This window comes from Heterodontus francisci, chromosome 4, assembly GCF_036365525.1.
Source record: "Heterodontus francisci isolate sHetFra1 chromosome 4, sHetFra1.hap1, whole genome shotgun sequence".
NCBI classification, from domain to species: domain Eukaryota; kingdom Metazoa; phylum Chordata; class Chondrichthyes; order Heterodontiformes; family Heterodontidae; genus Heterodontus; species Heterodontus francisci.
The window spans coordinates 14,759,115-14,811,957 of record NC_090374.1 but is presented as its reverse complement, the minus strand read 5'-3'; the positions used below and the strand labels follow the sequence as shown (position 1 = coordinate 14,811,957).

General features: G+C 45.0%; 1 protein-coding gene across 3 annotated transcripts; it reads right to left on the bottom strand.

Moving 5' to 3' along the window:
• Positions 1-18,295: 18,295 nt before the first annotated feature.
• Positions 18,296-50,052, bottom strand: LOC137368910 (sialic acid-binding Ig-like lectin 15). Of its 3 annotated transcripts, XR_010974838.1 has the most exons (6): positions 49,931-50,052; positions 38,796-39,188; positions 37,142-37,492; positions 25,367-25,466; positions 22,514-23,146; positions 18,296-22,452 (listed from the first exon to the last, which is right to left on the bottom strand). XR_010974838.1 is itself a non-coding variant. In XM_068029192.1 (5 exons), the coding sequence occupies exons 1-5, from the start codon at positions 49,989-49,991 to the stop codon at positions 23,135-23,137; spliced, it is 921 nt and encodes a 306-aa protein (XP_067885293.1). In that variant the 5' UTR covers positions 49,992-50,052; the 3' UTR covers positions 18,296-23,134. The 3 variants fall into 3 exon arrangements, 2 of the variants coding, with proteins under 2 accessions (XP_067885293.1, XP_067885291.1); XM_068029192.1 differs by having other exon boundaries at positions 18,296-23,150; XM_068029190.1 differs by having other exon boundaries at positions 18,296-23,146.
• Positions 50,053-52,843: the final 2,791 nt, after the last annotated feature.

Genomic DNA, 52,843 nt, shown 5'->3' with positions numbered 1-52,843 from the left:
GCCTCGGGTGGAGGGTGTTGCACAGGGCAGTCCCGTGCTATAGACTTTTAAGTAGGTTCACGGACTCCCAGGCCGCCTGTAAATTCTGCGGTCCGGATGAGTCCGTTTTCCACGTGTATATGGAGTGTGCGAGGTTGCAGCCCCTGTTTGAGTATTTGAAGGGGCTACTCCTCAGGTTTTGGTTGCACTTCAGCCCCACGCTCCTGATCTTTGGGCACCCGATGCGGAGGGGCGTGGGCCGGGAGGAGGATCTCCTCATTGGTCTGCTCCTGGGCCTGGCCAAGGTGGCAATTCACATTTCCAGGCTGCGGGTCATCGGGGGGTCCGTCCTCCCTGATTGCCTGCCCCTCTTCCGCAGTTACGTTCGTGCCCAGTTGTCCCCGGAGAAGGAGCATGCGGCGTCCGCCGGTACGCTTGAGGCCTTCCACGACCGGTGAGCACTGTCGGGGCTGGAGTGCATAATTGATGCCGAGAATGGCATTTTAATTTGAGTTTTGTTTTATTTATCTTTTTTTAATAAAGTTATTTTTATAAAATGTATATAAAGGGGCCAGAAAAATAAAGGCCACCTCGACATAAAATATATAAAAGGGTCCTGGGGCATAAAGGCCATATTATAAAAATAGAGATGAAAAAAACGGGCAAGATACAGAGTCATAAGATCATAAGATCATCAGAACTAGGAGCAGGAGTAGGCCGTCCGGCCACTTAAGCCTGCTCCGCGATTCAATAAGATCATGGCTGATCTTTTCGTGGACTCAGATCCACTTACCCGCGCTCCCACCGTATCCCTTAATTCCTTTATTGTTCAAAAAGATATTTACCTTAGCTTTAAAAACGTTTACTGGAGAAGCGTCAACTACTTCACTGGGCAAGGAATTCCACAGATTAGCAACCCTCTGGGTGAAGAAGTTCCTTCTTAATTCAGTCCTAAATCTGCTCCCTCTAATCTTGAGGCTATGCCCTCTTGTCCTAGCTTCACCTGCCAGTGGAAACATCCTCTCTACTTGTATCTTATCTATTCCCTTCATGATTTTATATGTTTCTGTAAGATCCCCCCTCATTCTTCTGAATTCCAATGAATATAATCCCAATCTACTCAGTCTCTCCTCATAAGCCAACCCCCTCAACTCTGGAATCAACCTAGTGAACCTCCTCTGCACCCTCTCCAGTGCCAGTATATCCTTTCTCAAGTAAGGAGACCAAAACTGCACACAGTACTCCAGGTGCGGCCTCACCAGTACCTTATACAGCTGCAACATAACCTCTCTGCTTTTAAACTCAATCCCTTTAGCAATGAAGGACAAAATTCCATTTGCCTTCCTAATTACTTGCTGTACCTGCAGACCAACCTTCTGCGATTCATGCACAAGGACACCCAGGTCCCTCTGCATAGTAGCATGCTGCAACTTTTTACCATTCAAGTAATAATCGTTTTTACTGTTACTCCTACCGAAATGAATGACTTCACATTTATTAACATTGTATTCCGTCTGCCAGACCTTTGCCCACTCACTCAATGTATCTATGTTCCTCTGCAAAGTTTCACAGTCATCTGCATACTTTGCTCTGCCACTCATCTTAGTGTCATCTGCAAACTTTGACACCCTACACGTGGTCCCCAACTCCAAATCATCTATATAAATTGTAAATAATTGCGGTCCCAACACCGATCCCTGAGGCACACCACTAGTGACTGATTGCCAACCAGAATAGCACTCATTTATCCCCACTCTCTGCTTCCTGTTAGTCAACCAATCCTCTATCCATGCTAATACTTTACCCCTGACGCCATGCATCATTATCTTATGCAGCAGCCTCTTGTGCGGCACCTTGTCTAAGGCCTTTTGGAAATCTAGGTACACCACATCCACTGGGTCCCCATTGTCCACCTTGCTCGTAATGTCATCATAGAATTCCAAAAGATTTGTCAAGCATGACCTGCCCTTCATGAACCCATGCTGCGTCTGCCCAACGGGACAATTTCTATCGAGATGCCCTGCTATTTCTTCCTTGATAATAGACTCAAGCATCTTCCCCACTGCAGAGGTTAAGCTAACCGGTCTATAATTCCCCATCTTTTGTCTACCTCCCTTTTTAAACAGTGGCGTCACATCTGCTGTTTTCCAATCAGCTGGGACATTCCATTAGGGCCAGGAGACTTATCAATCCTTAGCTCCATTAGCTGGCCCAACACTACCTCTTCCGTAATAATGATTGTTTCCAGGTCCTCACCTACGTTCGTCTCTTTGTCAATTACTGGCATGTTATTAATGTCCTCCACTGTGAAGACCGATACAAAATACCTGTTTAATGCCTCGGCCATTTCATCATATCCCATAACTAAATTCCCCTTCTCATCCTCTAAAGGACCAACGTTTACTTTAGCCACTCTTTTTCGTTTTATATATTTATAGAAACTTTTGCTATCTGTCTTTATATTCTGTGCTAGTTTTTTCTCATGTTCTATCTTACTTTTCTTTATAGCTCTTTTTGTGGCTTTCTGTTGACCTTTAAAGTTTTCCCAATCTTCTAGTTTCAAGCTGCTTTTGGCCACTTTGTATGCCTTCTCTTTCAATTTGATAGCCTCCCTTATTTCCTTAGACACCCATGGCATATTACCCCTTTTCTTCCAGTCCTTCCTTTTCACTGGAATATACTTTAGCTGAGCACTTTGAAAAATTGCTTTGAAAGTCCTCCACTGCTCGTCAACTGTCCCACCATAAAATCTTTGTTTCCAGTCTACTTTAGCCAAGTCCTCCCTCATTCTATTGTAGTCCCCCTTGTTCAAGCGCAGGACCCTGGTATTGGATTTTATCTTCACACTCTCCATCTGTATTCTAAATTCAACCATACTGTGATCACTCCTTCCAAGAGGATCCCTAACTATGAGGTCATTAATTATTCCTGTCTCATCACACAGGACTAGATCGAGGATAGCTTGCTCCCTCGTCGGTTCCATTCCATACTGTTCAAGAAAACTATCACGGATACAGTCAATGAACTCCTCCTCAAGGCTACCCTGACTGAGCTGGTTCGACCAATCTACATGTAGATTAAAATCCCCCATGATAATTGCCGTACCATTTTTACAGGCATTAGTTATTTCTTTGTTTATTGCCCGCCCCAATGTGATATTATTTGGTGGCCTATAGACTACGCCTATCAATGACTTTTTCTTCTTAGAGTTTCTAATTTCCACCCAAATTGATTCAACCTCATTCTCCATAGAACCTATATCATCTCTCAGCACTGCCCTGATGTCGTCCTTGAATATCAGAGCTACACCACCTCCCTTACCTTCCTGTCTGTCCTTCCGAATAGTCTGGTACGCCTGGATATTTAACTCCCAGTCGTGACCAACCTGTAACCATGTCTCCGTAATGGCTACCAAATCATATTTATTCGTGATGATTTGTGCCGTTAACTCATCAACCTTGTTACGAATGCTACGAGCATTCAGGTAAAGTGCCTTTATGCTAGCTTTCTTACCCTCATGATTTCCAACATCTCTAATAATAACTCCTGAGTTATCCTTCCTTTCTGCTTCTTTCATAGTCTGCCTTGAACTTAAACCCTCCTGCACACATGTTAACCTGCTGCTTACCTTTTTATTTACCATCATACTCCCTGTCGTTTTCCCTTTCCCTGCCCCCTGAGTCACTAGTTTAAAGTCCTAGAGACCACCCTATTTATCCGTTTCACTAGAACACTGGTTCCAGATCAGTTCAAGTGGAGACCGTCCCATCGGTACAGATCCCCCCGGTTCCAAAACTGATGCCAATGCCCCATGAAATGGAACCCCTCTTTCCCACACCACTCCCTTAGCCACCTGTTTACTTCCCTAGTATTCTTATCCCTAAGCCAATTTGCATGTGGCTCGGGCAGTAATCCGGAAATTATGACCCTCGAGGACCTGTTCCTTAATTTCGCTCCCAGTGCTTTATAATCCCCAAACAGGTCCTCCATCCTAGCCTTGCCTATGTTGTTAGTCCCAATGTGGACCACAACAACTGGATCCTCCCCCTCCCGCTCCAATATCCTTTCAAGCCGGTCAGAGATGTCCTGCACCCTGGCACCGGGCAGGCAACACACCATGCGGGACTCCCGATCCGGCTTGCAAAGGATACTATCTATCCCCCTAATTATAGAATCTCCAAAAACTACCACTTGTCTTTTTGCTCCCCCCTCTTGAATGGCCTTCTGCACCATGGTGCCATGGTCAGTTGGCTCATCCTCCCCGCAGCCCTTTTCCTCATCCAGACAGGGAGCAAGTATCTCGTACCTGTTGGATAAGGTCAAAGGCTGAGGCTCCTCCACTCCTGAACTCAGGATCCCCCTACCTGCCTCACTTGCAATCACACCCTGTTGTCCCTGATCACTAACTGAATTTGAATTACTTAATCTACCAGGTGTGACTGCCTCCTGAAACAAAACGTCCAGGTAACTCTCCCCCTCCCGGATGTGCCGTAGTGTTTGAAGCTCAGATTCCAGATCATCAACTCTGAGCCGGAGTTCTTCCAGCAACCAACACTTGCTGCAGATGTGGTCCCTGCCGTTCACAATGGGGACAGCCAGCTCCCACATCATACAGCTACAGCACATCACCTGCCCAGCCATTTCTACTTAGTTAATTACTTTATTACTTTATATAAATTTATGAGTTAAATACTTTCTGATACTTCTCTGCTATGGTCTTTTTCAAATAACCAATTAATAGATAAATCAAAAAAAGAAAGTAGATTTTTAACCAATCACACAATACAGAAGAAATAAAAAAGCTTACCTTATCAACACACCAGAGTCCTTTTTTTTTGGTTAGAGGAGGAGGGCGGGTGGGAGACACTACATGTGTAGTGTCTCGGGTTCAGCCACTGCCCAAATATATAATGCTCCCACTCTGGGGAGAGTGAGTGTCTGGGAGCGAGTTACAAAAAACCTAAAGCAACATCAGCATAAGAGAATAAGCTGATCAGTGAGTAGCTGGTGACTATTTCTTTTGGTCTTATATTTATTTCTGATAAGTTAGTTAATAGTACAATAAAGAAAGACATGGTAGTGCACCTCAGTCCCATGAAATGCTCATCCTGTTCCATGTGGGAACTGCAGGACTCTTCTCCTGTCCTGGACAATCACATGTGCAGCAAGGGTCATCAGCTGGAGGAGCTCGAGCTCTGAATTTCAGAGCTGGAAAAGCAGCTCCCGTCAGCGTGCTGTTTTGCTAGACTGTGAGTTTTGAGGAAAGCACGTTTCTGGATGCAGTCGCCCCACAGCTTAGGAGAGAGAAGGTAGCAACGATTGGGCAACAGCCAGATGGACAAGGAGGATGCAGCAGGTATTGCACGAATCTGCTGAGAGCATCTTGATCTCCAACCAGTGTCCAGTTCCACAGCTTAGGAGAGAGAAGGTAGCAACGATTGGGCAACAGCCAGATGGACAAGGAGGATGCAGCAGGTATTGCACGAATCTGCTGAGAGCATCTTGATCTCCAACCAGTGTCCAGTTCCGAATACTGGTGAGGCCAATGGTCCATCGGGGAAGTACAGCCAGTACCAAGACCATAGCCCAAAGGGTGGCTCATCTGTACAGGGGTGGGGAGGAAGATCAGAAAAGCAATAGCAACTGGGGATTCTATAGTTAGGGGAACAAACAGGCGTTTCTGTAGTCGCAGACGTGATTCCAGGATGGTACGCTGCCCCCTGCACTTGATTCACCAGCAATAGTTTAAAATCAATGTTCATGTGGCAGAATTAATTTTCCTCATTCTTGCAGGTGGGTGGGGAGGATGGGGTGGGGGTGGGGGGGGGGGGGTGGGGGAGGTGGTGGGTGGGCTTGCCTGACACCTCCACATCCAGGGGAATGAAGTGTGATTTGAACAAAAATGGCAGGGTTTGAGAGAAATATAAGATACAGAAAGAAAAACCATGCATTTCTCTCATTCATATCCCTTCTTAAAGCCTATAGTTAATAGGATAGTCAATTAGGATAGTTAATTAGGCTATTAGGATAGCTAATGTTGTGCCTTTATTTAAGAAGGGCAGCAGGGATAAACCAGGGAACTACAGGCCGGTGAGCCTTACATCAGTGGTGGGAAAGTTATTGGAAGGGATTCTGAGAGACAGGATTTATATGCATCTGGAAAGGCATGGTCTGATTAGGGATAGTCAGCATGGCTTTGTGTGTGGGAAATCATGTCTCACGAATTTGATTGAGTTTTTCAAGGAGGTGACCAAGAGGATTGACGAGGGCAGGGCGATGGACGTTATCCACATGGACTTTAGCAAGGCCTTTGACAAGGTCCCGCATGGGATCCAGGGTGAGCTAGCAAATTGGATACAAAATTGGCTTAGTGATAGGAGGCAGAGGGTGGTAGTGGAGGGTTGTTTTTCAGATTGGAGGCCGATGACCAGTGGTGTGCCGCAAGGATCGGTGCGGGGCCCTCTGTTGTTTGTCATATATATTAATGATTTGGATGTGAATGTAGGGGGCATGATTAGTAAGTTTGCAGATGACACCAAAATTGGTGAATAGTGGACAGTGAAGAAGGTTGTCTAAGGTTACAACAGGATATAGACCAACTGGGAAAGAGGGCAAGGGAGTGGCAAATGGAATTTAATGCAGACAAGTGTGAAGTGATGTATTTTGGGAAGTTAAACCAGGGCAGGACATATACAGTGAATGGCAGGGCCCTGAGGAGTGTTGTTGAGCAGAGAGACCTTGGGGTGCAAGTACATAGTTCCCTGAAAGTGGCAACACAGGTAGACAGGGTGGTGAAGAAGGCGTATGGCATGCTTGCCTTCATCGGCCGAGGCATTGAGTACAAGAGTTGGGACGTCATGTTACAGTTGTACATAACGTTGGTTAGGCCGCATTTGGAGTACTGTGTGCAGTTCTGGTCGCCGCACTACAGGAAAGATGTGATTCAGCTAGAGAGGGTGCAGAAAAGATTCACAAAGATGTTGCCAAGTTTGGAGGGCTTGAATTATAAAGAGAGATTGGACAGGCTGTGTCTGTTTTCCCTGGAGCGAAGGAGGCTGAGAGGGAACATGATAGAGGTATATAAAATTATGAGAGGCATAGATAGGGTAGATAGCCAGAGTCTGTTTCCCATGGTAGGGGTGACTGACAACTGGAGGGCATAGATTTAAGGTGAGAGGGAGGAGGTTTAAAGGGGATCAAAGGGGTAAATATTTCACACAAAGAATAGTGGGTATCTGGAATGAGCTGCCTGAGGAGGTGGTGGAGGCAGGAACAGTAGCGACATTTAAGAGGCATCTGGACAGGTACTTGAATGAGCGAGGCATAGAGTGATATGGAATTAATGCAGGCAGGTGGGATTAGTATAGATAGGCATTATGGTCGGCATGGACGCGGTGGGCCTAAGAGCCTGTTTCTATGCTGTAAGACTCTATGACTAATAAAAATGGTCTTTACTGGATGCCAGGGCTGTTTTAATTTCCCCCTTTTTTTCTCAGGAGAGTTAGTTGTGGGCGGGTCAATCCTGAATTATCTGAGTCTTGCAAAGACTTTTGACTTCAGGGGATGGGTGGTTCCCTTTTCCTCTGACTGTGGGGGAGGAGCCTTTGTTACTCTCTCCTTTGTTCTCTGGGGACACTCCTACCTGCAGGTATTTCTGCAGACTTAACTGCACTCGCCTGTGTCACTTCGACGAGATGAGGCATCACCCTCACGGTTTCTGTGCCCCCTAGAGGTCTTTTGGTCTCTACAGGTTCCTGTAAATGCTGTTAGCAGTGCTGGTGGGGTGCTTCTGGAATCTACATTTACATAGGAGGTTGTGGGGTCTAGTCATTCACATTTATCGGGGTTGGTTGACCAGACAGCAGAGGTTTTCATCCAGGATTCTTCCTGGACTTCCTTTAACCTGCCCTGTTGGTCACTTTTTCCCTTTCTCTTTCTAAACTTTTGCCAGCCGTGTGCCTTCCTGCCTCCTTTTGTTCTCATTTGGGGTCCCTTACAGTTCACCAGCCCTCTGCTGGTGGGTCCTCCTAACACCAGTACAGGATTTAGGGCTGCAGGTTTCACTGTAGCTTGGGGTTTCCCCTCAACCTGGAACATGTGGCAATTCTTGCAGTACTCCACCACCTCTTTGTGGAGTTTTGGCCAGTCAAACTGCTGTCTTATGCGGGGGTTGGTCTTTCGTAAAAGCCACAGCTTGTTCTGCTGTGCTTTGCATCAGGTCATTGAGTGGATGTGCCCTGATTAACCCTCCCGGTTTCCCCTTTAGTTTCCAGCAGTCAGCGTTTAAATGCCCTGCTTTATTACAATGGAAGCACACAGATCTTCGGGTCTCACTCTTGCTCACTGCACCTTCCTTTTTTGCTGGAGGAGGGCCCCCTGTGTCTCCTGCTTTCCTTTCTCTCCCAGGACTGTCTGGGCTTCTATCACCTTCCCACCCTTTGTCCTTTTCGGATTTGTGGGGGTGATTAAGAAAGGTTCTCCCTGGGAAACCGACTTATAAATTAAAGCAAACTCATCGGTCAGAACGGCCGCTTGCCGGGCTCTCTGAACCCACTGCTCCTCTACATGGGTCTTTATTGAGAATGGGAGAGAGTTTTTAAATTCCTCTAACTGGATTACTTCTCTGAGAGTCTCATAGCTGAGCTGGATTTTTAAAGAACTCAGCCATTGGTCAAAAGCCAGCTGCTTGCTTCTTTCAAACTCCAGATAAGTTTGATTGGCTTGCTTTTTGAGGGTTCTAAACTTTTGGCGAAAGGCTTCGGGTACTAATTCATATGACCAGAGGATAGCATTTTTGGTCACTTCATAATTTAATGAACTCTCATCTGGCAACAAGGAATAAACCTCATGGGCTTTTCCAGTTAGTTTGCTTTGCGATAAGAGAGACCAGGTCTCAGATGGCCATTTTAGTTCACTTGCCAGTTTCTCAAACGACACAAAAAATACTTCCACATCTTCCTCATTGAATTGTGGAATTAACTGAATGCGTTTTAGCAATCCTGTACCCAGCCCTGAAATATGCTCCTCCATATTGGCCATTCTTTCACTGGGGTTACTCCATCACTCAAGCCGCTTCAACTCTCTTTCTTCGGATTCTTTCCGGAATATTCTTTCTCTCTCGCTCTCTCTCTCTCTCTTCCTCATTTCTTCTCCTGTCTTTCTTTCTCTCTTGCCTCTCTCTCTATTTCTTCACATTCCTTCTGAAAGGCTCTCTCTTTCTTTCTCTCCCTTTCCTCAAATTCAAGTCTCCTCCGGTCCAAGGGCGGCACAGTGGCGCAGTGGTTAGTGGTGCAGTGGTTAGCACCGCAGCCTCACAGCTCCAGTGACCCGGGTTCAATTCTGGGTACTGCCTGTGTGGAGTTTGCAAGTTCTCCCTGTGTCTGCGTGGGTTTCCTCCGGGTGCTCCGGTTTCCTCCCACATGCCAAAGACTTGCAGGTTGATAGGTAAATTGGCCATTATAAATTGCTTGCCAGTTTGCTACCCAGTATAGGTAGGTGGTAGGGAAGCATAGGGACAGGTGAGGATGTGGTAGGAATAGGATTAGTTTAAATGGGTCGTTGATGGTCGGCACAGACTCGGTGGGCCGAAGGGCCTGTTTCAGTGCTGTATCTCTAAACTAAACTAAACAATTGTATCTTTGCAAACAATACCCTGTCAGATTCTGTTTCTAACACTGCTTCTGCATCTCCTAATTCGAGAGAAAAATGGTGGGCCACTAGCCTTAGGAGTTCAGGCTTCCTATCCTTGCCACCTACTGTGATTCCACACTGCTCGGCCATTTTCCTCAACTCCTTCATAGACAGTGCTTTTAACCTATCGCAAATTACTTTACCCTGGCTTGGAGAGCTACTCACTTCAGTTGCAGACATGTTAATATTCAATAGCACACAATCACAAGAAAACCTGTATTGATCTTTGCTCGTTTTGATTGGGAAAAATTTGGCTTCTCACTTCCAATTTCACTCGTTCGTCTGTGGGTAAAATTCCTGATGCTAGCACCCAATTTCTGTTACGACCAGGTGAGAAAGATGTCTAGAGGTCTGTTACTATCTTCACCTGGTCTTATTGTAACAGGGTTGAATTTTAAACACACTCTGTTTTGAGCTCCCCTTTTGTGAATCCTTGTTCACAGCTTTCCAATTATAAGGCAAAGAAATGAGCACAAACAGGCTTTCTTTGGCTTAAAGAAGAAAAGTGAAATTTATTAAACTTACTTAATCTCTAATAAAGTTCACGCCTATGGATATACGATGCGCCCAGGCTAGCATGCACATGCGACATACACATGCAGATAGGGGCAGAAAAGAGAAGAAAAGTTTGTGGTTCACATGTTTTCACAAGATTCAGTTCCATGGGAAGGAGATGGACAGGCAGACATGTCTTTTTAGTCCAGGAGCTAACAGCCTTCAGAGTTCAAATCCTTTGTTGGAAGTTCAAATTTCAACAGCCAGCTAATCATGTGACTAAAACTGGTCTGACCACTTCTGCATTTGTGGATTCTGCTATCTTAGCACCTGGAATGCGAGCTCCCCTCACCATCAACATCTGGTAATCAAAAGTCCATTGTTGGTTGAATGGGTCAGGGCATGGTCCTTTGTCTCTTGTTCCAACACTATCTGTTATCGTGCAAATGTCTTTCCAGTCAGGAGCTTGCAATTTTAAGTTTTAATGTTCATGTGGCAGAATAATGTGTGCCTCAGTCTTGGCAGGTGAGGGTGGAGGGGCAGGTGGGGTTTGCCTGACAGTATTCTCGTGCATGAATCACAAAACGTTAGTACACAGGTACAGCAAGTAATAAAGAAGGCTAATGAAATGCTATCCTTTATTACGAGAGAAATTGAAAATAAAAGTAAGGATGTTACGCTTCAGTTACACAGGGCATTGGTGAGACCATATCGAGAAAACTGTATGCAGTTTTGGTCTCCTTATTTAAGGAAGGATGTGAATGCGTTGGAGGTGGTTCAGAGGAGATTTACAAAATAGATATCTGGAATGAGTAGGTTGTCTTATGAGGAAAGGTTGGACAGACTGGGCTTGTTTTCAATGGAGTTTAGAAGAGTGAGGGGAGACGTGATTGAAGTATATAAGATCCAGAATGATCTTGACAAGGTGGGTGTAGAAAGGATGTTTCCTCTTGTGTCCAGAACTAGGGGGGAACTGTTTTAAATTTAGGAGTCACCCTTTTAGGACAGAGATGAGGAGAAATATTTTCTCTGAGGGTTGTGCGACTTTGGAACTCTCTGCCTCAGAAGGTGGTAGAGGCAGGGTCATTGAATAAGTTTAAGGCGGGGGTAGATAGATTCTTGTTAGGCAAGGGAATCGAAGATTATCGGGGTTAGATGGTAGGTGTAGTATTCTTGTATTTCCAAAAGGCATTCAATAAGTTGCCACACAAAGAGCTAATACATGAGATAAAGCTGCATGGAGTTGGGGGTAATATTAGCATGGCAGATGATTGGTTAACAGACAGAAAGCAGAGAGCAGGGATCAACAGGGCAGTTTCAAGTTGGCAGACTGTAACTAGTGGAGTGCCAAAAGGATCAGTGCTAGGGCCTCAGCTATTTACAATTTATATTAATGACTTAGATTACGAGACTGAGAGCAATGTATCTAAGTTTGGTGATGGTACAAAGCTAGCTGGCAATGCAAGCTGTGAGGATGAGGCCGCAAAGAGATATGGACAGGTAAAGTGAGTGGGCAACAAGGTGGCAGATGGAGTACAAAGTGGGGAAGGGTGAGGTTATTCACTTTGGTAGTAAGAACTGAAATGCAGAATATTTTGTAAAAGGTGAGAAATTTTGAAATGTTGATGTTCAGAGAGACTTGGATGTACTTGCACAAGGAATGCAGAAAGTTAGCATGCACATATAGCAAGTTCAAAGTAGAGTGGAGAGCCAGGCATACCTCAAAATGAGGTGTCAACCTGGTGAAGCTACAACACAGGACTACAGGACTACGTGTGCCAAACAGTGTAAGCAGCATGTGATAGACAGAGCTAGGCAATCCCACAACCAACAGAACAGATCTAAGCTCTGCAGTCCTGCCACATCAAGTCGTGAATAATGGTGGCAGACAATTAAACAACTAAGTGGAGGAGGTAGCTCCACAAATATCCCATCCTCAATGATGGGGGAGCCCAACACATCAGTGCAAAAGATAAGTCTAAAGACATCTCAGCCTTTTCCTGAGGTCCCCAGCATCATAGGTGCCAGTCTTCAGCCAATTTGATTCACTCCAGGTGATATCAAGTAACAACTGAAGGCACTGGATACTGCAAAGGCTACGGGACCTGACAACATTCTGGCAAAAGTACTGAAGACTTGTTCTCCAGAACTTGCCGTGCCCCGAGCCAAACTGTTCCAGTACAGCTTCAACACTGGCATCGACCCTGCAATGTGGAAAATTTCCCAGATATGTCCTGTACAGGAAAATCAGGACAAATCCAACCCGGCTAATTACCACCCTATCAGTCTACTCTTAATCATCAGTAAAGTAATGGAAGGTGTCGTCGACAGTGTTATCAATTGGCACTTGTTTCGCAATAACCTGCTCACTGATGCTCAGTTTAGGTTCTGCCAGAGTCACTCAGTTCCTGACCTTTTGGTTCAAAAATGGGCAAAAGAGCTGAACTACAGAGGTGAGGTGAGAGTGACTGCTCTTGACATCAAGGCAGCATTTGACCAGGTATGGCATCAAGGAGCCCTAGCAAAACTGAGGTCAACGGGAATCAGAGGGAGAACTCTCCACTAGCTGGAGTCCTACCGAGCACAAAGGAAGATGGTTGCGGTTGTTGGAGGTCAAGCATCTCAGTCCCAGGACAGCACTGCATGTGTTCTGCAGGGTAATGTCCTAGGCCCAACCACCTTCAGCAGCTTCATCAATGACCTTCCTTCAGTCATAAGGTCAGAAGTTGGGATGCTTGCTGATGAATGCACAATGTTCAGCACCATTCGCGATTCCTCGGATACTGAAGCAGTCTGTGTAGAAATGCAGCAAAACCTGGACAATATCCAAGCTTGGGCTGATAAGTGGCAAGTAACATTCCCACCACACAAACGCCAGGCAATTACAATCTCCAAAAAGAGAGACCTCCAACATCTCCCGTTGACATTCAATGGCATTACGATTGCTGAATCCCGCACTATCAACAATCTGGGGTTATCATTGACCAGAAACTGAACTGGAGTGGCCATATAACTACCATGGCTAAAAGAGCAGGTCAGAGGCTCGGAATCCTCCTGACTCCCCAAAGCTTGTCCACCAACGACAAGGCACAAGTCAGGAGTGTGATGGAATACTCTCCATTTGCCTGGATGAGTGCAGCTCCAACAACACTCAAGAAGCTTGACACCACATCCAATGAATGAACTAAAAAAAGAGAAGATATGGAAAGATGTCCTTTGTTTTGGAGTCCCAAATGCATCCAGACAGCTGTCACTGGGATCTTCCCAGAACAGTTCTTTCTAGACGATGTTGAAGATCAGTTTGGGTAGGCTTTCCAAGAAACGCAGCAACAGAGGTTCCAGATAGGCCTCACAGCAGAGGTGTGGCATTGATATAACTGTTGGCAAACAAGAGGCGCAAACCACAGCATCACGTGAGAATGAAAGATGCTGCATTAGCTTTCAGTATTGTTATCAGAATGTCCAGCAAACTTTAAATTAATTCATGGGGAGATTGGGTGTGGGGATGACGATTAACCCACATCCGTCGATAGCACTGCACGGAACAGCTAGCTTCCTGTACTCTGTCCCATCAAACATCACAGCAGGTACTGCACGGGTTCGATAGAGAGTAGCGCTCCTTCTACACAGTCCTATCAAATACTGACCTGATGGGATATAAATTTATCTCAATTACATTCGTTAAACATTCACTCCCTCCATCACTGGCAAATTGTAGCTACAACGTGTAATATCGAATGGACAACTCACCAAAGCTTCTTCAGCAGCACCTCCCAAAGCCACGAGCTAGAAGAACAAGGGCAGGAGGTATATGGAAACACCATCACTTCCACGTTCTCCTCTAAGTCACACTCCATCCAAATGTTGTTCCTTCATTGTCTCTGGGTCAAACTCCTCAAACTCCTACCCTGACAGCATTGTGGGAGGACCATCACCACACAGCCTGCAGTGATTCAACAAGAGAACCCACATGACCCACCACCACCTTCTCAAGGGTACAAAGAGCGGCGGCACAGTGGCGCAGTGGTTAGCACCGCAGCCTCACAGCTCCAGCGACCTGGGTTCAATTCTGGGTACTGCCTGTGTGGAGTTTGCAAGTTCTCCCTGTGTCTGCGTGGGTTTTCTCCGGGTGCTCCGGTTTCCTCCCACAGCCAAAAGACTTGCAGGTTGGTAGGTAAATTGGCCATTATAAATTGCCCCTAGTATAGGTAGGTGGTAGGGAAATATAGGGACAGGTGGGGATGTGGTAGGAATATGGGATTAGTGTAGCATTAGTATAAAATGGGTGGTTGATGGTCGGCACAGACTCGGTGGGCCGAAGGGCCTGTTTCAGTGCTGTATCTCTAAAAAAAAAGAACAGTACAGCACAGGAACAGGCCATTCGGCCCTCCAAGCCTGCGCCGATCTTGATGCCTGCCGAAACTAACACCTTCTGCACTTCCGGGGCCCATAAACCTCTATTCCCTTCCTATTCATATTAGAATGGGCAATAAATGCTGGCCTTACCAGGGCTACCACATCCCAAAATTGGTTCTCAAGTGTTCAGTGACCAAAGGACACAGAGCTAAGAAAGAACCAGAAGCAGAAGTGAGATGAGGAGACAGTTATTTTACACAGCGAGTTGTTGTGATCTGGAATGCACTGCCTGAAAGGGCAGTGGAAGCGGATTCAATAGTAATGTTAACTCTGTTTCTCACTCCACAGATGCTGCCTGATCTGTGACAAGAGGAGACATTTTTTACACAGTGAGTTCTGATCTGGAATGTTCTGCCTGATTCAATAGTAACTTTCAAAAGGGAATTGGATAAATATTTGAAAGGGAAGACTTTGCAGGGTTATGGGGAAAGAGCAGTTGAGTCGAACTAATTGGAACTCTCTTTCAAGGAGGTAGTACAGGCACAATTGGCCGAATGGCCTCCTTCTGTGCTGTATGATTCTATGAAATGTAGTAAAAGGCGATGCAAAGGAGGAGCCAAAGTACATACACAAAGAATTATTTATTGCACTGTTCACAATCATTGCAGCTCCATCATGTAACTTTGATCGACTGACAGTAAAAGCACAGATTCACTCTGAGATCAGTTATTGAAAGCTGACTGACCTCCAGCAGAATCTCCCGTCACACCCGTAAACGCTAGTAACGCGAAGGAAAAACATCAAGGCCGGAATTTTATGTTGGACGGGAGGCCCCACCCACCGGCCGAAAAGTTGGGGGTGGCTGCCCGGGGGGAGCAAAGCCAGGATTTTTCACTTCCCAAGCCCTTAATTGGCCCCGGGCAGGACTTCGACCTGCTTTAGGCAGGAAGTCCCGCCTAATGGAGCTGCCAGCCAATCGGCTGTAGTCCCAGCAGCGTCACTGGGAGTGGTGGCCACAGCTGAGACTACACCCAGCCAGCGGAAGCACGAGGAAGTCTGTGCCCGGAATTAAAGTCAGTTTTTGGGGACTCATCAGGGACAATCAGCCAGGCCCCGACGAGGCAGTTGGGTAGGGGGCGGTGAGGGGGAAGTGTTGTGGAGTTGGGTCGTGGGGGGGGCCCTCTGTGGGGCACAAGGTGCCCAATCAGGAGAACTCCCTTTCCAGCCCATAATAATGCAGCCAGCTTTTGGCTGGCAGTGTGCTTGGGGCCTTTGCTGTAAAATAATAGTGGCGGTGGGAGGAGGCCCTTAAGTGGCAGTTAATTGGCCTGGATGGGTGGGCTGTTTCTCACCACCACCCCACATAAAATTGCAGGGGGGCAGGAAGGTGTCAGGAGCGGCCCTGCCACCACCCTGCTCGATGGTGGGGGTGACCTAAAATTACAGCCCAGGAATGTAAGGGGAAAACACCAGGAATGTGAGTTAAATGTCAAGAATGTGAGCGAGAAAAGGATTGAACATGGGTTGGTTCCCTCTGGTACCTCTGGTAGAGAGAAAAGGTTGAGCAGTAACACCTCCCCCCCCCCAAAGAAAACTCAGGAATTGGGTTACCCAGTTAGCGTTTGATTTATAAATTCTGCTTTAATTCTTGGCCCTAAAATTGTTGCATTCTACAAAACAAAAACTGAAATATTGAAATATTTTACTTGGCCTTTCCTAACCAACAACACTTGACTAAAGTGGATGCGCAACTGGCCAAATGTCACAAATCGCCAGTGTTATGATCCTGTAGTTTGTTTTCTTTTCTGGGAAGTTTGCGGTGTGCCTTTAAGGCTGTAAAAGGATCAGGCCAACTTTAAGGCAACAGGTTCCGGGGACTGTGAGTCAAAAGATGCATTTTAGTTGCCGTTGGATACAACCCTACAGAGTGGAACAGCTAGCTTCAAATGTGCATCATGGTTGCCCCAGATACAGCCACTCAGAAACTGAGGCTAAATATACATTGTTGTGATTAACTGTTTGAACTGGCTTTTTATTTTGAAATAGACTGTTCTAAGACAGACAGCTGGACCAGCATGATTGGAACAGAGATCTCTGGTAATTTAAACTGAAGGAAGGTGAATTTTAGGCTGATCACTTTTTCACCCCTCAAAATTCTAAAATAAATTGATTAATTGAAGTGCTTGCGAGTTGTTGATTGGCTGAGGCCATCACCGGATGAAAGATGAGTTGATGTTTTGGATGTTGGACATTTTTTCTATCCCCATTGGACGACTGTGAGGACTTCAATCAACCTCGGTCAGTTCCACATTGGAAGATTCCACTTTGGCAGGAGGGTAAATCTGCAAGGAGAATACTTTTTTCTATTTTAAATGTTGTTTATATCTTAGTGTTTTAAGAATTTATTTTTTCTAATTAAACAGTTAATTTGTTGATCTAAAGACACCTGGTTTGGTTAGCCTCATTCGGCAGTTAATAGATGGTCAGTTTGGCTCTGGTTTTCTTTAATTTGGAAAGTTTAAAGTGATATGTTAGGCGATCTGTAGAGGGACGGAAGTATGTTTCTCCCACTGCAATCAGAATCATATATTTTGATTGGGGGCTTTGTCTTGAGCTTGAGGTTGTAACAGCAGGAATAGGTCCAACCAGAGATTATTACTGGGTCACTATTGGATACGTGGGCTGTGGTCACTATTGGATACATGGCTGTGGTCACCATTGGATACATGGACTGAGGTCACTACTGGATACGTGGGCCGCGGTCACACCCTCAGGTTCCTCAGCACAGCTGCTGTTTGTACCTCACCTGCTCCATTATAGAGAACCTTAAGGCTGAATATTGGGAGAGTCTCAGGACTCAGCATTAACACAGGGCAGTAGCTTGAGGCCCCCGCTTTCCCGAAATGGCTGCACCAGAATTTATAACCACCTGCATTTATACAGACTTAGGTTGGGAAAGATCATTTTCAGATTCCATTTGAAATGAGTGTGTGATCAGAGACGAGCTGAAGAGTTGTTTAACATGAAGGACTTTGCACTCTGTATCAGGATCACACAGTGAATGCTAAACACCTGAAGAGAAAATATTTACAAAGCTATGGGAACAGGACAAGGGAGTGGGACTAGCTGAGTTGCTCATGCAGCGAGCCAGCACAGACACGGTGGGCTGAACTGCCTCCTTCTGTGCTGTAACCATTCAATGACTTTAACAACAAAATGAATTTGAACAGTTATTATTCGAAAGCACCTTCTGTAACTCCGTACCGAGACCGACAATAAGACAGCGGAAAGCCAAACGTAGAGAGAACCCATCGCCAACTCTTCAGTATTTCGTCCTTCTCACTCTGCTTCTTGTCTCATGAAACTGAAATACAGAAGTTGCTCAAAGCGTTCCTTCACCTCCTGCGAAACCTGCCCACAATCAGTTTATAAATCTTCCTGAATTTACTAGCTAACTGGAAGTCTCTTCATGTTGATTTGAAAAAGAGAGCAAAGTGTTGCTGACTAACAGACTAGGGATATTTATATAACTGTTGGAAAAAAGAGGGACAAACCACAGCATCAAGTGAGAAGGACAGATGCTGCATCAGCTTCCAGTATTGTCAGAATGTCCATCAACCTCTATGGGGGATAAATTGATTAGCGGGGAGGAGGAGGAGTGTTGGGATGGCGTTCGACAAATAACCCACATCCGTAGATTGTGCTGCACAAATACACATTCTTGTGTTCCAGAAAGCTGGGTCCTGAAGGATAGAACTGGAGCCCAAACCTTACGCACTTGTAAGCTTTTATTTACCAAGATACGTTTTACAAGCATGCACCTCCTGATCCCCATTACCACAGTTTCAGTCTGCTCCTATGTAAAGACAAGTGAATCCCCAGTTAATGCCCATCACCTGAACACAATTCAATATTCAATTACTATACCAGTAACCCACACCATTTAAAGATAGTCAGTACCTCTTAAAGAGGAGGTGGATTGGTCTTCTGGATGTGGTGTGAGGAAGTGGAATGAAACCTATCACAAATGTCTGAGCCTGGGAGAGTGCGGACATAAAGTTTCCCTGATGCTGCACTGGAGGCCTTGGTGTCGGAAATGGAGAGGAGGAGGGACATCCTCTATCCCTGAGAGGAAGTGGGTGGTCTGGAGGTGGAGGAGGGACATCCTCTATCCCTGAGAGGAAGTGGGTGGTCTGGAGGTGGTGGAGGGACATCCTCTATCCCTGAGAGGAAGTGGGTGGTCTGGAGGTGGAGGAGGGACATCCTCTATCCCTGAGAGGAAGTGGGTGATCTGGAGGTGGAGGAAGGACATCCTCTATCCCTGAGAGGAAGTGGGTGGGCTGGAGGTGGAGGAGGGACATTCTCCATCCCTGAGGAGAAATGGGTGGTCTGGAGGTGGAGGAGGGATATCCTCAGGAGAAGGAATGGGGCATCCTCTATCCCTGAGGAGAAGGGAAACTTCATAGCACATGCTGAGGAAGCAAGGGGAGGAGATTACAGAGGAGCTAAACACAAGGAATGTGGAGCCATGTACCTGGATACAGTGTCGATGAAGTTCAATTATCTGACAAGAGTTGTTGAGTTAAGATCAAACTTCAAATGACAGCTGCACTACTAGCCACATCAGTGGCTGAATTAACATCATCCCTATCCCCCACTTACCCACAATTTCTATTACTCAGTACTGAACACTTCAATGAACAGGCTTGACATCACACTCTCACACTCAGCATTGTAGAAAAGGTTACACCCACAACTCACACCACACACAGACGCATACACAGATATACAAACAGATACACACACATACATACACAGACACACACAGAGATACACACCGACACAGACACACAAACAGATACACACACACACACACAGATATACAAACAGATACACACACACAGATACACACACACACGACACACACAGATATACAAACAGATACACACACACACAAACACGCACAGATACACACACCACACACAGATATACAAACAGATACACACACAACACACACACAGATATACAGATACACACACACCACACACACACATATACAAACACACCACACAGACAGATACACACACACACAACACAGATACACACACAAACACACACAGACACACAATCTACACACAGACACTCAATCTACACACACAGATATACAAACAGATACACACAGACACACACACCACACACACAGATATACAAACAGACACAGATACACACACACACAGACACACAATCTACACACACAGATATACAAATAGATACACACACACAGACACACACACAACACAGATACACACACACCACAGACACAGATATACAAACAGAGACACACACACACCACACATACAGATATACAAACAGATACACACACATACATACACAGACACACACAGAGATACACACCCACACAGACGCACAAACAGATACACACACACACACACACAGATATACAAACAGATACACACACACAGATACACACACACACAGATACACACACACACCACACACACAGATATACAAACAGATACACACACATCACACACAGATATACAAACAGATACACACACACCACACACACACATATACAAACACGCCACACAGACAGATACACACACACACAACACAGATACACACACACACACACACAGACACACAATCTACACACAGACACACAATCTACACACACAGATATACAAACAGATACACACACACAGACACACACACCACACACACAGATATACAAACAGACACAGATACACACAGATACACACACACACAGACACACAATCTACACACACAGATATACAAACAGATACACACACACAGACACACACACAACACAGATACACACACACCACACACACAGATATACAAACAGAGACACACACACACCACACATACAGATATACAAACAGATACACACACATACATACACAGACACACACAGAGATACACACCCACACAGACGCACAAACAGATACACACACACACACACACACACACAGATATACAAACAGATACACACACACAGATACACACATACACAGATACACACACACACCACACACACAGATATACAAACAGATACACACACACCACACACACAGATATACAAACAGATACACACACACCACACACACACATATACAAACACGCCACACAGACAGATACACACACACACAACACAGATACACACACACACACACAAACACACACAGACACACAATCTACACACAGACACACAATCTACACACACAGATATACAAACAGATACACACACACAGACACACACACCACACACACAGATATACAAACAGACACAGATACACACAGATACACACACACACAGACACACAATCTACACACACAGATATACAAACAGATACACACACACAGACACACACACCACACACACAGATATACAAACAGACACAGATACACACAGATACACACACACACAGACACACAATCTACACACACAGATATACAAACAGATACACACACACAGACACACATACAACACAGATACACACACAGCACACATACAGATATACAAACATACACACACAGACACACACACAGATACACAGAAACACACACACAAAGATACAGACACACACACACACAGATACAGACACACACACACACAGCCACATCACTGAGACATATTGCTGAACACTCATTAACGAACTTTCTCTTCCTTGTGGGAGAAGGTGCGGGATAACAGGAGGCAGCACCAGGAAACTGGAACAGACAATTCTTGCAATACTGGGAATGGGAAGGGGCATCACTAAAGCTGTGGTGATTGGTGAAGCTGGAGAGATCAATGATCAGGGTTTCTGTAAACCTAATCTTCCTTCTCGGTCCTCACTTCTTCCCCACCCCACTCAGACTGAATGAAACATTGCAGCTGGTGTCAGCGCACTCTCACTCCTCTCACCAAATCACAACCTTAACCCTTTCGCCTTTTCATTTCAGCTCCCACAAAGAAGAATCTGTTCAGCCAGTGGAGGAAGGAGATGGATGATGATGAAGTACTGTTGCTTAATTTCACTCTCGCAGCTCAGAGACTGACTCTCTGTGGACTTCAGACGCTAGTATAGATGAGGGAACACGGGCACAAGGAGCTGTGGAGTTGGGGGAGCGGTGGGAGGATCCCATATGTGCCAGCTCGCCGGAGGGAAGGTTGCAGACAGTTCTGCTGCACACAACTCAGGTGAGGAGTTTGGATGAGCCAGGCTACAGATGAAGGCTGATGGGCGTGCTCAACAAAGTACTCGGTAAACTGGAAATCCTGCCCAAAAGCCTGGGCACAATATCAAGGAGCGTGGAGGAGTCAGTCCCCAACCTTGGCACAGGGCTTTGCACAGATTTTGGAGCTCATTCATTCCAGGCGGAACCCAACCTGTTGGAGCGTGTGATTAACAATCTGAGCTTCCAACACAGCACAGACTGCTGCCTTGGAGTCTCAGTCTGCTGCCATTATATACCTCTGGGTGCCACTGTTGAAATGGGATTCCAGATCAATGCAGCAGTTCAGCAACAGTTCTCCAGCAGATGGTGAGGGTTCCTGAGGCACTGGGAGACCGGCAGTGGCTCCATAGAAGAGGAGCCTGCTGTTCCCTGTCATGATGACAGCATTCCTGCATCCAACCCAAACACTCTGCCAGTGCCCTTGCTGCCCAGAATGCTGCAGCCCAGGCCGAATGGTGCAATCTCCAGCCCAGCCCTCGAGGCCCAGAGTGCCATCCGCAGTGTCCGTCTGAATTGAAGCTCAGCAGACTTCCTCCGCCCAAGCTCCCAGCCACTAAGAGCACCTCGTAGAAGCAACAACGATAACTGGCATTTATATAACACCTTTAATGTAGCGAATTGTCCCAAAGGAACTTCACAAGAGCACATGAAAGTTACATGATGGAGCTACCAGGATTGTGTACAGTGTTCACAATCATTGCAGCTCCATCATGTAACTTTGATCGACTGACAGTAAAAGCACAGATTCACTCTGAGATCAGTTATTGAAAGCTGACTGACCTCCAGCAGAATCTCCCGTCACAGCCGAGGAGCTAGAAACAGCAGCCAGTTCCCTGAGCAAAGCAGCTGGAATAATTGGGGTTTCAAACCTGTCCTACTCACAGTCACCTCTGCCCCATGAGCTCTCCCACTGTTTACACCATAAATAAAGCCTGGCCATTTAGACAGACTGATATTGAGAATGTTCACATTCAGATTCCATTCAGAGTAACGGGGTCATCTGGACTTTGTGTGATAGTGTAAAACGGCCAATCAGCAGCCTGTTTTATATCTCTCCCCATTTTTATTTCCATTCCAGCCAATGTCAGGGATTTAAATCGGGCTGTTGATTCGCTATCACCCATGTTACACTGTCCCACTAAGTCTAAATGATCATCACAGTGTGATGCAGAACCTTGCTGAATAGCTGATTAACAGGACGAATTTTGTACTCAGTACCCAGGATCACACAGTGAATGATGACCAAAGCAAGTCCAGTTTAAATTGCTGGATGAGATTCAGTGCAGGGCGAGTGGAACAGGTTTATATTGCGGTTTGAACATTCAGTTTCTCAGCCTCCTGCGATGGATCAGTCCTGCTCCTTTCTGGGGACAAAACAAGATTAAATAAAATGAGCCATATTAACAGTAAAATAAGAGCATTTTCAGAACCGCCATATACAACCTGCAGCTGTTTACATAGGATTCCCCATGTATTTAAAAACAGATTAGATTATCAGTGTTAAACACTGACACAATGGGTCTGATTGTTGTTCCTGTTTTCAGCAAGAACAACAACTTGCATTTATAAAGGGCGACGTTTGCTGACAACGCAACCATCAGGTGGCGCAGTACTAGCACATGCGAAAATGCAGCCTGTTCCACTGTAACATCAGTGTCTGCGACGTTCAGGCAGCTGCCAGGATTAATGATGGTTTATCTGTTTATCACAGATAAACAACTTCAACCCAAAGATCCACTCAAATATTGTTATGCTGCCACCGCCATCCCACCCCCAACAGTCTCCCCTCCCTCCTGCGCATGCGCCAGTTATTTAGTAGCTAGTCATCTTAATTCACCTAAAGTGAATTACTTTAGGAGCAGTGACTGTCATTTCATAAGCAAACATGACAGCAGACAATGGACATGTTTTGGTTGATACTCGGAGAACGTTGCACTGTTTAAACTTTCTCAGAAGGACAGCACCTCTGACAGTGCTGCACACCCTCCGTAATTCAGTGAGGTTTCAGTGCCATCCCGCTGTCCGCTCACTCACTTCCCGCTTCACCCCCCATCCTGCTCTCCGGCCGCTCACTCCCCGCTTCCCCCCCCCCATCCCACTCTCCGGCTGCACACTCCCCACTTCCCCCCCCCACCATCCTGCTCTCCGGCTGCTCACTCCCCGAGCGGCCGGAGAGTGGGATGGTGGGAGGAAGAGGGGACTGAGAAGCCGGAGAGCAGGATGGGGGAGGACGAAAGCGAGGTGTGAGCGGCCGGAGAGCAGGATGGTGGGCGGAAGAGGGGAGTGAGCAGCTGGAGAGCAGGATGGTGGGCGGAAGAGGGGAGTGAGCAGCTGGAGAGCAGGATGGTGGGCGGAAGAGGGGAGTGAGCAGCTGGAGAGCAGGATGGTGGGCGGAAGAGGGGAGTGAGCAGCTGGAGAGCAGGATGGTGGGCGGAAGAGGGGAGTGAGCAGCTGGAGAGCAGGATGGTGGGCGGAAGAGGGGAGTGAGCAGCTGGAGAGCAGGATGGTGGGCGGAAGAGGGGAGTGAGCAGCTGGAGAGCAGGATGGTGGGCGGAAGAGGGGAGTGAGCAGCTGGAGAGCAGGATGGTGGGCGGAAGAGGGGAGTGAGCAGCTGGAGAGCAGGGTGGCTGGAAGCGAGGAGTGGGGAGTGAGTGGGCGAGGGGGGAGAATGTTTTCCTTCGCATGCACCAGTTAGTCCTGGCAAGACGTAGGCTGAGTATGTGCAGCATCTCAGCGCAGGCGACCGTTTGCACATGTTCACAGCTTGGAGCGCTCTGATTATGTCAGCAGACCGCTGCGATGTCAGGAGTCACTTTGTTTATATAGCAAGAACAAAAACTTGCATTTATATAGCACTTTTAACATGTGCTTCACAGGAACACAATCAGGCAAAATGGAACACCGAGTCACATGAGGAGATATGAGGACAGGTGACCAAAAACTGAGTCAAAGGGAACTGCAAATCATTTTCAACACTGTGATAACCATCATTCTCATCATCTGAACAGCAGCCAATCCCCAGAGTGTTTTATTCTTTTTCCGGGTCTTGAGGTGAGTGGTTGGTGTTTTCCAGAAAGCCTTGGGGGAAGACTGAGGTTGGAAAGTGAACAGGAATCTGACTGTCAATAACCCAGCACTGCAATCAAATTCAACTCAATCAGTTTTGAACCATAATATGCCCTGAGGGCTTAACCTTGCAGATTAAAATAGACAATAGTGAATACAGGTGGTCTGGGAGATTTAATCAGGTCCCCGATAGCTCAGCAAGTTCCTGCTGTGAGGAGCTGAATCATACAGACCAGGAAGGGGCCAGTTTCCATCCCATGTCTGGGCTGAGTTAGCCAATCCCAGCTGGGCTGCAGTCGGGGCTCTCCAATTGGTCCAAGAGCTACTGGGATAGGGAAAGGAAACATTGCCCAGAGTTCCTGATCCTGCTGGGATCCAGCGACCTCTGCTGGACATGCACTGTGTGGTTGTTCATCGACCAGAATGGCTCAAGTGTTTGAATCACCACCAAAGCTCACCCATGAATCAAGCTTCAGGCATTTAAAGACAAGAGTCTCCCAGCAATATTACATACCTGGATTTATCCCTCAACAAAATAATCCACATCACTATAAGGGCGAGGAGTTTCACTCCAAGTGGAATGCACAATATCGCAATGGGGAAAGTCTCTGCAGCTGAACAGAAAGAGAAAGAAATCAAATTAGAGACAAGCAAAGGTGAGAGACCAACAATGCAGAGACAATTAATCAAAGTCTGTGGATAATTGTGAATCTCGATTGCAGGACAGAAATATCGTGATGGACCTCAATTAAGCGAAGAGTATGGACTGTGAATGAAAATGGCAATTGGAGTGTATGAATAATATAGTTCCTTACACTGACAGGGATTAATCCTGTAGAAATTCAATTCTGGGTACTGCCTGTGCGGAGTTTGCAAGTTCTCCCTGTGACCGTGTGGGCTTCCTCCGGGTGCTCCGGTTTCCTCCCACAGCCAAAGACTTGAGGGTTGATAGGTAAATTGGCCATTGTAAAATTGCCTCCAGTGTAGGTAGATGTTAGGAGAATTGAGGGAAGGTAGGGATGTGAGAGGGAATATGGGGTTAATGTAGGATAAGTATAAATGGGTGGTTGATGGTCGGTGCTGACTCGGTGGGCCGAAGGGCCTGTTTCGGTGCTGTATCTTTCTATGACTCTAATAAAAAAACTTACAGTGACAGGGATTAATACAGTAGTATTTACAGTGACAAGTTAATACTGTTGTATTTACAATGAAAAGGTTTAATACTGTCACCCTTCGAGCATAAAAAGATAGCATGCAGGTACAGCAAGCAGTTAGGAAGGCAAATGGCATGTTGGCCTTTATTGCAAGGGGATTGGAGTACAGGAATAAAGAAGTCTTGCTATAATTGTACAGGGATTTGGTGAGACCACATCTGGAACACTGTGTGCATTTTTGGTCTCCACATTTAAAAAAGGATATACTTGCATTGGAGAGGTTGCAGCGAAGGTTCACTAAATTGGTCCCTGGGATGAGGGGGTTGTCCTATGATGAAAGGCTGTGTAAATTGGGACTACATTCTCTGGAGTTTCGAAAAATGTGAGGCATCTCATTGAAATGTACATGATTCTGAAAGTTCTGGATCGGGTAGACACTGAGAGATTGTTTCCGCCATGCGGGGAATCTAAAACAAGATGTTATAACCGAGGCAGGAGGAGTGCACTGTTAATTCAGTCCCACTTCTCCACAGGTCACAACATGTATTTAAATTTTCCCACTTACTGAAACAGCCAATCTATTTTACTCCAGAATAAAGCACACCAACCAGATATTTTTTAATAAACAACAAAATTATCCATTTATTATAAACTAAGTCTTAACCAATAATGAAGTAAACATATGCACGAATTGAAATATTAAAACCCTTTATTTTTATCCTCGCCCTCACACACTCACATAAACAACCGGTTAACCGGGAGAAAAAATGATTTTTGTTTACAACTGTTACAGTTGGAAGGAATAAAAAACTGAGACTGAAGAGAAGGTATGGAAGTCCTCTGTGTTGGCGAGGTGTCCCAAAGGCGAATAGGTGGCTGCCACTGGGAATCGTCCTAGAACAGTTCTTTCCAACAATGTTGATGAACAGTCTAGGTAGGTTTTCAAGAGATGCAGCTACGGAAGGCATTGCATAAGTCTTACATCAGATGTGCAGTAACAAAGGTTTCAATTCTTGCACATTCTATGCAAAGTTCTTTCAAAGATGCAAGGTTTCTGAAAACATTCAGGATTTCTTCAAATACAGGGAGGCAACAATACAACTTGATGCAGGAATTCTTTAAAGAGAGAGCTGTTTTCTTCTGGCAGGTCAGGAAGCAAATTTCTTTCTGTTCTTGGCCAAACAACCACTGGCCTTTCTTAAGAGTTCAAAATGAAACAAAAGCTTTTCCAGAGGCAGGCTGTATGACAACCTGAAATCTTGGTTTGTCATTTCCTTGTAAACATCCTTTTCAGAGTCACAGCACAAACACCCTGCTGGGTTATTTGCAAACCGATGTTTTTCAGTAAAATTTGTTTAATGGTCAACCTTCTGTTGACCTTCCCATAAAAAAACATCCAAAGTTCAGCTTCTTGAAGATTCCAGCATCCATGGAATCCTTTTCAGTTTTTAAAATATAGATTCTCAAGTTATAACAAAAAATGGAAACCCTCGTAACAACAGGGGCACAGTCTCAGGATAAGGACTGTGTTACGATCAGGTGAGAAAGAGGTCTAGGATTCCCTTTCGGCCTTCACCTGGTATTACTGTAACAGGGTTTTATTTCAAATACACTGTGTTTTTAGCTCTCCCTTGGTGAACTCTTGTTCACAGCTTTCCAATTATAAGGCAATGAAACCAGCACAAACAGGTTTTCTTAGGTTTAAAGAAGAAAAGTGAAATTTTATTAAACTTAAACTCTAATTCAGTTAATGCCTATGGATGCACGACGCGCCCATGCTAGCATGCATACGTGGTATACACATGCAGATAGGGACAGAAAAGAGCAGAAGAAATAAAGCGTAAAAGCTTACAGCAATATCTGAAGAGTTTTTGTTACAGGTCTTCGAACTCACTGCAGAGTCCTTGCTTGTAAGCAGATCTTGCTTTTCATTGGGGCCCAGTATTCTTCTTAAACCTTGTTCACTGTAGGAGACTTTTCTCTCTTGGGGTTCATGTGTCTTCAATGGATTCAGAAGCTGGTGAGAAAGCGATGGGAGCAGGCAGACAGACAGACAGGAGGTCTTCTTCAGTCTGGGAGTAAACAGTTTTCTGCAGATTCTCAGTTCAAAACTGTACAAATCAGAAATAAATCGAGATGCCAACCAAGCAGGTTAGTCATGTGACTAACTGGTCTGACCACATCTGTTTGTGGATTGTATTGGAGCAGGGGATAGCTCCTTTGTTCCAAAAATATCTTTCCAGCCAGGGGCCTGGTAACCCATTGTCACAGGCCTTCTCTTCTTCCCAACAACAATTTGAAATTTAATGTCCGTGTGGTGAAATTAATGTGCCTCATTCTTGGCAGGTGGGGGGCCCAGTATGACAACTGAGATGAGAAATTACTTCACTCAAGGGGTTGTGAATCTTTGGAATTCTCTACCCCAGAGGGTTGCGGATGCTCCATCACTGAATATATTTAAGGCTGAGACTGAGGCTGGGCGGGAAAGTGGAATTGAAGCCCAAGATCAGCCATGATCATATTGAATGGCGGAGCAGGCTTGACGGGTCACATGGTCTATTCCTGCTGCTATTTCTTTTGTTCTTGTGAGCCTGCTCCGCCTTTCGATAAGATTATTCCTGATCTGGTTGTGATCCTAACTCCACTTTCCTGTCTGCCCCCCCCCCATAACCCTTGACTCCCTTGTCTATCAAAAATCCATCTAACTCAGCTTTGAATAAACTCATTGACCCTGCCTCCACTGCTTTCTGGGGAACAGAATTCCACAGACTAATGACCGTTCGAGAAAAAGAAATTCTCCTCATCGCCATCTTAAAAGGGAGAGCTCTTATTCTTAAACTGTGTCCCCTAGTTCTCGTCTCCCCCACAAGAGAAAGTTCTCCCTCCCAGTATACACTCTATCACGTCCCCTCAGGAACCTATATGTTTCAGTAAGATCACCTCTCATTGTTCTAACCTCCAACAAGTCTCGGCCCAACCTGTTCAACCTTTCTTCATAAGATAAGCTCTCCATCCCCAGAATTAGTCGAGTGATCCGTCTCTGAACTGCTTCTAACACAATTATATCCTTTTCAAATAAGGAGACCAAAACTGCACACAGTTCTCCAGATGTGGTCTCACAAGGCCCTGTCCAGCTGCAGTAAAACTTACCCACTTTGACACACAATTTCCCTTGCAATAAACATCAATGTTCCATTTACCTTCCTAATCACTTGCTGTACCTGCATATTAACCTTTTGTGATTCATGTACCAGGACACCCAGATCCCTCTGTACCACCGGGTTCTGCAATCTCTCTCCATTTAAATAGTATACCGCTTTTCTAAGCTTCCTGTCAAAGTGGACAAGTTCACATTTTCCCACATTATACTCCATCTGCTAAATTTTTACCCACTCACTTAATCTATTTATATCCTTTTGTAAACTCTTTATGTCCTCTTGACAGCTTACTTCCTATCTTGGTGTCCTGGGCAAATTTAGCAACCATACATTTGGTCTCTTTTTATTTATATTTTATTTAGCGATACAGCACTGAAACAGGCCCTTTGGCCCACTGAGTCTGTCCCGACTAACCCTACAGTAATCCCATATTCCCTACCACCTGCCTACACTAGGAGCAACTTACAATGGCCAATTTACCTATCACCTGTGGGAGGAAACCGGAGCACCCGGCGAAAACCCACGCGGTCACAGGGAGAACTTGCAAACTCCACACAGGCAGTACCCAGAATCGAACCCGGGTCCCTGGAGCTGTGAAGTTGCGGTGCTAACCACTGTGCCGCCCCAATTCATTGACATAAATTTAAAATAGTTGAGGCACCCGCACTGAACCCTGTGGCACTCCACTTGTTACATCTTGTCAACCTGAAAAAGACCCATTTATCCCTACTCTCTGCTTCATGTTAACTAACTAGTCTTTTATTCATGCTAATATGTTACTTCCTACACCATGTGCTCTTATCTTGTGTAGTAACCTTTTATGTGACACCTTATCAAATACCTTTTGGAAGTCCAAATACACCACAACTACAGATTCCCCTTTATCCACCTCGCTTGTGAATTCCTCAAAGAACTTTAATAAATTAGTTAAACATGATTTCCCTTTTACAAAACCATGTTGAGTCTGTCAGATCCCATTATGATTTTCGAAGTATCCTTCTATAAACTCCTTAATAATGGATTCTAGCAATTTCCCTATGATATATGTTAGACGAACTGGCCTATAGTTTCCTGCTTCCTGTCTCCCTCCTTTCTTGAATGAAGATTTTACATTTGCTATTTTGCAATCCGCTCAGACCCTTCCAGAATCTATGAATTTTGGAAGATTATAAACAAAGCCTCTACTCTGTCTGCAGCCACTTCTTTTAAGACCCTAGGATGCAGACCATCTGATCCTGGGGAGTTGTCAACCTTTGGGCCTAATAGTTTTCCCAGCAGCTTTTCCCTGGTGATGGTGATTGTTTTAAATTTCTCCCTCCCTTTCACCTCCTGATTTTCAAGTATCTTTGGCAGGTTTTCTCAGTCTTCTGCAGTGAAAACAGATACAAAATACCTGTTCAACACCTCCGCTATTTCCTTGTTTACCATGATCAATTACCCAGACTCACACTCTAGAGAACCAATTCTAGCTTTAGTTACTTTTTTCTTATTTAAATACATGTAGAAACCCTTACAATCTGTTTTTATATCACCAGCTAGTTCTCTCTCAGACTGTCCAAGCTTCTGACACAGCACTAACCTTTGCAGATTTATACAGTGTTTCTTTCATTTGATACTATCCTCAACTTGCTTATTTAACCACGGATGATGCATGTTTCTCAAAGAACCATTCTTTCCACTCAAATAAATCTTTGCTGAGAGTTATTAAATATCTCCCTAAAAGTCTGCCACTGCATCTCTACTGTCCTACCTTTTAACCTAGTTTCCCAGTTCACTTTAGATAACTCTGCCTTCATAGGAACATAGGAGCAGGAGTAGGCCATTCAGCCCATCCAGCCTGCCCTGCCATTCAAGATGATCATGGCTGATCATCCACTTCAATGCATTTTTCCCACATTATCCCCATATCCCCTTATGTCATTGGTATTTAGAAATCTGTCAATCTCTGCTTTAAACACACTCAATGACTGAGCTTCCACAGCCCTCTGGGGTAGAGAATTCCAACGATTCACAACCCTCTGAGTAAAGAAATCTCTCCTCATTTCTGTCCTAAGTGGCTTCCCGCTTATTTTGAAATTGTGTCCCCTGGTTCGAGACTCCTCACCCAGGGGAAACATCATGGCTGCATCTACTCTGTCTATCCCTTTAAGTATTTTGTAGGTTTCAATTAGTTTTTTTCACACTTTTTGGGATTTTCTTCTCCCTGCTGCTTTCACATGCGTTCAAATCCTCTGAAGAAGGAATTTTCCTCCACACAAGATCAGGGGGCAGGTTGTTCAACCTTGCCCGTCTAAGAGCCAAGTCCAAAGTACGGAAAGTCCTCATCAGAGAACTCCTCTTTGCTGACGATGCTGCTTTAACATCTCACACTGAAGAATGCCTGCAGAGTCTCATCGACAGGTTTGCGTCTGCCTGCAATGAATTTGGCCTAACCATCAGCCTCAAGAAAACGAACATCATGGGGCAGGATGTCAGAAATGCTCCATCCATCAATATTGGCGACCACGCTCTGGAAGTGGTTCAAGAGTTCACCTACCTAGGCTCAACTATCACCAGTAACCTGTCTCTAGATGCAGAAATCAACAAGCGCATGGGTAAGGCTTCCACTGCTATGTCCAGACTGGCCAAGAGAGTGTGGGAAAATGGCGCACTGACACGGAACACAAAAGTCCGAGTGTATCAGGCCTGTGTCCTCAGTACCTTGCTCTACGGCAGCGAGGCCTGGACAACGTATGCCAGACAAGAGCGACGTCTCAATTCATTCCATCTTCGCTGCCTTCGGAGAATACTTGGCATCAGGTGGCAGGACTATATCTCCAACACAGAAGTCCTTGAAGCGGCCAACACCCCCAGCTTATACACACTACTGAGTCAGCGGCGCTTGAGATGGCTTGGCCATGTGAGCCGCATGGAAGATGGCAGGATCCCCAAAGACACATTGTACAGCGAGCTCGCCACTGGTATCAGACCCACCGGCCGTCCATGTCTCCGTTATAAAGACGTCTGCAAACGCGACATGAAATCGTGTGACATTGATCACAAGTCGTGGGAGTCAGTTGCCAGCATTCGCCAGAGCTGGCGGGCAGCCATAAAGACAGGGCTAAATTGTGGCGAGTCGAAGAGACTTAGTAGTTGGCAGGAAAAAAGACAGAGGCGCAAGGGGAGAGCCAACTGTGCAACAGCCCCAACAAACAAATTTCTCTGCAGCACCTGTGGAAGAGCCTGTCACTCCAGAATTGGCCTTTATAGCCACTCCAGGCGCTGCTTCACAAACCACTGACCACCTCCAGGCGCGTATCCATTGTCTCTCGAGATAAGGAGGCCCAAAAGAAAAAGAAAAAGAAAGAAATCCATGCCAGTAGATTACCTCCTATCCCATGTGCTTTAATTTTGCTAAACAACCTCCTGTGGGGGACTTTATCAAAAGCCTTCTGAAAATCCAGGTATACCACTCTGCTTTATCAATTCTGTTAGTAACATCCTCAAAAAACTTCAACAGGTTCATCAAACATGATTTCCCATTCATAAATCCATGTTGACTATGCCCAATCAGATCATTATTATCCAAGTGTCCATTTATCACATCCTTTAGAATAGATTCTAGCATTTTCCCAATGACCGATGTAAGGCTAACAGGTCTGTAATTCCCTGTTTTCTCTCCCTCCCTTCTTAAATAGTGGGATGACATTTGCAACCTTCCAATCTGCAGGAATTGCTCCAGAATCTATAGAATTTTGGAAGATGATCACCAATGCATCCACTATCTCCATAGCTACCTTTTTAAACACTCTGGGATGTAGAATATCAGGTCCCGGGGACTTATCAACCTTCAGCCCCATTAATTTCTCCAATACAATCTTCTTACTAATACTAATTTCCTTCAATTCCTCATTCCCCCTAACCCCTTGGATCTCTAATTCTGGGAAATTTCTTATATCTTCCTCAGGGAAGACAGACACAAAATAATTATTTAGCTTCTCTGCCATTTCTCTATTCCCATTATAAATTGTCCTTACTCTGCCTGTAATGGACCCACATTTGTCTTTTTCCTTTTTACGTACCTGTAGAAGCTTTTACAGTCTGATTTTATATTTTTTGCTGGCATACTCTTGTATTTACCTTTATTTAGGTTTAAACACTCGTCTTAGGCCCACACATCTCCCCTTCAAACTGAATGTGAAATTCTCTCATGTTATAATCACTGTCACCTAGAGGCTCCTTTACCATGAGGTTAATGACCAATCCTGTCTCATTGCACATTACCAGGTCTAGAATAGCATGCTCCCTAGTTGGTTCCAGAACGTACTGCTCTGTGAAATTGTCCGAAATACACTCTGTGAACTCATTTTTCAAGCAACATTTGCCAATCTGATTCGTCCAATCTATATAGATTAAAATCACCCATGTGATTGCAGTACCTTTCTTACAGGCCCCATTTATTTCTTCCTGTATACTCTGTCATACAGTGTAGCAACTGTTCATTACGAATGCTGTGTGCATTCAGATACAGCGCCTTTAACTCTCTCTTTATACCATTTCTGCCATCTCTGGTCTTCTCTGCTGGTACACTCTTAAGCTTGCCGCACTCTGGTTATCACTACTTAATTCGCCACTCTGCTCGATTACCTTATCGTTTTCATTTGATTTACCACATCTCCTCTCACATGATCTCTTCCCCCCACTCTTTGGCCTACTTGTCTCGAGAGACAATGGGTAAGCGCCTGGAGGTGGTCAGTGGTTTGTGGAGCAGCGCCTGGAGTGGCTATAAAGGCCAATTCTAGAGTGACAGACTCTTCCACAGGCGCTGCAGATAAAATTGGTTGTCAGGGCTGTTACACAGTTGGCTCTCCCCTTGCGCTTCTGTTCTTTTTCCGGCCAACTGCTCAGTATCTTCGACTCGCCACGCTTTACCCCGCCTTTATGGCTGCCCGCCAGCTCTGGCGATCACTGGCAACTGACTCCCACGACTTGTGAATAATGTCACAGGACGTCATGTCGCGTTTGCAGACGTCTTTAAAGCGGAGACATGGACAGCTGGTGGGTCTGATACCAGTGACGAGCTCGCTGTACAATGTGTCCTTTGGGATCCTGCCATCTTCCATGCGGCTCACATGGCCAAGCCATCTCAAGTACCGCTGACTCAGTAGTGTGTACAAGCTGGGGATGTTGGCCGCCTCGAACACTTCTGTGTTGGAGATACGGTCCTGCCACCTGATGCCAAGGATTCTCCGGAGGCAGTGAAGATGGAATGAATTGAGACGTCGCTCTTGGCTGACATACTTTGTCCAGGCCTCGCTGCTGTAGAGCAAGGTACTGAGGATACAGGCTTGATACACTCGGACTTTTGTGTTCCGTGTCAGTGCGCCATTTTCCCACACTCTCTTGGCCAGTCTGGACATAGCAGTGGAAGCCTTTCCCATGCGCTTGTTGATTTCTGCATCCAGAGACAGGTTACTGGTGATAGTTGAGCCCAGCTAGGTGAACTCTTGAACCACTTCCAGAGCATGGTCACTGATATTGATGGATGGAGCATTTCTGACGTCCTGTCCCATGATGTTCGTTTTCTTGAGGCTGATGGTTAGGCCAAATTCATTGCAGGCAGCCGCAAACCTGTCAATGAAACTCTGCAGGCACTCTTCCGTGTGAGATGTTAAAGCAGCATCGTCAGCAAAGAGGAGTTCCCTGATGAGGACTTTCTGTACTTTGGTCTTCGCTCTTAGACGGGCAAGGTTGAACAACCTGCCATCTGATCTTGCGTGGAGGAAAATTCCTTCTTCTGAAGACTTGAACACATGAGAGAGCAGCAGGGAGAAGAAGATCTCAAACAGTGTGGGTGCGAGAACACAGCCCTGTTTCACGCCACTCAGGATAGGAAAGGGGTCTGATGAGGCGCCGCTATGCTGAATTGTGCCTTTCATATTGTCATGGAATGAGGTGATGATATTTAGTAGCTTTGGTGGACATCCGATCTTTTCTAGTAGTCTGAAGAGACCACGTCTGCTGATGAGGTCAAAGGCTTTGGTGAGATCAATGACAGCAACGTAGAGGGGCATCTGTTGTTCACGGCATTTCTCCTGTATCTGACGAAGGGAGAACAGCATGTCAATGGTGGATCTCTCTGCTCGAAAACCACACTGTGCCTCAGGGTAGACACGCTCAGCCAGCTTCTGGAGCCTGTTTAAAGCAACTCGAGCGAAGACTTTACCCACTATGCTGAGCAGGGAGATTTCACAGTAGTTGTTGCATTCACCGCGGTCACCTTTGTTCTTACAGAGGTTGATGATATTGGCATTGCGCATGTCATGTGGTACTGCTCCCTCATCCCAGCACAGGCAAAGCAGTTTGTACAGTGCTGAAAGTATAGCAGTCTTGGCACTCTTGATTATTTCAGGGGTAATGCCGTCCTTCCCAGGGGCTTTTCCGTTGGCTAAAGGATCAATGGCATCACTGAGTTCCGATTTTGATGGCTGTACATCCAGCTCATCCATGACTGGCAGAGACTGGGCTGCATTGAGGATGGTCTCAGTGACAACATTTTCCCTGGAGTACAGCTCTCGGTAGTGCTCAACCCAGCGGTCCATTTGCTTGCCTTGGTCAGTGATTGTGTCCCCTGATTTAGATTTGAGGGGGGGCGATCTTCTTGATGGTTGGCCCAAAAGCTCTCTTAATGCCATCAAACATTCCTCTGATGTTTCCGGTGTCAGAGGCCAGCTGAATATGACTGCATAGGTGTTGCCAGTAGTCATTTGTGCAGCGCCTGACTGTTCTTTGTGCAGTGCTTCTGGCTGCTTTAAGTGCTACGGATGTTAACTCGCTGGGGGCTTTCTTGTCGTTCAGCAGTGCAATGCACTTAGCGGCTATGACAGGTTCCAGCTCTTCAAAGTGAGATTGAAACCAGTCTGCATTCTGCTTCACACGTTTGCCATAGGTGGTCATTGCTGAGTCATAGATGGTGTCTCTGATGTGGGCCCACTTGGTCTCTGCATCCCCTGAGGGAGTGTTTTGAAGGGCTTTTTCAAGTGAATTTAGAAACTTATGTAACAGCTGTGGATAAGAAATTCTGCTCGTGTTGATGCGCGGGCGGCCCTACTGCTTGGAGTGATGCAGCTTTTTTGGTTTGAGTCTAACTTTGCTGCACACCAGGGAGTGGTCGGTGTCGCAGTCCGCACTGTGGAAGCTGCGTGTGATTTGAACGCTGTTTAGAGAGGCTCGCCTTGTGACGATGAGGTCCAGCTGGTGCCAACGACGTGATCTTGGGTGCCTCCAAGAAACCTGGTGACAGGGTTTAGTGTGAAAGAACAAGTTGGTGATGCAGAGGTTATGATAGGTACACAACTCAAGCAGTCTCTGTCCATTCTCATTTATCCTTCCTTTTAGTGTAAAAGCCCTCTCTACTGCCCTAGTTATATGACTCGACAGAACACTGGTCCCAACATGGTTCAGATGAAGACCGTGCCAACGGTACAGCTCCCACATTCCCCAGTACAGGTGCCAGTGCCCCATAAATCAAAACCCAGTTCTCCCTCATTAAAACAAGTTCATTAAATGGAGTTAAGATGCAGGTCAGCCAGGAAGTCAGTGAATGACAGAACTTTGTTTTTGAAGTGTAGTCACTGTTTTAATGCAGGATACACAGCAGATAATTTGCACACAGCAAGATCCCATAAACAGCAATGAGATAATTATCAGACTATGGTTTGATGATGTTGGTTCAGAGATAAATATTGACCAGGACATTAGGTCAACTCCCATACTCTTCCAGATAAGGCCTTACTTTAATATCTCTTCTCATACACAGTACCTTAAACAGTGTCACATTCCATCAGTATTGCATTGGAGTGTCTTGAACCCACAACCGACTGACTCAGAGGTGAGAATGATAACCACTGAGCCACAGCTGATGAGTGTTTTATATTACACCGCTCACCCTCACTGTACAACCCCTATACACTGGAGAATGTGGGAATGGTTTCTTACCATGTACAACCTGCAGCTGTGTCTCAGTCTGGATCAGATGTTGATAATTGGACCGTAATGTGTATTCCACCAGACACAGGTAAGTGTGATTGTCATTCACACTCAGCTGGTTTATCCTGGTTGAGGCGTTTCCCTCCTTTGGATTCCCGATGAGTTCGTACCGATTTCCACCATTTGCAGTTGTCCAAGATCCATTTGATTGGTTTCTAAATGTGACTATGTGTTGGTAGGGCTCCTTCCTCATCCATGTAACAGTGGACAGGGTGCGGTAACTCCTGGGTGTGAACATACAGGGCAATGTAACTGAAGCTCCCTCGGTCCCAGTCACCACTGAGACATTTCCACTAGCAGCTGAGGAAAGGACAGACATTAGAATGGATCAGTGTCTTCACAGATCACAGAATTGTTACACTGCAGAAGGAGACCATTCAGCCCAACATGTCTGCACCGGCTCACCGAAAGAGCAATTCACTTCCTGCTATTCCCCCCGCCTTCTCCCCAAAACCCTGCACATTCTTCCTTTATTTCAATCTAATTCCCTTTTAAATGTTTCAATTGAACCTCCCTCCACCACACAGTGAGGCAGCAAAATCCAGGTCTTGATGAGAACTTTAATTTATTTCAGTTCTGAGCTCTCCCTGTGGTCCAGTAGGTAGAGGCATTGCCCAGTGTAGTACTCAGCCAGTGGAGATCCCAGGGATTGTGGGCTCAGGAGGCCGGGTAGCAGAACAGATTGAAAGATGGTGACAAAACAGGAAACAGAGGGTAAGAGGTCAGGGACGTTTCTCAGACTAGCAGAAAGTGGGAAGTGGTTTGACTTGTACTGAATGGTTTTGTTAATACAACCCAATGCCCTGTTTGTTTTGTCAATGGCTTCACTGCATTGGTTGTGAATTTTGAGTGATGTGTGTACATTAACAGTCTCGATCCTTTTCTCTCTCAGCCACTTTCTGTATTATTCCCTGTAAATGTTCAGTGAATTCCGTGTTGATCCTACCTACCCGCATCACACTGCATTTGTCTCGGTTAAATATCATTTCCCATTGGTCCCAGAAATGCCCAGACGATTCAATCGATTTGAGGGGCAACACTGGAGGAAGGTTAAAGTGGCACCTCAGCCAGTGCAGCACTCCCTCGGTACTGCCCTGAAGTGTGAGCTGAGCAGCAATGACCCAATTGACATCGTCTCCCTGTGATCCACCCGCCAATTCTCCACTGAGAATATATGAAGTGGTGGAACAGGTCCAATCAGCTTTGAGCTGGACACTGCAGGCCTACAGCACTGAGACTGAGATGGACATGCTGCACTTACCCAATGTCCAAACTGAAATAGCTCATTATCCTAAAATATTATTACTGATCTCACCCAGATGGCCTTCCTTACAGCACAAGCCTGGTCAATGAGTGGCAATGGACTATTTGACTGTGGAGAGCATCACAGGCTGGCCCATTGTCTTATTCAATGTCCAATAAGACACCTTCCAGCAGGAGTGTCTGGAGAGTGATCAGGAGCAGGAATCCCGGGCAATATTCCCCTTTCAAAGCCCGGGATTGCTGAGAGTTTATTTACCCATGTGGTTCAGGACCAGACCAGGTGGAGTCTTTAGCCATTGAGCTATCGGGGCAGCTGCAGCCCCTGAATATTGTTCCTCACCTTCCACTCTCAGACTCGTTAGTTTCAGTACATTAATCTTTCCAATATTGAGCTCCACACGACACCGATAATAACCGCTGTCCGCCCGGATCAGCCGCTCCATCATGATTGAGACATCTTTGTTACGGAAGTTCCCCACGAATCTGAATCGATTCCCGCCGTCCTGCTGTTTCACATCCTCACACAGCTCACTCTGTGAATGGCCCGGACCAGAATATGTACACTTAAAAATAACATTAGAATCCCATGAATCGCGGTTGTACCATATCACAGAGCCGGTGACCGTCTGATCAGTGTGTGGGTGGGTGAAAGTACACGGCAAGACAGCGGACCCTCCTTCCTCAACACTCACATCATCCGCAGTGCTCATTGTCCAACCATTCTCAGAAAACTCTGTGGAGAGAGAGAGAGAATATTAAAACAGCACAGGGACGGAGACAAAAACAAGAAATGCTGGATTCACTCAGCAGGTCTGGCAGCATCTGTGGAAAGAGAAGCAGAGTTAACGTTTCGGGTCAGTGACCCTTCTTCGGAACCCACAGGGACAGAGAATAGTGTTTCAAAATCAAACTGAGATAATATACTGATTGTGATCTCGTGACAACAGATATAACATCATATGGTCAGATTGGGATGGTTTATACACAGACATCAGTCACTGGAGTGAGTTACAGGCTGGAATACAACAGAACGGTTTGGCTGGTTATATGTAGAATAATAGATAAATAACAGTGAGTTACAGGCTGGAATTGTACAGCGAGCTCGTCACTGGTACCAGACCCACCGGCCGTCCATGGCTCCGCTTTAAAGATGTCTGCAAACGCGACATGAAGTCCTGTGACATTGATCACAAGTCGTGGGAGTCAGTTGCCAGTGATCACCAGAGCTGGCGGGCAACCATTAAAGGCGGGGCTAAAGCATGGCGAGTCGAAGAGACTGAGCAGTTGGCAGGAAAAAAGACAGAAGCGCAAGGAGAGAAGCAACTGTGTAACAGCCCCAACAACCAATGTTATCTGCAGCACCTGTGGAAGAGTCTGTCACTCTAGAATTGGCATTTATAGCCACTCCAGGCGCTGCTCCACAAACCACTGACCACCTCCAGGCGCTTAAACATTGTCTCTCGAGACAAGGAGGCCAAAGAGAACAGGCTGGAATAAAACAGAGGGGTTTGGGTGGTTTATATATAGAATAAAGGCGAACCTCCTTAAACAGTGTTCAAATCACACGCAGCTTCCACAGTGCGGACTGCGACACCGACCACTCCCTGGTGTGCAGCAAGGTTAGACTCAGACCAAAGAAGTTGCATCATTCCAAGCAGAAGGGCCACCCGCGCATCAACACGAGCAGAATTTCTCACCCACAGCTGTTACAAAAATTTCTAAATTCACTTGTAACAACCCTTCAAAACACTCCCACAGGGGATGCTGAGACCAAGTGGGCCCATATCAGAGACGCCATCTATTAGTCAGCTTTGACCACCTACGGCAAAAGTGCGAAGAGAAATGCAGACTGGTTTCAATCTCATAATGAAGAGCTGGAACCTGTCATAACCGCGAAGCGCATTGCACTGTTGAACTACAAGAAAGCCCCCAGCGAGTTAACATCCGTAGCACTTAAAGCAGCCAGAAGCACTGCACAAAGAACAGTCAGGCGCTGCGCAAACGACTACTGGCAACACCTATGCAGTCATATTCAGCTGGCCTCAGACACCGGAAACATCAGAGGAATGTATGATGGCATTAAGAGAGCTCTTGGGCCAACCATCAAGAAGATTGCCCCCCTCAAATCTAAATCAGGGGTCATAATCACTGACCAACGCAAGCAAATGGACCGCTGGGTTGAGCACTACCTAGAACTGTACTCCAGGGTGAATGTTGTCACTGAGACTGCCCTCAATGCAGCCCAGCCTCTACCAGTTATGGATGAGCTGGACATACAGCCAACCAAATTGGATCTCAGTGATGCCATTGATTCTCTAGCCAGCGGAAAAGCCCTTGGGAAGGACAGCATTACCCCTGAAATAATCAAGAGTGCCAAGCCTGCTATACTCTCAGCACTACATGATCTGCTATGCCTGTGCTGGGACGAGGGAGCAGTACCTCAGGACATGCACAATGCCAATATCATTACCCTCTATAAAAACAAAGGTGACCGCGGTGACTGCAACAACTACCGTGGAATCTCCCTGCTCAGCATAGTGGGGAAAGTCTTTGCTCGAGTCGCTCTAAACAGGCTCCAGAAGCTGGCCGAGCGCGTCTACCCTGAGGCACTGTATGGCTTTCGTGCAGAGAGATCGACCGTTGACATGCTGTTCTCCCTTCGACAGATACAGGAGAAATGCCGTGAACAACAGATGCCCCTCTACATTGCTTTCACTGATCTCACCAAAGCCTTTGACCTCGTCAGCAGACGTGGTCTCTTCAGACTACTAGAAAAGATCGGATGTCCACCAAAGCTACTAAGTATCATCACCTCATTCCATGACAATATGAAAGGCACAATTCAACATGGTGGCTCCTCATCAGACCCCTTTCCTATCCTGAGTGGCGTGAAACAGGGCTGTGTTCTCGCACCCACACTTTTTGGGATTTTCTTCTCCCTGCTGCTTTCACATGCGTTCAAGTCTTCTGAAGAAGGAATTTTCCTCCACACAAGATCAGGGGGCAGGTTGTTCAACCTTGCCCGTCTAAGAGCGAAGTCCAAAGTACGGAAAGTCCTCATCAGGGAACTCCTCTTTGCTGACGATGCTGCTTTAACATCTCACACTGAAGAGTGCCTGCAGAGTCTCATCGACAGGTTTGCGGCTGCCTGCAATGAATTTGGCCTAACCATCAGCCTCAAGAAAACGAACATCATGGAGCAGGACGTCAGAAATGCTCCATCCATCAATATTGGCGACCACGCTCTGGAAGTGGTTCAAGAGTTCACCTACCTAGGCTCAACTATCACCAGTAACCTGTCTCTAGATGCAGAAATCAACAAGCGCATGGGAAAGGCTTCCACTGCTATGTCCAGACTGGCCAAGAGAGTGTGGGAAAATGGCGCACTGACATGGAACACAAAAGTCCGAGTGTATCAAGCCTGTGTCCTCAGTACCTTGCTCTACAGCAGCGAGGCCTGGACAACGTATGTCAGCCAAGAGCGACGTCTCAATTCATTCCATCTTCGCTGCCTCCGGAGAATACTTGGCATCAGGTGGCAGGACCATATCTCCAACACAGAAGTCCTCGAGGTGGCCAACATCCCCAGCTTATACACACTACTGAGTCAGCGGCGCTTGAGATGGTTTGGCCATGTGAGCCGCATGGAAGATGGCAGGATCCCCAAAGACACATTGTACAGCGCGCTCGCCACTGGTATCAGACCCACCGGCCATCCATGTCTCCGCTTTAAAGACGTCTGTAAACGCGACATGAAATCCTGTGACATTGATCACAAGTCATGGGAGTCAGTTGCCAGCGTTCGCCAGAGCTGGCGGGCAGCCATAAAGGCGGGGATAAAGTGTGGCGAGTCGAAGAGACTTAGCAGTTGGCAGGAAAAAAGACAGAGGCGCAAGGGGAGAGCCAACTGTGTAACAGCCCCGACAAACAAATTTTTCTGCAACACCTGTGGAAGAGCCCGTCACTCTAGAATTGGCCTTTATAGCCACTTCAGGCGCTGTTTCACAAACCACTGACCACCTCCAGGCGCTTACCCATTGTCTCTCGAGGTAAGGAGGCCAAAGCCGAATGGATAAATAACAGTGAGTTACAGGCTGAAATATAACAGAAGGGTTTGGGTAGATAATAAATAGAATAATGGATACACAACAGTGAGTTACAGGCTGGAATGTAACAGAGGGGTTTGGGCAGTTTTATATAGAATAATGGATAAATAAAAATGAGTTGAAGGCTGGAATATAACCAAGGAGTTTGGATAGTTTAGATATAGAATAATGGATCAATAACAGCGAGTTACAGGCTGGAATATAACAATGGGGTTTGGGTAGTTTATACATAGAATAATGGATAAATGACGGTAAGTTACAGGCGCGAATATAACAGAGGGGTTTGGTTAGTTTATATATAGAATAATGAATAAATAACAGTGAGTTATGGGCTGGTGTATAACAGAAGGTTTCGGGAAATATATATCTATAATAATGTATATATAGCAGTGAGTTACAGGCTGGAATATAACAGAAGTGTTTGGGTAGGTTAAATGTAGAATAATGGATAAATAACAGTGAGTTAAATGCTGTAATATAACAGAGGGGTTTGGGTAGTTCAGAAATAGAATAATGGATAAATAAATGTGAGTTGCAGGCGTGAATATAACATCGGGGTTTAGGTAGTTTAAATTTAGAATAATGGATAAATAACAGTGAGTTACTGGCTGGAATATAATAGAAGGGCTTGGATAGTTTATATATAGAATAATGGATAAATAACAGTGAGTTATGGGCTGGAATATAACAGAAGTGATTGGGTAGATTATATGTAAAATGATGCATAAATATCAGTGAGTTACAGGCTGGAATATTAGCGAGGGGTTTGGGTAGGTTTTATACTGAATAGTGGATAAACAACAGTGCGTTGTAGGCTGGAATATAACAGAGGAGTGTGGGTCGTTTATATATAGAATAATGGATAAATAACAGTGAGTTACAGGCTGGTATATAACACAGGGGGTTGCGTAGTTTACATATAGAATAATGGATAAATAACAGTGAGTTACAGGCTGGTATATAACACAGGGGGTTGCGTAGTTTACATATAGAATAATGGATAAATAACAGTGAGTTACAGGCTGGTATATAACACAGGGGGTTGCGTAGTTTACATATAGAATAATGGATAAATAACAGTGAGTTACAGGCTGGTATATAACACAGGGGGTTGCGTAGTTTACATATAGAATAATGGATAAATAACAGTGAGTTATGGGCTGGAATAATAACAGAGGGGTTTGGGTCATTTATATATAGAATAATGGATAAATAACAGTGAGTTACAGGCTGGTATAACACAGGGGGTTGCGTAGTTTACATATAGAATAATGGATAAATAACAGTGAGTTATGGGCTGGAATATAACAGAGGGGTTTGGGTAGTTTACATATAGAATAATGGATAAATAACAGTGAGTTATGGGCTGGAATATAACAGAGGGGTTTGCGTAGTTTACATATAGAATAATGGATAAATAACAGTGAGTTATGGGCTGGAATATAACAGAGGGGTTTGCGTAGTTTACATATAGAATAATGGATAAATAACAGTGAGTTATGGGCTGGAATATAACAGAGGGGTTTGGTTAGTTTATATATAGAATAATGAATAAATAACAGTGAGTTATGGGCTGGTGTATAACAGAAGGTTTCGGGAAATATATATCTATAATAATGTATATATAGCAGTGAGTTACAGGCTGGAATATAACAGAAGTGTTTGGGTAGGTTAAATGTAGAATAATGGATAAATAACAGTGAGTTAAATGCTGTAATATAACAGAGGGGTTTGGGTAGTTCAGAAATAGAATAATGGATAAATAAATGTGAGTTGCAGGCGTGAATATAACATCGGGGTTTAGGTAGTTTAAATTTAGAATAATGGATAAATAACAGTGAGTTACTGGCTGGAATATAATAGAAGGGCTTGGATAGTTTATATATAGAATAATGGATAAATAACAGTGAGTTATGGGCTGGAATATAACAGAAGTGATTGGGTAGATTATATGTAAAATGATGCATAAATATCAGTGAGTTACAGGCTGGAATATTAGCGAGGGGTTTGGGTAGGTTTTATACTGAATAGTGGATAAACAACAGTGCGTTGTAGGCTGGAATATAACAGAGGAGTGTGGGTCGTTTATATATAGAATAATGGATAAATAACAGTGAGTTACAGGCTGGTATATAACACAGGGGGTTGCGTAGTTTACATATAGAATAATGGATAAATAACAGTGAGTTACAGGCTGGTATATAACACAGGGGGTTGCGTAGTTTACATATAGAATAATGGATAAATAACAGTGAGTTACAGGCTGGTATATAACACAGGGGGTTGCGTAGTTTACATATAGAATAATGGATAAATAACAGTGAGTTACAGGCTGGTATATAACACAGGGGGTTGCGTAGTTTACATATAGAATAATGGATAAATAACAGTGAGTTATGGGCTGGAATAATAACAGAGGGGTTTGGGTCATTTATATATAGAATAATGGATAAATAACAGTGAGTTACAGGCTGGTATAACACAGGGGGTTGCGTAGTTTACATATAGAATAATGGATAAATAACAGTGAGTTATGGGCTGGAATATAACAGAGGGGTTTGGGTAGTTTACATATAGAATAATGGATAAATAACAGTGAGTTATGGGCTGGAATATAACAGAGGGGTTTGCGTAGTTTACATATAGAATAATGGATAAATAACAGTGAGTTATGGGCTGGAATATAACAGAGGGGTTTGCGTAGTTTACATATAGAATAATGGATAAATAACAGTGAGTTATGGGCTGGAATATAACAGAGGGTTTGCGTAGTTTACATATAGAATAATGGATAAATAACAGTGAGTTACAGGCTGGTATAACACAGGGGGTTGCGTAGTTTACATATAGAATAATGGATAAATAACAGTGAGTTATGGGCTGGAATATAACAGAGGGGTTTGGGTAGTCTATATATAGAATAATGGATAAATAACAGTGAGTTATGGGCTGGAATATAACAGAGGGGTTTGGGTAGTTTACATATAGAATAATGGATAAATAACTGAGTTACAAGCTGGTATATAACAGAGGGGTTTGGGTAGTTTCCATATAGAATAATGGATAAATAACAGTGAGTTACAAGCTGGAATATAACAGAGGGGTTTGGGTAGTCTATATATAGAATATTGGGTAAACAAAAGTGAGTTACAGGCTGGAATATAACAGAGGAGTTTGGGAAGTTTCTATATAGAATAATGGATCAATAACAGTGAGTCACAGGCTGTAAAATAATAGAAGGGTTTGGTTAGTTTATGTATAGAATAATAGATAAATAACAGTGAGTTACAGGCTGGAATATAACAGAGGGGCTTGGGTAGTTTATATCTAGAATAATGGATAAATAAGTGAGTTACAGGTGGAATATAACAGGGGATTGGGCGGCGCAGTGGCGCAGTGGTTAGCACTGCAGCCTCACAGCTCCAGAAACCCAGGTTCGATTCTGGGTACTGCCTGTGCGGAGTTTGCAGGTTCTCCCTGTGACCGTGTGGATTTTTGCCAGGTGCTCCGGTTTCCTCCCAATACCTAAGACTTGCAGGTGATAGGTAAATTGGCCGTTGTAAATTGCCCCTAGTGTAGGTAGGGAATATGAGATTACTGTAGAGTTAGTATAAATGGGTGGTTGTTGGTCGGCACAGACTCGGTGGGTCAAAGGGCCTGTTTCAGTGCTTTATCTTTAAATAAAAAAAATAAAAAGGGTTTGGGTAGTTTCCATATAGAATAATGGATAAATATCAGTGATTACAGGCTGGAATATAACCAAGGAGTTTGGATGGATTATACATAGAATAATGGATCGATAACAGTGAGTTACAGGCTGCAATATAACAGAAGGGTTTGGGTAGTTTACAAATAGAATAATGGATAAAGAACAGTGAGTTATAGTTTGGAATACAACAAACTGTTTTGGGTAGTTTATATATAGAAAAATGGCTAACTAACAGAGAGTTACAGGCTGGAATATAACAGAAGGGTTTGGAAAGTTTACAGAATAATGGAGAAAGAACAGTGAGTTACAGTTTGGAATATAACAGACTGTTTTGGGTAGTTCATATATAGAATAATGGATAAATAAATGTGAGTTACAGGCTGGAATATAACAGGGGTTTTGAAAGTTTATATATAAATTAATCGAAAAGTAACAGTGTGTTACAGGCTGCAATATAACAGAAGGGTTTGGGTAGTTTATAGATAAATAACAGTGAGTTACAGGCTGGAATCTAACAGAAGGGTTTGGGTAGTTTATAGAGTAATGGATAAATAACAGTGTGTTACAGGCTGGAATCTAACAGAAGGGTTTGGATAGTTTATCGAGTAATGGATAAATAACAGTGAGTTAAAGTTTGGAATATAAATGATCATTTTGTGTAGTTTATATATAGAATAATGGATAAATAACAATGTGTTACAGGCTGGACTATAACAGAGGAGTTTGGGTAGTTTATATGTAGAATAATGGATAAATAACAGTGAATTACATGCTGGAATATAACTGAAGCATTGGGGTAGATTATATATAGAATAATGGATAAATAACAGTGAGTTACAGGCTGGAATCTAACAGAAGGGTTTGGGTAGTCTATATATAGAATAATGGAAAAATAAAAATGAGTTGCAGGCTGGGATATAACAGAGGGGTTTGGGTAGTTTATATATAGAATAATGGATAAATAACAGTGAGTTACAAGCTTGAATATAACAGAAGGGTTTGGGTAGTCTATATATAGAATAATGGATAAATAACAGTGAATTACAGGCTGGAATATAACAGAGGGGTTTGGGTCACTTATATATAGAATAATGGATAAAGAACAGAGTTACAGGCTGGAATATAACCAAGGAATTTGGCTAGTACATATATAGATTAATGGATCAATAACAGTTAGTTACGTTATAATAGAAGGGTTTGGGGAGTTTATATATAGAATAATGGATATTTAACAGTGAGTTACAGGCTGGAATATAACAGAGGGGTTTGGGTCACTTATATATAGAATAATGGATAAAGAACAGAGTTACAGGCTGGAATATAACCAAGGAATTTGGCTAGTTAATATATAGATTAATGGATCAATAACAGTTAGTTACATGCTGGAATAGAATAGAAGAGTTTCGGAAGTTTATATATAGAATAATGGATAAATAACAGCGAGTTACAGGCTGGAATATAACAGAAGGCTTTGGGTAGTTTACATATAGAATAAAGGATAATTAACAGTGAGTTAAGGGCTGGAATACAACAGAGGGGTTTGGGTAGTTTATCGATAGAATAATGGATAAATAAATGTGAGTTACAGGCTAGAATATAACAGAGGAGTTTGGGTAGTTTATAGAATAATGGATAAAGAAGAGTGAGTTACAGTTTGGAATATAACTGACGGTTTTGGGTAGTTTATATATCTTCTTCTTCTTCTTCTTTGGCCTCCTTGTCTCGGGAGACAATGGGTCAATGCCTGAAGGTGGTCAGTGGTTTGTGGAGCAACGTCTGGAGTGGCTATAATGACCAAAACCAGAGTGACAGACTCTTCCAGAGGTGCTGCAGAAAAAATTGGTTGTCGGGGCTGTTACATAATTCCATATCCCTCCCTGCCTTGTTCATTCAAGTACCTGTCCAGATGCCTCTTAAATGTCGCTACTGTTCCTGCCTCCACCTCCTCCTCAGGCAGCTCATTCCAGATACCCACTATTCTTTGTGTGAAAAATTTACCCCTTTGATCCCCTTTAAACCTCCTCCCTCTCACCTTAAATCTATGCCCTCTAGTTTTAGTCACCCCTACCATGGGAAACAGACTCTGGCTATCTACCCTATCTATGCCTCTCATAATTTTATATACTTCTATCATGTCCCCTCTCAGCCTCCTTCGCTCCAGGGAAAACAGACCCAGCCTATCCAATCTCTCTTTATAACTCAAGCCCTCCAAACCAGGCAACATCCTTGTCAATCTTTTCTGCACCCTCTCTAGCTTAATCACATCTTTCCTGTAGTGCGGCGACCAGAACTGCACACAGTACTCCAAATGTGGCCTAACCAACGTTATGTACAACTGTAACATGACGTCCCAACTCTTGTACTCAATGTAGGTACACTCAAAGTGCTGTCAGGGAGGGAGTTCCAGGATTTTGACTCAGCGACAGTGAAGAAACAGCAATATAGTTTCAAGTCAGGATGGTGTGTGACTTGGAGGGGAACCTGCAGTTGGTGGTGTTCCCATGTGTTTGCTGCCCTTGTCACATACCTGAGTCTGGATCCTTCTGTGTGCCCTGATGATCAGTTTATAAGAATTTCCATTCCAGCAATCTTTTTTGCCACCTTCCCTTTAAGAGGCAGCCTGCGTTTAAGAAAAAATCAGGCTGCCTGCACCACGTGGTGTCCAGCTACACTGCCAGGGCTTCCTGCTGTGTGCAGAGCTTGCCAGAAGCTTTCTGAAGAGGAGACCAGTCCTGGGGTGGGGGGCAGGAACTTGAGTCACAATCATTCAGATGATAGTTGAATTTTATATCTGACCCACCACATCTGAATGGGTGGGGCCACACCATGAATCGTCAGCCACACTCTCAAAAATTGGCGTGAATTAATTTTTTTGCCCTGATTCTAGCAAGTAAACTTGATCCTAATTGTTGATTACCATCATTTGAACTTTGCCTGAATGTGCTGGAACAGACTCCTGCAGCTTAAACACTCAAGTACTGATTAGAAGCAACTTTCATGGATCACGACATATAGGTCTGACTTTGGCCAACTCGGAGGCTCTTTAGCGCCTAAAGGAGCAGGCAAAAATCATCCCTTTGACTTTCAATCAATAAAAGCAGGAGATGCTGGGTGATTGCTGGATGCTGTTGGGTGGATGGAAGTTAGTTTTCACCTCTTAAAGAGAATGGGAGAACAATGAGCCAAGCAGCTCAGACATGCACAAGGGAAATCAGAAATTAAACTCTCAACAAACACTCAAGCAACACAACATAGTGATGCCCGCTGAAAGTAAATCCTTGTCTGGATGTTCCAATTTGGCACTGGCTGCAATATTGCTCTACATATGGAACTCTACACTGGCAACTTAAACAGTGAAAGGGAGAGAGAATGATCACGTCTCCCAGACACTGACACTGCCTATACCAGCCCTCAGCTCCTTCAGACACACCGAATATCTCCAACACCCTTAACCCTCCCCACCCAGTCACACAGCGGTTAACCACAGTATCCCTGTGTCTTACTGGAAACCTGACGCTCATTCTACCCCTCACTATTTCTCTGACTCTGACCGTCCCTCCCCTGGATTTTCACCCATTCGCGACCCTGCAGCGAAATGATAAAAAAGGACAATTTGTGCAACAAAATGAATTTGAACAGTTATTATTCGAAAGCACCTACTGGAACCCCGCACCGAGACCGACAGCAGAACAGCAGAAAGCCAAACGTAGAGAGAACTCATTGCCAACTCTTCAGTGTTTCGTCCTTCTCTCTCTCTGCTTCTTGTCTCAAATCCAAAATGTAGAAGTTGGTCAAAGTGTTTCTTCACTAATTGTGAAATTCTGACAGGAAATTACACATAATGCATTAGTGAACAGGAAATCAGTTTGTTTTGAACTAAAATGGAAGCCTTCATACCACAAGGCAAAGAGGCAGTAGGGGGAAAGAAGAAAGGAAGGTAGAAATAGGAGGCCATTCTGCCCCTCGACCCTGCTCCACCATTCAATTCGATCATCGTTGATCTGTATCCTAACTCCAACTGCCAACATCATCAGCTTCTCGTATTTCTCAGTATTTATTTCCCCTTCTCTAAAACTGCTGTCACTGCACCTTCTATCTTTGAAAGCCTAACCTCAACCTCTCTGTCTTTTCGAACTCCCAACCCATCTTCAACTTTTCTTTGCACTCAAAGGTCTCTAACATGTCATTCCCATCCAACTATACTTTTGAATTGCTTCAGTCCAGTTTCTATTCTGCCCACAGCACTGAGCCCTCTCTGATCAAAGTCACAAGAAGATATGTGATATGACAGGCATAGGGTTCTGTTACCTCAGCAGTCTTCAAAATCTTTCCTCTATCTTCTGTACAGATGGCAACTCCATCGACTGGCATCTCCTAGGCAGCAGCCTCTCCATATTCCATATGTCACTGTCCAAGCACAGTGGGGTGCAATTGGAGATCACAAAGAAGGTGGAAGTAATTTTGGCTCCACATAAATCTCCCTTTACACTGTCCCGTCAAATACTTGCAGGGCAGATAGAGCACAGGTTAGATCAAGAGTAAAGCTCCCTCTACACTGTCCCCATCAAATCTTCTTTGGCCTCCTTGTCTCGAGAGACAATGGATAAGTGCTGAGAGGTGGTCAGTGGTTTGTGGATCAGCGCCTGGAGTGGCTATAAAGGCCAATTCTAGAGTGACAGACACTTCCACAGGCGCTGCAGATAAAATATGGTTGTCAGGGCTGTTACACAGTTGGCTCTCTCCTTGCACTTCTGTCTTTTCTCCTGCCAACTGCTAAGTCTCTTCAACTCGCCACTCTTTAGCCCTGCCTTTATGGCTCTCCGCCAGCTCTGGCGATCACTGGCAACTGACTCCCACAACTTGTGGTCAATGTCACAGGACTTCATGTTGCGTTTGCAGACGTCTTTAAAGTGGAGACATGGACAGCCGGTGGGTCTGATACCAGTGACGAGCTCGCTGTACAATGTGCCTTTGGGGATCCTGCCATCTTCCACGCGGCTCACATGGCCAAGCCATCTCAAGTGCCGCTGGCTCAGTAGGGTGTATATGCTGGGGATGTTGGCTGCCTGGTGGACTTCTGTGTTGGAGATACGGTCCTGCCACATGATGCCAAGGATTCTCCAGAGGCAGTGAAGATGGAATGAGTTGAGACGTCACTCTTGGCTGACATACGTTGTCCAGGCCTCGCTGCCGTAGAGCAAGGTACTGAGGACACAGGCTTGAAACACTCGGACTTTTGTGTTCTGTGTCAGTGCGCCATTTTCCCACACCCTCTTTGTCAGTCTGGACATAGCAGCGGACGCCTTTCCCATGCACTTATTGATTTCTGCATCTGGAGACAGGTTACTGGTGATAGTTGAGCCTAGGTAGGTGAACTCTTGAACCACTTCCAGAGTGTGGTCGCCGATATTGATGGATGGAGCATTTCTGACGTCCTGTCCCATGATGTTCGTTTTCTTGAGGCTGATGGTTAGGCCAAATTCGTTGCAGGCAGCCGCAAACCTGTCGATGAGACTCTGCAGGCACTCTTCAGTGTGAGATGTTAATGCAGCATCGTCAGCAAAGAGGAGTTCCCTGATGAGGACTTCCCGTACTTTGGTCTTCACTCTTAGACGGGCAAGGTTGAACAACCTGCCATCTGATCTTGTGTGGAGGAAAATTCCTTCTTCTGAAGACTTGAACGCAAATGAGAGCTGCAGTGAGAAGAAGATCCCAAACAGTGTGGGTGCGAGAACACAGCCCTGTTTCACGCCACTCAGGATAGGAAAGGGGTCTGATGAGGCACCGCTATTCTGTATTGTGCCTGGAATGAGATGATGATAATTAGTAGCTTTGGTGGACATGCAATCTTTTCTAGTAGGCTGAAGAGGCCACGTCTGCTGACGAAGTCGAAGACTTTGGCGAGATCTATGAAAGCAATGTAGAGGGGCATCTGTTGTTCACGGCATTTCTCCTGTAGCTGGCGAAGGGAGATCAGCATGTCAATGGTGGATCTCTCTGCTCAAAAGCCTCAATGTGCCTCAGGGTAGACACACTCAGCCAGCTTCTGGAGTCTGTTTAAAATGACTTGAGTGAAAACATTCCCCACTGTGCTGAGCAGGGAGATTCCACGGTAATTGTTGCAGTCACCGCGGTCACCCTTGTTCTTATAGAGGGTGATGATATTGGCATTACGCATGTCCTGTGGTACTGCTCCCTCGTCCCAGCACAGGCAAAGCAGTTCATGGAGTGCTGAGAGTATAGCAGGCTTGGCACTCTTGATTATTTCAGGGGTAATGCCGTCCTTCCCAGCGGCTCTTCCACTGGCTAGAGAATCAATGGCCTCACTGAGTTCCGATTTTGTTGGCTGTTCGTCCAGCTCATCCATGACTGGCAGAGACTGGGCTGCATTAAGGGCGGTATCAGTGACAACATTCTCCCAGGAGTACAGTTCTAGGTAGTGCTCCACCCAGCGGTCCATTTGCTTGCGTTGGTCAGTGATCGTGTCCCCTGATTTAGATTTGAGGGGGGTGGTTTTCTTGATCGTTGGCCCAAAAACTCTCTTAATGCCATCATACATTCCTCTGATGTTTC

Coding starts and splice junctions, on each gene's coding strand:
- LOC137368910 (XM_068029190.1), bottom strand. CDS start 49,991: ATGAGTTCTCTCTACGTTTGGCTTTCTGCTGTTCTGCTGTCGGTCTCG. Junction 39,189..49,930: donor GGTCTCGGTGCGGGGTTCCA/GTAGGTGCTTTC, acceptor CTCTCTCCACAG/AGTTTTCTGAGAATGGTTGG. Junction 23,147..25,366: donor TTGTTGAGGGATAAATCCAG/GTATGTAATATT, acceptor GTCCCCAGAAAG/GAGCAGGACTGATCCATCGC.